General features: G+C 36.8%; 4 protein-coding genes across 4 annotated transcripts; 3 read left to right on the top strand and 1 right to left on the bottom strand.

Annotated features, from left to right (window-relative positions):
• Positions 1 to 1116: 1116 nt before the first annotated feature.
• LOC108985811 (60S ribosomal protein L12) lies at positions 1117 to 1933 on the bottom strand. The gene has a single exon (XM_018958245.2). It carries the CDS (start codon positions 1794 to 1796, stop codon positions 1296 to 1298), a length of 501 nt encoding a protein of 166 aa, XP_018813790.2. The 5' UTR covers positions 1797 to 1933; the 3' UTR covers positions 1117 to 1295.
• An 8363-nt stretch (positions 1934 to 10296) lies between these two features.
• On the top strand, positions 10297 to 11019 carry LOC108982585. The gene has a single exon (XM_018953998.2). The coding sequence runs from the start codon at positions 10363 to 10365 to the stop codon at positions 10882 to 10884; it is 522 nt and encodes a 173-aa protein (XP_018809543.2). The 5' UTR covers positions 10297 to 10362; the 3' UTR covers positions 10885 to 11019.
• A 36899-nt stretch (positions 11020 to 47918) lies between these two features.
• Positions 47919 to 48824, top strand: LOC109009062. Its single transcript, XM_018989405.2, has one exon. The coding sequence runs from the start codon at positions 47919 to 47921 to the stop codon at positions 48822 to 48824; it is 906 nt and encodes a 301-aa protein (XP_018844950.1).
• An 8486-nt stretch (positions 48825 to 57310) lies between these two features.
• On the top strand, positions 57311 to 59816 carry LOC109009064. Its single transcript, XM_018989408.2, has 4 exons — positions 57311 to 57571; positions 57665 to 57776; positions 58904 to 58975; positions 59376 to 59816. Exons 1-4 carry the CDS (start codon positions 57339 to 57341, stop codon positions 59463 to 59465), a joined length of 507 nt encoding a protein of 168 aa, XP_018844953.1. The 5' UTR covers positions 57311 to 57338; the 3' UTR covers positions 59466 to 59816.
• Positions 59817 to 60415: the final 599 nt, after the last annotated feature.

Genomic DNA, 60415 nt, shown 5'->3' with positions numbered 1-60415 from the left:
AAATAAATGATAAAATGGCATCACTTGAAAGGTTCCCCGAAACATGTTTAATATATCATTAAAAATCAGGGGGAAGCTCTAATTATGGGAAAGTAATTTTTAAATGTACCCGTTAAGGAATCCTAAGATAGGAGAAGGAAGCCCCTAATGTATAAACCAAATTTGACGTATAGCATTCCTACAGCTCACTAATAAGTATACACAAGTAATCTACGAAAATAGACCTGCTTTCAGCTGGAGGCAACAAAGTTGTAAGAAACAAGACTAAGATAGGCCCGAATCCTTTAAACTCAGATAAAAGAAAACAGAAAATCAGATTCGGCCCTGTCCCTATAACAAGATCTAGGAGAGTATGACAGGTCAAAAGGAAATCTGGGTTATTTGAAGCGGGGTCTACGTCGGGTATCGGCGAAGAGACATCAGTAATGGAATGCCATTCGCCTCAGGTAACACAGGATAGACCAATAAAAAACTTACAAAAAAAAAGGCATCCACAAGTAAAACAAAATACAAGAATGTAATTTCAAGCGATAAAGTAAAACTGAACCTCACCAGCTAAGCAAAATTTAGTCATAAGCAACGCTATTGACACAAACCCAATCATTTAAAAAGATGTGTAAAAATATGACATCTCTTCCAATCACGAGTGATTATATTTTTCTACGCGGCTCCATGGAACCTAACCACGGCCCTGGAGTAAACCCCAGGCACACCACAATTGCCATAACAAAGAAAAATTATTAGGTAGTCCAAAAGTATGAATTACTTAACAATGACATAAAAACTATTCACTTAAGCACTCATTATTAATGACCCACCATCATAGTAAGTATTCTGAGACCTTAATAATAATTCCATAACGGAATGTCAGTTAATCCAGGATAACCTAGTGCAGACTCGAACTATGATATTTGAGTCTACAGTTAATCCAAAACCAGCCTTTGGTGTATTTGTCCGTGCCTCAGCCACTTTCCATAATTATGTCATAATACCATGTTGCCATAAATGCAAATATACGATCGAAAGGCCTCATGTGACGCAGGACTCAGACTAATGCCCACTTAAAACAGGGAATGCGTGAATCTAATGACTGCAATGTCAGCTCAATGATGCCTATTAGAAATGTAAAAACTCCAACATTTCATTCAAATAAAGCATCCACAGCAGTTCATGGAAATCACTCAAGCTCCAGAAGTAAACCCTAGTATTCGGAGACGTGATTAAAGAAACAAAACCGATAAGAATTAACTTCAAAATCCAAAACTGATTAATAAAATTAACCCTCACAATATTTATCAATCTAGGGGTATCTCGACGTCACCGTCGGTGATCTCCTGCTGCAGATCCTTGGGGTCCTTGCCGTCGACCGTACATCCAACCGAGACACAGGTGCCTAGAATCTCCTTGACGGTGCCACTAAGATCCTTGGCCATAGATCGGTGCCGCATGACCTTGGCGATCTCGATGACGTCGTCGAGGGAGATGTTGCCATTATGCTTAATGTTCTTGGTCTTCTTGCGGTCGCGCTCGGGCTCCTTCAGGGCCTTGATGACGAGAGCGGCAGCAGATGGAACAACCGAGACCTTGGCCTGACGATTCTGGACAGTGAGCTTGACCGTCACACGGAGGCCCTTCCAGTCCTTAGCCGTCTCCTTAGCTATGTCCTCTCCGATCTTCTTCGGGGAGAGACCGAGCGGTCCGATCTTCGGGGCGAGTGAACTCGCCGCGCCCACCTCGCCCCCGGTGACTCGGACGTAAACGTCCACAACCTGGGAGGGGTCGAACTTCGGAGGCATTCTTTGCGACGCAGTGGGGTTGGCTTTGCAAGGGTTTATCTGAAGAAGGCGACTATGGTTGGTGCTATGGGAGAGTGGCTCGAAGAGCTACGGTGTTGGCTTTAAGCTCTTCTATATCCTAGGGTTTTGCGAATGGGGTGTATGAATTGACAGAATTCTCCCTAGAAATATTAATAATTCTCGCTCGTTGGGTTTATGGCCCGTTAAATGTACTGGGTCAAGTCGGATATGTGAACTCAAAGCCCATTAATAAATCTTAGTTGTGGAGCCCTAAAATACTTGAAAAGTCACGGTTGTTTGAATACCCCAAAATGTCCGGTCCATGGCTTCACTTTCAGGTTGCATTTGGATGTTGAGAAGACTTGAAATGAGTTGAGTTTTTTATAAATAGTAATGAGTTGAGATTATTGAATGAGTTTAGTGGAGTCCACTTAAAGTTAGTTTAAAATATGTTTGGATGTTAAGATGATTTTAGATATATTTTTATGAAAAGTTGTAAAATAAATGGGACCCACCAATATTTTATACTGTTTATGTTATAGTAAAAACGGAATACTGCACGTATCTGGCGCCAAGAAACTCCAATTTTTAATTTGGCTCCATTGGCACTGTAGCCAATGCCGCCAGCCTTGACCATGCAGGCCATCGAAAATTGCCATACGGTTTTTTTTTTTGAATTGTGAATAGTGTCCGTATTCTTTGATTATTGTTATTTTTTATATTACTTTTTCTTTAATTTTTTTTTTATCCGTTGGATTTTGAATGAAACGGTAGTTTTGGGATTGTTGGGGAAGAAGGACGGGAAAGAGAGAGGGAGAGACAGTAGAGGAGTTGTAACGGAATGAAAAAAAAAAAAATTCAAATGGGCAGACGAGTCAGGAATCTCTGCAAAGTAGGAAAATGTCACTTTCATCTACAGTGTAGAAATGAGTTACGGTTTGAAACTCGGCTCAAAAGTACATTTGGATGGCAGACGAAGTTTAAAAAGGAACTAATCTGATCTGCTTTCAGCATCCAAACGAAGCCTCAGACCTTTTTAGAGCACTCAATCAATGTTTTGGATACCGTACTGGATGTTGTATTAGTCAAGATATTAGAACGAAATATTTCAATACTGATATCATTTCGAAATAACGTTTCGGGATAGTCGATATATAAATAAATTATATATATAAATATATAAAAATTATATTCTAAAATAATAGTCTATATATAAATAAATTATATATAAATACATATATATATAAATTATAAATAGTCCAGTATGAATTGAGGGTTAAAAAATAAGCTTGTAATTTGAAAAAAAAAATAAACAAAGACCGAAATATCGGTCGGTACAGGCCAAAATTGAGATCGGTACAAGCTAAAATTGAAGGTGATACGGACACGAAAAATTATGACCGTACCGGCCGGTACGGTACGAAATCCAAAATAGTGCACTCAATAGCTAAAGGCAAACTCACATTTTTTACTAATATCAAGTGGTTTTCCCTTTACTTATTTAATTTAAATCTAGTTTTTTTTTTGTTGAATTATCTATTTACTTTCTATATAATAATAAAATATAATTTATTTAATATTTTTTATTTATTTTATCATATTTTATAATTCTATCGATTATATGTTAATAATTATATTTTAATTAAATTATTATTTAAAAAAATATTTTTTCAATAATTATTTAATGCTAATAACCACAAATGTTTGATTAAACTGAGGAATATTGTGGGGAAATTGAGAGAACAACCAACAAGAAATTAAGGGAAAAGCAAGAAACCGAGGAAAAAGATTGAAGAGCGTGGAAGAAAAGGCTTTGGTCGAGCTACAGTTCTCAGCCAAATATGACTGAAGGCTTGGTTTTACTGTAGCTCAAAGTTCTTATTCCAGTAACTTGCCTAATCCAATGTTGTATATTTTTATGTTTTATTAGCCATTTGTATCAATTTATTTACATTTTCCTATTCAGTTGAGAATACTAACTCTTCAAAATTTTGGCTAAATTTATTCAAAAGGATAGAGTTTGGACTCTTCAAATGGGAGCTTATTCACATTAGAAATGCTATAGACACGAAGTGATTATATAAAAATAAATTTACAAACTAATGTGATTTCATGTATTTCATTATATCTATTTACAATAAAAATAACTTTATAATCTGACTTACCGTATCAAATCACGTCAATTTATGAGTTTAACTTTGTGTAATTCATTTGTGGTCAAAATATTTTCCTATTCACATTTCTTTTTTTTTTTTGAGTAAACAAGTGTCAACATTCATTAAGAGAGGACTTACAAAGTTGATTTGAAAAACAAATCAATTACAATCGTTAATAACTCCCCAGTACACTTTCGTGACTGACATGGTCTAGTCCAGACAGTAAATCTCTAAAGACCTAAATCTTCAGAGAAAATACCCTCTCTGTCCACGACAGAGATTACAAAACCCTATACCCTGACTAAGCAGGGTAGGGTATCCCAAATCCCAACAACTCCGTCAACGCCGAGGGGGGACTAATACTCCATTCGGACCAAAGTCCGAAAGTACTAACCCTATTCACATTTCTAAATATCTAATTTCTAGATATCGTATTTGCAAGAATATAGATGCTATTATTTGGTCAAAGAATTTTATATTACAATTATTTTACTTGTTGAAATTAAAACAAAAAAAAGCTGATGAATAGGCCTTATATACTTCATGAAGAACTAAAAAAAATCTTGGAAGAAAAATTAATTCTCGTGGGATTCCTGAGAATAATACCAAATCAAGGAATCTCATTTCATTGGGAATTCCATCGTATTCTCAATTGTTTCTCGAGCTGAATTGGGTTAGTTTGAAAACACAAGTATTCTCAGTTATTTTTAAATATTTTCAAATATTTGTTTTTCAAATATCACTCAAACACAAAATAATTTTCAACTTTAAATATTTAACTTTTCATCTAACTATTACAACTTTCTCAAATTTCCAAACATAACACAAAACACAATATGATTTTTTCAAATTTCAAAACAAAAATAATATTAAGAAATTATATTGAAACAATTTTTAAATTTTATTATATTTTTATTCAACTTGTTCTCTCTCATTTTTCAAGACCCAACAAAACATATTAATTCAAATCATTTCACACTTATTCACATATATTTTGAGATATTAAATGTGTCTAAATGAGCCCTTATTTTATTATGAGGTTAACAGAAAATGAGAAAACTAGAAAATTCTTTTATTGTCAAGAAATGTAAATGTATAGGATATTTATATTGAAGTTCAACACATAACTTAATAACAGACTAGGCCTTTGATTTTAAATGGACACACGGGGTAATATGTATAAGTGACACTTGTATGAATACATTTGATTACCCTCTCAAGATGGAGAGTAAATGGAATGAACTCCTATTTTGGTGATTAAGTGTTGGAAATGTTGATATCCAAGAGCTTTGGTGAGAACATTAGCAAGTTAATGTTGTGAAGCAAGATGAAAGGTCTTGATTACTCCAACTTGGATATTGTCTAGTAATGAAATGATAATCCAATTCAATGTTTTCTATGTTCATGAAAAAGTGGGTTGACGGCAATATGCAAGGCAACCTAACTATTACAAAACAATTGAGCACTTTGAGCATGAGGTATGAAAATCAGAGAGAAGAGTAAGGAGCAAAACAGTCTAAAAAATTGTAGATGTTATTGAACGATATTCAGTTTCAGCTGAAAAGCAAGAAACAGTTGGTTGTTTCTTGAATTTCCAAGAAACTAAATAGTCACCAAGAAAAACACAATGTGTGTTTATAGATCGATGACTGTTAGGGCAGGAAACCCAATCTAAATCTACAAAAGCTTTAATAGTTAAATAATTATTAGTTGGAAACAAAAGGCCATAAGGTAAGTATTCTTCACATATTGTAGAATGCAGTAAGCTGTTGTCAAATGAGGATGTCTAGGCTTATCCATGTATTGGCTAAGTTGATGAATTGAGTAAGAAAGGACAGGCCTTGTAATAGTGAGATACAAGAAAGAGCCTACCAATGAGCATGTGAATAACTGTTGGATCTTCTAGTACTTCTCCATCATCTTTGGCAAGTTTCATATTCTGCTCCATAAGGAAGAAAATTGGTTTAGCACCAAAGAAACCAACATCTTGGAGGGTTTCAAGACCATATTTCCTTTGATACAAGGAGATGCCTTCAGGGGATCTAGCCACTTCCAAATCAAGGAAGTATTTAAGTTGTCTGGGATCCTTGAGTTTGAAGGATCTCAACAGTATTTAAGCTACTCCATTGTGGCTTAATCATTATGAAAAGTTTAGTATGAGAGTTGAAACTTCTTATTTACACTTAAGAGGTAAACCCAAGTCGCACATGTACAATCATCAACAATAGTTAAGAAAAATCTGTAACTTTCAACGATGGGAATGGAGAATGATCCCCAAACATCAAAGTGAACAAGATCAAGGAAAATTAGGAAAAATGAGTATTATTAGGAAATGACAATTTTCTCTATTTGGCCAAGGGACAAATTGTACATGGATAGTCAGATACAACCAAATTAGGGACAAATTTATTTAAAAATGCATCCTTTAAATAGGAGGATGACATAACCTATTGTGCCAAAGCTCAAATGATGAGCACTTGGAAGATGCAGAACAAACAGGGGATTGCATAGTATTAGCAAGATCTATTACGATCTTACAGACGGCGCTATTATTAACGTTGTGTTTTGCATACCTTTGGGCCAAGCTCTGACAACTCAGGTCTTCAAAAACGGGTCCTGCACATGGTAGGAAAGAATATTGCTTTGAGAGGACGACCTCAGGGCCGGGTAACCTCTGATGCCAAAATTTGTAAATATTCTTGGAGTGTAGTAAATAAGTAAGAAAGTCTAGGAATTCGAGAGATATTCTCGTACCTGAGATCTGTTATTTATACTATAGGCCTGGGAAGCAAACAATGCCTGTTACCATTACGTCTATGTTCCCCGTACTGTTTATTGTATCAGAGTTTTTAAGTACGGCGTGACTCTACAACGACGTCATTAATGTAGCGGGACTCTGCAACGACAACATTTAATGTGGTGTGTTGTCCGGGTGGTGAGCCATTAATGCGGCATGTTTATCCGACTTCCTTCTCTCAATCCATCTCCCTTCTAGTTCGTTTATGTCTTCTCTGTCAGTAGATCAACGGTTCTTCGTATATAATGCTTGCTGTGTGGGCAGATACTCGAGGACTGGACACTACCCAAGGGGTCCTCAGATCGACGAGTCCCATCCTCTGCAGCACTGTCCCTCCTACAAGTCATGTACAGAGGAGCCTCCTATTGGGTTGAGTTAATGACTTTCTGCTCCGGACCGGGCTTAATTGGGCCTTGAGGGGAAAATGCCCTTAATTTAGCATGTTTGTTTATAACGACAAGATGGAGATGGCTTGTTTGATGTTTTCGAACCACAAAATAATCATAGGATGATTAAAGTATCTCAATTAAGAACATCATTATTGGACCTTCACACACACACACACATTGCTGTTTAAAGGATTCGCCTATTAATGAACCATGATCTTGTTTTAAAAATTATTAGGATCTTTCGTTACGATTAGCTTATAAATATATATTTCATTATCAATATATACTAATATACTCATTAGTTATATATATGCCAACTTTTTTATTATAATATTCATGCAGCATGAAGATGACCTGTTATATGTATACATACATACATACATACATATATATATATATATATATATATATTTTATTAAACTGTCTTCTTGGACAATCCAAAAGTACGAACTGTGAAGACCAAATCTCTTTATGATCAAGAATGGAGATTCTTATTGTTGCAAACTATTCATTTTATTATAATTGGTCATCCTAGAAGATTGTATTATTTGTAATCCATTAACGATGTCCTTAAGCGGCCAAAAAATATGGAAACATGCGAATGTTTGCATGTAATACACGTAGTGAATGATATCATTCGAGTAATGTTAATGTTAGGTACAATTATGGATTATGCAAGCGTTATACACTTATTCTGAAAATGAGTGAAGTTTACTATTAAAAAATTAATTTTTTAATATAAATTTCATATTTATTATTTTTTTTAAAGAAGTGCGCAACACTTTGTAATTTTTATTATAATTAATTTGTTGTTCCTCGTTATTTATTTTCCTCCTATGCGCACAATAAGATTCATAAGTGTGGAAAAAAAGAAAAAAGAAAATTGATTTGTACAAACTCAGTGTGTGTAAGTTCTGCACTCTAATTATAACGAGATTTTATAAAAATAAACTTATAAATAATTTATATACCAAACTTATGCAACTTAAAACTGATTTAATGTTGCTTGTAAAATAATAATACAAGACATATATATCTGGTCCGTATAATATTTTAATAATATTTTATTTAATTTTTAATTTTTATTTAAAACTATCTCATCGCATTTCACTATCCAAATCACACTAGGGAGTCACTGTTCATCTCTAAATCATTTTGTATAAATATGTTTTTCTAACAAATAAAACAAAATTTTCTTTCAATCATATGTACTTTCTCTCATGCTCATATTTGTTATAGTTAAAATTTGAAAAAAAATGTGATGATCCAAATTTTTTTTTTAAATGACCATTTGTGAAAATATGATTTGTTTTTAAAATATTATTGCTATGAAAGGACTGATTTTAAAAATATTATCACTTAGAGAGAGATAAATAGTTTTAAAAAAACCGTTATAGATGCAAAATTGAAAATATGGGTACAACATATACTTAAATAATTGCAAAAATGTGAAAAAAATTAAAAAGTTTTCTTCCGATCTTTTTTCGAATGACAAAAAAAAAAAAGTAGTTAAAGATGTACAAATAAATTAGTAGAAAATATAATAAAGAAAAAATAGAAAAATATTACTTTAATAGAATAGCAAAAAATAGAGAGTGTGATGTAGGAGATTGTAAAGTTTAGAAAAAGATTTAGTGAAAGATGATTTTTAGCAAAAATTTGGGAATTTGTTTTTTCATTCGTATGTGAATGATCTTAGTAGAAGTACCAATGTTTTTGTAGTTTGTAATGTAGGGAATGATATCTTACATCTCATTTATTATTGTTTCACTAACTAGTTATATTTTTTTTCTCTTTTGTTATTTGAATCAGGATCAGAAATCCCAGAACGAACATGACTTTCTTACATAATTTAGAGAAAATTAAATTCAATTAACCAATATAATTATATTATTTAATTAAAAATAAACTCAATTTTATAAAAATTTGACTCAAAGAGTAAAAAAATACCAATTTTTATAAAGTTGAATTTATTTTTAATTAAATTACATGATTAAGTTAGTTGATTGAATTTATTTTTTTTAAATTATGCAAGAAGATTATGTCTTGAGATTTTTAATACAAATCAAATAACAAAAAAAAAATAATTAAATTAAAAAAATAATAATAAAAAAGTTATAAGTCTATCATTATCTTATAACAAATGATACTTATAATTGTGAGTGTATAAATATCGCATAATCATTTAAAAGAAATTAATAAATATAAGATTTACATAAAAATATATTAATTTTTTAATAATATATTTTATTTTTTTTTAAATTGATTCTACGATATTTATAAACTCTACCATTTTACGTAACATTAGTCCAATCTTACATTGAATAAGTGAAACGCAGTAGCCATATGTATAATCAGAGGGTGATGGCCCCTGGGCCCCAGAACTTGACCCCGAGATAGCACTGGTTTAATTAGAGATCATATCTGATTCAGTCACGCATCCACGAAGCTAGTTTGAGCATTTGGATCCATATGCAGCATTTGCCAAATTGTTGCTTCTATTAATAATTTTTCTAGTTCTTGTTTCCACTCTCATAATTTAAGACTTATAATCATTTTAATATATATGGTATTAAATAAAATCTAATTTATAAAATATAGAATAATTAATGCGTCAATATTATTCTCTAGTAATTTTCATGCGAGTTTAACTTTCATAAAAGGCCCACCATGATGGAAGCATGGTTTCATGTTTACGATGATTTCTCGGGTTGTTTGTTTCCTAGTTCTCACGATTTAGTTGCGTTTAAATAGTGATGTATTTTTAGATATTTTATGAATAATAATAAAAAAATAAAATAAATAATTATTATAAAATATTAAATATTAATGAATAGTAATAAAAATAAATAATAATAAAATAATAAATAATAATAATGTATTCTGAAATAATGATGTAAACAAAAATGTCAATATATATATATATATATTTTTTTTTGAAAAAATAGTACTAAAACTTTATCTATTTACTTTTTAACCTCTGAAGTGAGTCATGTCTAATAATTTTTTCTTTGTTTGCTAGCTAACACGGACCAAGCGAGGGCCAAAATATTTGTCTCATGCTATCAACACGAACGAGGACATCCGCTTTGTGCTGTTTCTAGCGAGTCTTTTGTACTTTGAGAGAGAGAGAGAGAGAGAGTGAGGGAGAGCTTATCCATTTATACACCAAAAGCCATAACATTTTGCCAGTAGTCAGTTTCAAATTGTTGTTTCCATGATCTATGGCATCAAGGAAAATCTTCCATGCAAAACCCAATTACATCTATCCAACCTCGGAGATCATAACCAGTGACAACCCAACAACATTATTGGCTTCTGATGTCGAGTTTGAAGAAACTGATATCTGGAATTCCAATCATGTTAATACAGTACCATTAATGGAGACCAAAAGAGCAATGCCAATCTCTCGGCAGCCAAAGAAAACGATCAGGAAGAACGACAACATGGGAGACAAGATCACTCCGGCAGCATCGACATCATTGCCGGTGAACATACCAGACTGGTCGAAGATTCTTAAAGGTGACTTTAAAGAGCATCGAAAGAAAGACAGTGATGAAGATCATCATGTTGATGTTGACGATGAACATCATGAAGCTGTTAACATGATTCCTCCTCATGAATATTTAGCGAGGACTCGAGGCGCTTCTTTCTCTGTTCATGAAGGGAGAGGGAGGACCTTGAAAGGGAGGGACTTGCGGAGGGTGAGGAATGCAATCTGGAAGAAGATTGGTTTCGAAGATTAGTTAGTTCAGAGGCGCTACAGCAGAAGAAGGACTTCATCGTTATTAGATCAATAAGCAGCTTAGGTCTCTGATCACTATATATATCTTCTGATCTTTTGCTGGAGGGACTGATTTATGTATCTTGTTATATATGTTTATTGTCCTCTGAGTCTGGAGATTTTCTCTTTCTTTTCTGGGTTTTTCTCTTTCTTTCTTTTTTCCCAGTTCTTTGAAGTTTTGGGTGTCTTGGTTTTGACCATGAGAGATTAGCTTATAATTCTCGATGATCAAGCTTCCGGCAGATGGCCACATTCCTTCTCTTTAATTTGCCTTTGTTTCTTATAATACGATTGTATTTAGTTTTACTGATTTATATTTTGGTGGCATTTGGTATTAGTAAATTGAAGAGGAAATTAGCAAAAGGTTACGTGAAGTTGTGGTTTAGTGCTGCTGGTAGGTAAGAAAAGTATGGATTAGCTCGAACGACCTTTGGAATTAACTTCTTGTCTCCTGGAGTTCAGACCCTTTCAACCTCAACGAGTTGGATCTTTAATTTCTAAACATATTCTGTGATCAGTAGTAGTAAATTTCTTTTTTCCTAAAATTATATTACTAACATTAATTTTGTAGTACTATTGATATTTGAATCGGGAAGCAGTACATCATGTATTTGTATGGCATGCATGTAAGTGTATATGTATGCAGGTTGGTTAATTACATGACCATTTGTTGTTGTTCAGACCCTTTTGAGAGATTTTTAAGCATGTTTTGCATACTGTTGTTAGGGGAAGGTGTTGACGTTCCAATCTGACATGAGTAGAGAATGAGTACTGAAGATATATTGTAAAGCGTATCACCTAAGCATATTATCAAGCAACTGCCATTATATAGTGTATAGTTTGTGTGATTCACATCCATGCATGAAAAAACATGAATTGCAGGTTATTTTCTACCATGATAGAATTCAAGCTAGCTGGTTTAATATTTCCTAGTACAATGAGTGGAAATGAAATGTAAGGTATTTATGTACACTATATAAATATGAATGGAAGACATGTTAATGTAAGTTATACATATGTGTGTGTGTGTGTGTGTGTGTGTGTGTGTGTGTATATATATTATATATATATATAGTATCATGATTTGAAGGTAAATTTGTAATGCGGCATGTCATGCTATAATATGCAAATTGGTGTAACTATTTAATTTTTTCCATCTAAAGTTGTAGTTACATTTTGGAGTATAATTGGACTATGAGAAATTGGATATATGATAACAGAACTATAAATCCAATTGGTTTGTGTCAAACCTAGCATTATATAATTTCTGTTTCCATGAAAATATAAAATCTAAAATTGGAAAGGACTAAAATAGATTCAGAGATATGAAACCCTTAACTAATTTTATGCTATGTGCAAATGTACAATGAATATATATATATATATATATATATATATAATGAGTGGCAATAAATATGCATTAATGAACAACTTAATTGCTGGCAAATGAAAATCTCAAAAATTCCAACAAGTGGAAAATCTCAAAAATTCCAACAAGTGGAAGCTATTGTAGTTGGAATGATTGGAAGGATTATTGGCGGTTAGATTTATTTTGGTTGAAGAATGTATATTTGCAACAATTTCATGACGATTTAAATGAACATTCCCAACAACATTTTCAATTTCCTTGCATTGAGCATCTATTTGTTGGAAGCTTGGGTTGCAATTTATAATCATTCCCAACGATTGGTAGGCGTTGCAAATAGAGTCATGCAACTATCATGAATAGTTGGGAAAGTAGCAATTAGGGGATCAATGGATATAAATGGTCAGAAGTTTAACCTACGGGATTCTAGAGAGCGATATATTCTATTTGCAACAAATTGAAATCGTTGCAAATAGAGACCTTTACTGTTGAGAGGTGGCTTGAATCTTGTTGATAAAGTACCTTTATAGATTGTTCACTCGAGAGGTGTCTCTGCTGCTCGAGCTGAGCTTCAACTTGAGAGTTCGCTCATCAGTTGCTCAACAGTTAGCCCGATCTAGACACAACGCATGAGTTCGCTTGACTTTCGCTCAACACTCAGCTCGAGCGGGATGGAAACAAGTGAGTTCGCTCGAGAGTCAGCTCGAGTGGTATGCTAGCCCTAATGTTCGCTTGACCACCGCTCAGCTCATCGCTCAAGCGAATGTTCCCTTTGAGGGCTCTGCACCGTTTCAGTATAAATACAAATTGTTTTAATTGACTTTGTAGTTTTTGCATTTTGAGGCAGCCGTATTCATACAGTAGAGAGAGAGTGGTCCTTCTGTGAGAATCTAAAAGTTTATTGGATGTATTGGGGCTTTGAGATTGAGGGCTTTATGATTGATCTCTTGTACTCCACCTTTATTGATAGTGAATTCATTGAGACAAACCCCGCCAGTGGATGTAGGCTCACATTGAGCTGAACCACTTAAAGCTTGGTTTCTGTGTGTGATTGTTTGTCCTTATTTATTTTGTTTTCTTCTGCTGTTATACTTCAAATTAGCCTTTGATAACCGGTTCATCCCAACAATCTGGTACCAGAGCGCTAGGCTTTGTACGAGATTTTGAGAGATGGCTATGGTAAAGTTTAAAATGGAGAAACTTGACGGTCATAATAGCTTCAGTTTGTGGCTCGTCAAGATGAAGACTTTGCTGCGACAATAAGGGTTGTATAAGGTATTAGATGGGAAGTGACTGATGATTCTCTTGCACTGTCAAGAGAAGAAGAAGAGAAGGCACACAATGCTATTCTGTTGTCATTATTAGATGGAGTTTTGAGAGAGGTTGTTGATGAGAAGGCCGCTGCTGGTCTTTGGACTAAACTTAAGAGTCTGTATATGAAGAAATCTCTCACCAACCGTTTGTATATGAATCAACGATTATACACGCTCAAAATGAAGGAAGCTACACCTATCTCTGAGCACTTACATGAATTTAATAAAATTATTATAGATATGAGGAATATTGACATTAAGTTTGAAGAACAGGATCAAGTCTTAAATGTTTTGTGTTCGTTGCCCATGTCGTTTGATAATTTTGTGAATTTCATGTTGTATGATAGATACACTATTTCCTTGGCAGATGTGAAATATTCTTTGAATTTTGAAAAATTGAGAAATAAATTGAATGTGAAGGGCACGGATAACCAAGCTAGTGGTTTTTTTGTTAAGGGTCCCTCTAGCAGGGGTAAATCTAGTGAGGGGGGTTTAGAGAAGAATAGGTGTAAATCCAAGGGTAGTTCACAGTTGAAGTTTAATAAGAAAAATGTTAAATGTCATTACTATCATAAATTTGGTCATTACAAAAATGAATGTTCTAAATTGAAAAACAAAGAAGAAGGCACTAGTTCCTCTAATGTCGTTAGTGTTGCTGATGAAAAATCTAACGACTCAGATATAGTCTTAACAATTAGCGACTCCAATAGTCGCTTTGGTGACAAGTGGGTCATGAACTCAGCTTATACTTTTCACATGTGTCCCGGAAGGAACTCGTTCACTAATTATGAGCCAGTCAAAAGTGGCTCGGCTCCTTTCTGATGGAGAATGATATGGCTTGTAAAATTGCTGAGATTGGTTCAGTTAAGATTAAGATGTTTGATGGGATTGTCAGGACATTATCTAATGTCCAACACATCCCACATTTGAAGAAAAATCTTATTTTCTTAGGCACTTATGATTTTTTGGGCTTTCGGTACACCAGCAAATGTGGATCTATTAGAGTCAGTAAGGGCTCCATGATTGTAATAAGAGGAGATAAGACAGATGATATGTACTTCCTTCAAGGCAGTACAATGATAGGTGCAACTGCAGTGTCTGTTTTAGATGATCCAGACTCAGATATCACCTAGTTGTGGCATATGCGTTTGGGTTATATGAAAAAACGATGTCTATTCTAAGTAAGCAGGGTTTGTTGTGTGATCAGAAGATAGGGAAACTTGAATTTTGTGAACATTGTGTATTTGAAAAACAGTGTAGGGTTCAGTTTACTACAGGGATTCACAGAACTAAAAATATTGTAGACTATATTCATTCTAATTTTTGGGGTTCATCTTCTGTTCCATCAAAATGTGGAGCTCAATATTTGCTTACATTTATTGATGATTATTCTAGAAATGTTTAGGTTTATTTTCTGAAACAAAAGAGCGATGTATTTGCTAACTTTATGGTTTTAATTGAAAATCAGATAGGCAAGAAGTTAAAGCGACTTCGAACTGACAATGGTATGAAATTTTGCTGAGGTGAGTTTGATGAATTCTGCAAAGATGAAGGTATTGTTAGGCATCACATAGTTAGAAATACTCCACAGCAAAATGGGGTAGCTGAACGGATAAATATGACTCTCTTGGAGAAAGCCTGCAGTATGCTTCTGAATGCCGAGTTGTCTAAGGATTTATGGAATGAAGTAGTCAACACAGCTTGCTATTTGGTTAAGCACTCTCAAGTCATATCTATTGGTTTGAGAACTGCAAATGAGGTATAGTCTGGTACTCCTGCTGATTACTCAAATTTAAAATTTTTTTCTTGTCCAACATATTTTCATGTTAATGAGGGAAAACTTGAGCCAAGGGCAAAGAATGTCATATTCATTGGATATGCTAGTGGGGTGAAAGGATTGAAGTTGTAGTGTATTGATCATAAATCACCCAGGTTTGTAATTAGAAGGGATATTGTATTTGATGAACAATCCATGCTTAATCCGAGAAAGGAGTTTACTGTACCTACAGGTGAAGAGCAGGGTAATGGCAAGAAGGTGGAGTTGCAGGTTAAGGCTTCACAAGGGGTGTCAGGCGGCACTAAAGATCATGCTACTGTCGAAGAGAATGATTTTGATTCTAATAATAGCTCACATGGTGAGCAAGATTACAGTATAACTACTGGTAGATAGAGGAGATAGATCAAGCCACCTTACAGATAGGCTCATATATATATGGTGATGTATGCACTTAGTATGATAGATGATATTGTTGTTGGTCAGGAGTTTTCCAGTTATTAAGAAGCTGTCAAGAGTAAGGAATTTACACAGTGGTGCACATCGATGACTGAGGAGATTGAGTCTTTTCACAAAAATCAAACCTGAGATTTGATTAAATTGCCTAAGAAGATGAAAATTGTTGGTTGCAAATGAGTCTTCAAGAAAAAAAGGAATCCAATGTGTTGTAGATGCAAGGTACAAGACACACTTAGTTACAAAGGGCAACAATCAAAGAGAAGACATCGACTTTAATGAAGTTCTCTCTCTAGTTGTGAAACACAATTCAATCAGGGTGTTACTTACTATGGTGACATTGTATGACCTAGAGCTACAACAACTTGATGTTAAAACAACATTTTTTCATGGTGAGCTTGAAGAGACCATTTACATGCATCAACCAGAGGGGTTCATGGTTGAAGGATAAAAAGATCATGTGTGCAGAATGAAGAAATCATTGTATGGTTTGAACCAGTCTCCAAGGCAATGGTATAAACTTTTTGACTCTTTTATGATTGTTCATGGTTATTTGAGGAGTAGCTATATGATAATTGTGTTTATTATAGACAGTTATCTGATGAGTCTTTCATTCATTTGTTACTATATGTTGATTATATGCTTATTTCTTCTAAAGACATATCTAATGTTAATTTGTTGAAAACCCAACTCAGTAATGAGTTTGAAATGAAAGACTAAGGTGTTGCAAAGAAGATTTTGGAGATGGAAATTCACAGAGATAAGAAAGCTAGAAAGTTGTTCTTGTCCCAGGAAAAGTACATAGAGAAAGTTCTTGAGAAATTTGGAATGTCTAATTCTAAGCCAGTAAGTACACCGCTTGCTACACATTTTAAACTTTCAGCATTTCTATCTCCTCAGACAGACAATGAGGAACGGTTCATGGCCAGTGTTCCCTATTCCAGTGCAGTTGGCAGTATTATGTATGCCATGGTTTGTACCTATCTAGATATTTCATAAGCAGTGATTGTTGTTAGCAGGTACATGGCTAATCTAGGTAAGGCTCATTGGCAGATTATGAAATGGATACTCAGGTATTTGAGAGAGATTTTGAATTTTGGCTTAGTTTTTTTTTTATAGAGATAATGATTTTAGTTCCAGGGTTTTTGGTTATGTTGATTCTCATTATGCTGGGGACTTAGATAAGATAAGATCATTGACAGTGTATGTTTTCACTTTGTGTGGTTCTGCTATTAGTTGGAAAGTAAAACTACAATCTACTGTTGTTTTATCAACTATAGAAGCAGAATATATAGCAGCAACATAGGCTATGAAGGAAGCCTTTTGATTGAAAGGTCTGATCAGTGATTTGGGATTACAACAAGATGGAATTTCAGTGTTTTGTGACAACCAGAATGCAATACATTTGACCAAAAATCAAATGAATTATGAGAGGACAAAACATATTGATGTCAGGTATCATTTTCTTCAAGAGGTTGTTACAGATGTTGTATTAAAAATTCATAAGATTGCTACTACTGAGAATCTAACATATATGATGACAAAGCCAGTTCTAGTGTATAAGTTCAAACATTTGTTTGGATTTAATTGATGTTCGGGGTTTGTAATTCCCTTAGGGGATTTGGTGGAGGGGGTCGTTCTTTGCTTAATGGATTTTGTTAGGCTTGTTGGAATTCAAGTCAAGGTGGAGATTTGTTGAGAGGTGACTTGAATCCTATTGAAAAAACGCTCTACAGATTGTTTGCTCGAGCGGTGTCGCTGTACTCAAGCCAAGCTTCAATCTGAGAGTTTGCTCATCAATTGCTCGGCAGTTAGCTTGAGCAGGATGACAACCCGTGAGTTCACTCAAGACCCGATCGACAATTAGCTTGAGTAGTATGCCAGCCCTAATGTTCACTCGAGCACTGCTCGACATATCGCTCGAACAAATGTTTCATTTGAGGGCTCCACGCCTTTTCAGTATAAATATAAACTGTTTTAATTGTATTTGTACTTTTTATATTTTGAGATAGCCGTATACATACAATAGAGAGAGAGTGGTCTTTCTGTGAGAATCTCAAAGTTAACCTTTAATAATCGGTTTATCCCAACATTTACCAATGAAAAGATATCTCGTTCGAATTCAAAAAGTAAAAGGAATCCATTGAATAATGACCTATGAGCATTATCATACAAAGGAAGTAGATATAAATATCAGTGCAAGGTATTGACTAATTCTATTATTTTTCCACCCGTTAAAATACCTACCTAGTCCAATCTAGAAAACATCAAGATCAAGAGAGGAAAATAAGGGTATCTCTTTAACCTCGATTCATTGGGGGACCATGACCACAGTAGCAACTCATTATCTTACAGGTGTCCCAAGCGCGGCAGTGCCATAGTTAGGGGAGAGTCATGTCCTGTGGCCCCCTGGTTTCTTCTTTATCTTTGAGTGATGGACATAAGACATGACTAGGATCATATTTATGTTTGCATGTGGGTTCAATCTATTTTTTATTTTTATTTTTTTATTTATTACTTGCCTTACTTGGTTTGATTTTTAGTAATAAGAAGAGAATTTTGTAATAAAAAATACTTAGAGAACAATATAAGAAAGAGAATTTTATAAATAGCAATAAGATAGTTTGTTAATAGTAGTGAAATAGTTTAAATATTTATTTTATTTTAAGAAAGAAGAGAGAAAAAATTGAATAAAAAATATTATAAAATTAAAATATTATTAGAATTTAATTTTTTAATATACTTTTTGTTTTAAAATTTGAAAAAAATTGAATTATTTTTTATTTAATAATTTGGAAAAATTATAATACTTAATTTAAAAATATTTTTATTTAAATAATATTTAGAAATGAATGACTGTAAGCTAATTAATGTCTAGTCCCAATAGCATTGAATGGGTGGCAAACGTACTCTATTTTCAAAGAAATTGTTTAGGTTCTTTTTTCTTTTTAATTAGAAGGGCTGGATTGACGAGCACCCAAATAATTAGAGTTTTGGCAAACATTTCCCGGCCAGCACAAATTAGAATGAAGTGACTCGATAACTGCTCGCTACACGTGTCAAAAAAGTCTTCAAAGTGTTAGTTGGGATAAGCAGTCTCTTGTTAAAAAAAAGAAAAAGAAAAAAAAACAGGGTTTGAATATTAAAATGTAAAAATGCACAAATCTTCCTCAAGCCAACGCTCAATTTACACTCAATATTTAAACTATCAATCGTAGCAGTCATATTCCACAGGATTTGGTTAGCATTAACAGGACATCTACCTTCATTTTCAAATCCGAGGTGATCAGAGATTGAAATGGAAATTTTACTTCAATAAGCCATGCATCATGTTATTTTCTTGTAGAATCCAACTTCTCATAGTTGAAGAAACTTGTTGAACGTCTGCCTATGTGGTGGAAGATTATATGTAGATGAGACAGAAGTTGGGAAATCCTATTGATAAGTGTTAGGTATACATGCAAATCTTTTATAAGAAAGTTTACATGATGAAGTGATTTAATGTAATAATAAAAAAAAGAGTTTTATAATCTGATGTATTGCAAACGTATTTCATATCACTGCCAATGACTTCCAGTAACCTGCATTCAGAAGGTAGGTGAGGCTCGGCGTGTGTGAGACACCTCCAATACTTAAGCCAGTATAGAGTTTGGAGAATGTTTCAAGTTTCAAAGTGATCAAAAGTAACCTCAAGCTTGTTCTTTGGCTTCTTTTTATATGAGTTGGGCATATGATGAGAAGGCTTGTCCCGCGATTTAACATTTTCTAGTATTTGCAGGATCGTGAATTGTTAGGGCTCCAAATCAACTGTTATGCCGGAGAGAATTATTATGTGGTGAGTATCATGAGCAAATATTACACTGGATATTATCTACCCATTATGCCATTAATCCGTGATTAATAACAACTGGATTTGAATTTCGCATTGACACATTGTGGCTTGTTAGCCTTCTGATCACGTGATCGCGGGCCCTTGACCTTTGATCCGTGTAGAGAGGTCATTTATGCTGGGGAAGCAAAGAATGGAATGTCTGCTCTATAACAAGCTTGATTTGATTATTCTTTTTCAAGAGCAAGCCATTAGGACTTTGCTTGATTATTCTTATACAGGTACACATATATAATCATCATCGTATAAATTTGACCTTTCCTCCATAGCCAAATTTCTCGCTCCATTATTGGTGTGACTAGTTGTCACCTCTAGTAATTAGAGGTGTAAATCTGGATGTGGATTCATGTATTCAACTATATCCGAATTTGTATCGATGTTTAAAATGCAATTTGGGTACTCGTCCAGGTTAACTTGGTTATAACCCAGGTAAGTACCCGACCTTACCTAGTTATAAGAGTCCAGACAGCCAGTTACCTGAGTTGTAACTGGATACTCGAATTTGTCAACAAACTATTTTAAAGAGGAGGGCTACAAACATAAAACGATGCCATTTCATCTATAAGCCATATTAATTTTACAATATGAAATCCGGTTACGAGTATTGAGTATTAATCTAGTATCTACATTATATAGCTGTACCCTCATTCAAATATGAGCAATTACAAAATTCGAATATCTGCCTGGATTAATGTGGTTTAAACTGCAAGAAAATTCTTATAATCTTGAAAGAATGACAATGTTTACATCTAAACACCAAAAGTCTAAATAAAACTGTCAAACGAGGAGGAAGCCATAAAAATAAGTAATGATTTGCTACAAAGTAGAAGGGTTAAAAATTGTGGGGATTGGAAGTGCCTGCAGTGGTTAACATGTTTCTTTGGAAAGCTGTTGACAATATTCTTCCTACTAAGAGTAACCTTTTCAAGAAAAAGATAGGTGACTGTCCTTTTTGCCCAATATGTCGATCATATGAGGAATCAATGGTTCATATACTATAGAGTTGTCCTTTAGCTGTTGATAATGGGCAGAAAACAACAGTCATGTGAAGAAATGGGCTAATGAGGAAGTGGATCTCATGTCTCTTTGGATTAAAATGACTAATGACTCGAAGAAAGAGGAACTTGAGTGGATGGCATTGATTATGTGCATGATTTGGCTAAGGAGGAACATGTATATTTTCGAGAACAAGTTTTACAATCCTAAACAAGTCATTTCAATGGCTAGTGAAGGTCTGGAGGATTACAAAACAGAACAAATGAGCATAATTGGATGTCGAGGAGGTGATGGTTTACATGGAGTGCAGAAGAAATGAAAAAAACCTGGCACCAACATGGTAAAGGCCAATTGGGATGTGACTATTGATTTGGGAAACAAGAGAATGGGAATGGGAATTGTGTTTAGAGATGAAGAGGGGGAGGTTCTGGCGTTTGTGTGTGATGTGAAACAGAATGTATTTGACCCTGCTTTGGCTAAGAGTTTAGCCTTGTGGAGAGCCTCGAGATAAGTAATGATCTCTCTTTCTCTTTTTCTAAACTAATCTTTGAAGGAGATGCAGCTGTTGTTATTAAAAAGATCAACAAGGGAGGTGAAGATCGGTTGTGGATGAGGCACATTATTAATGATATTAAACATGTTCTTCATCATAAGGAAGGCTGGTCAGTCTGCTATGTTCCTAGAGAAGGAAATTATGTTGTTCATTTATTGGCAAAACATGCCTTATTACTTGGGGAAGAAAGGGTTTGGATCGAAGGGGGTCCTTTTGTAATCTGCAATGCTCTAGTGCAGGATAAGTTGTGTAATCCTGACTCTATTGAAGCTATATAAAATTTGTTCTTGATTTCAAAGAAAAAAAAAAGAAAAAAAGAAGGGTTAAAACATTTGTGATTGGTGTCAAATGTTTTCCTACCAGCTTTCTTTCACATGAGGTAGAATACTAAAGGCTTCTCTCAAGTTATGGATGTGCTAGTTTGGTTCCTCACTTTTGAAGAGCAAGTTGTCGATGTAGACTTCCCCGTTGTGCCCAATCTATTTTTTGAACATCCGGTTAAACAACATTTGATAGGTTGCTCTAGCGTTTTTGAGCCCGAAGGGCATCACTTAGTAACAATACAATCCTCGGTCTATTATGAAAGCTGTTTTTTTCTTCATCGGCAGCATTCATTCAGATTTGAACCCTGTGGCAAGCAGTCGGTCCACCTCTTATACTATTGTGGCGTACTTCTTGGTTGAATGACAACTATTTAATAAGTTATTGTCATGCTTAACCAACATGGTCAATCTGAGACAAAGCAGAAATAACCTAGTTAATAATTTTTGTAATTTCCGAGTCTAGGACTGTACAAAACATGCAAAACTTCAACTTCACTTCGATTGGAACTAGAAATGTTGGAGTTAAAGTTCAAAGTCCAATGTAGCTCTCAACGTACTACTTTGTCTCCAACATCTTTTAAACTGTATTTTTATTTGTTTTAATTGACATATATTGTTTATAACAGTAAGTTATATCAATCAACTTTTTTTTTCTAATTCTTTTGGAGTGATAAAAAGAAAACTAATCCAATTTGAATTTCTTGAGAGAAATTTAAATACTGAATCCAATAACACATGGTGCTGCTACTCATTTCTATACCATTAGTGCAATTATAATTTTTTTTCCTTTTCTTTCAATAATTCTTAAACATTTTAAAAAATATATAAATTCACTAGTAGTCACTTTCTTAATTATTAAGAAAAATAAAATAAAATAAATGAGCAGTCAAAATAAGAGAAGAAAATCATGGAACTAAATAGTATTATCTATTACACATTTAGTCATGCAAGGCGAAGTAAAGATTGCTCATCTATGAAGTCTGAATAACCCTATACAATTTGTTATTCGACTCGTTCTTAAGACTGAGGTGGGTTCAAGCATTTATTGAGAAGGGCCAATACTTTCATATTTGACCAAAGATGTGAAGAGTCAAATACTTATTGAGGTGACAAATGTCTAACAACAAGAATTTGATGGAAGGGGTAAATCACAATCTTTGGTAGTTTGTGGCATAAAATCCTTATTCTTCTTAGTTTTTAAAATGATAAAATCTTGTACGTTATGGAGAATGATATTATAAGTTGATGCATAAGCTTGAGTCTTGACCAAGTGTTGGAATAAATATCCCTAGGAAGGAAATGGGCAAGAGCCCATGTTCCCACAAGCCCTAAACCGGGGGTTGGCTTAGTAAAACCTAGAGTTCAAACTGCCAAAATGCACTAATGCGGAATTCAAATCTAAGTAGAAATAATGACAATTAATCAGCACAACAGACAAGTTATCTTGGGTGTGATACTTGCCCAGGATATTTGTCCAACATATCAATTCTGCCTCTGACTGGCAACGAACTTGAAGCCCAAACAATCCTCCGCAGCAAGGATTACATGATGTCAAGCCTAAAGACAAGCTGTATCGGTCAGGCCCTAAATCCTTATAAATAGAGGTCAAAGAACACACCTGAAGTAACTTATCAACCATCTAAAAATTAGAATACTCCACACTTTATCTTGACTTAGGCATTGGAGATGCCTCCCACCACATTGAGCCCCTCTCATTTTCTTATTGCAGGTTATTGGAAGTCATTAACAGGAATACAAAACATGTCCGTAAGAATTGGCGTCATCTGTGGGATCTCTTATATCTCAATGTGCCTTTCGTATGCCTACGACAAAGCACTCTCAAGAAACCGCAACAACAAGTGATCAAGTAAACAACAAAATGAAGGGAAGATTTGTAGAGATGGAGGAAAGGCTAAGGATGATGACTATGGAGATGGAGAATCTTCAACAAGAAAATGAAGCTCTTAGACAAATATGTGTAGAGAATGCTGCACAAAGCCATGTCGAGAGAAACAAGGCAGAATCGCAGAATACACACAGAATGAGGAAGGGATGAATATGTATCAAGGCATGTGTAACCTCATGGAAACATATGAGGATATGGCCAAGAAGATAGGCACATCCTCCTCTGTTGACTACTTACTTAATAGCACCGACCGACCTTACAGCACTGAGATAATGATGGTGATACTCCCGCCCAAATTCAAAGTTCCACTTAGAGACATTCAAAGATCAAATGACTCTCTATAGTTTCCCCGGAGCATGCCAAGTTTTCCCCTTGACTTTAAAAGGGGTAGCAAGAGGATAGTTTGGAGACTCGCGACCATGCTCCATAGACAGTTCCGAGGAGCTTGCCAACCAATTTAACACAATTTATGGCTAGTAGACAGAGAAGGCAGCCTAGGGCGTGCCTCCTGACTGTCAAACAATGGGAGGATGAAAGCCGAAAAGCGTACCTCGCCAAGTTCAACAAGGAGCCCATGACAATGAACGATCAAGATGAAAAGATTGTGCTTGTTGCGTCGCAAGGAGGCGTTAGGCCCTGGAACCCATTCATGGCGGAGTTGGCAAGAAGAACTCCAACAACATTGCGAGAATTCATGGATCGGGCAGACGTCTTCGTTAATGCTGAGGACATACTCAAGGCCTTAACCGTCCCAAGGAGGCCAAAGCTAGAGTAGGTAGAGAATAGCTCCAAAAAAGCAAGCCGGGGGAAAGTGCAGGAGAAGGTGAGGAAAAACCAGTACGATAGAATGTGAGATGGAGGCACGTATTCTCGAAATCCAAAGTCTAGGCATGAATTTGAACGTACAAACAAAAGGTGAGGGGCATGTAAGGGGCCACCATCAACTGAAATAAGAGAAACTGTCACTTCTACACCTACCACCAAGTGGAAGGGCATAGGACGAAAGATTGCTACTCCCTGAAAAAGAAGATAGAGACAATGAGAGAAAATGGGGAGCTTGAATGGTTAGTCACTCAGGATTCAACGTGCAGAGGGCAATCTTTAGGCTAGAGGTTGGAGCAAACACGAAGGTCGTATAGAATCGAAAGCCTAAAGCAACGAAGGACAATGTAAGGAAATCTTGAGGATGCTACTAACCAAAGCCTGGCTAGAAACAATGCACCATTGGGTAAGATCTGGATGATAGAAGGAGGATTTGGCCCCACATCTTCCAGTGGAATGGCGTATGCCTGGAGGGCTAGATAAAAAGAAGTATTCTCAATAGAAATGCTCCCAAAAGAGAGCAAAGAACCAGAAGGCAGTCAACATATTTCTTGGTGATGAGTCCAGTACCCCCACGAGGACGCGTGGTGGTAACATTGTTGGTGGCCGACTACACTACCCAGAGAATTCTAGTCGACAATGGTAGCTTGGCCAATATCATTTTCTAGAATGCCTTTACAAAGATGGGAATCAACCCAAGTTGAGTATGGCCTTCGCCCACACCACTGAAAGGGTTCTTAGGAGATGTGGGTTCAACCTGCGGGCGCTATAACGTTGCCTCTATCCTCTAGGAAAGGACCTTGCACAACCACCACAATAACATGCTTTTTGGTGGTTAAGGCCCCCTCCTCTCTACATGATATCCTTGGGTGTCCAACCGTGAATAGCTTAAAGGTCGTAATCTCCAACTACCACTTGAAGATAGATTTCCTGACAGAGGCAGGTGTAGAAGACTTACATGGCGATCAAGTACTAGCACAAGAATGCTATGTACAAGAGCTCAAAACAGGGTAAGAGACTTATGAGTGGCAAAAAGTTTGGAGTCTAGTGAAGCACTGCCGCTGTGACCACCCAAACTCAATGACCAAGAAGACATGTCTGGAATCGACAACGTGGTCATCGAGCATTGTCTCTATGTAAGCCTTGAGGCTAAGAAGATCCAACATAAGCGAAGGAATTTTAGGACTAAGAAAATGCAATAACTGAAAAAGTGGAACAAGTATTAGTTGTGGGGTCTATAAGAGAGCTTACTACCTTGAATGGCTCTCCAATGTAGTATTGGTGAAGAATTCAAAAGGCAAATGGAGAATGTTCGTTGAATTCATTGATTTAAACAAGACATGCCCAAAGGACAACTTTCCCCTACCTCGCATTGATTTGACAGTAGACCCCACAGTGGAATATCGAATGCTGAGTTTCATGGACGCCTATCAGAGTACAATCAAATTTGTATGAATCCAGATGATCACGAAAAGACTTCCTTCATAATGGATTGCAGGTTGTACTACTACCACGTGATGCCCTTTGGGCTGAAGTAGGATGGGGCTACGTATCAAAGATTGGTGAACCACATGTTTAAGAAGTAGATAAGCAACAACATGGAGGTTTACGTAGATCACCTACTCGTCAAAAGTAGAGAACACGAACACCACATAGCTAACCTAAAGGAAGCCTTCGCCATCTTACGAAAGTACAAGATTAACCTCTACCTAGAAAAGTGTGCCTTTAGTGTACATTCAGGAAAATTTCCAGTCTTCATCATCTAGAAAGAGGCATAGAGGCCAACCCGGAAATGATTAGAGAAATAATGGACATAAAACCACCTCGGAATAAAAATGAGCTGTAGAAGTTAACTAGTTGGATAGCGGCACTCAATAGATTTGTCTCCAGGTCAATGGACAAGTGCTTACCCTCCTTCAAGGTGCTGTGGATGTTTCAGTTTTGGAATAACGAATGCGATCAGGCGTTTGAGAGATTGAATGAGTATCTATCCAATCTATTGCTCTTAAGTCAAGCTGGGCAGGGAGAGAGCCTATACCTATACATATCAGTCTCCCCAAATGCAATATTGTCGGCCTTGGTGAAAGAAGAGAAGAGCAACTAGAGACTGGTGTATAATATAAGTCAAGCCTTTAGAGGAGTTAAGGATTGTTGTCCTTGGATGGACATGTTAGCATTCACATTGTTGACAATCGCTTGTCAATTAAGGCCCTGCTTCCAAGCTCACCCGATTAAAGTATTAACAAAAGCCCCCTTGAAGAAAGTACTGCACAAACCCAACACCTCTGGACGCTTCATGAATTGGTCAGTCTAGATTGAGATGTTCCAAAAGTGGTTCCTTTGATTCAGCATGCTAAATTTGTTGAACATCTTGCTCACAAAAATCTTTGTCCGCCACAAATTGAGGAGAAAGGCAAATAACCTCCTCTCTGGAAGCTCTCAACTCTACCTCCAACTTGGTAATAGATTTCTTCTTGTAAGTCTCTTTGACACGACTTAGCTTAAGGTAATTTTGGTAATCCTCCTTAAGATCCCCTAGTTGGCCACTGTGATTCGAGCCTCCAGCTGAGCCATCTTGCCATGGACACATTCGAGGGACAAACTAAGCTCTCGATGAGTGTTCTCCGACCAGGCCGCCAAGCCAGCATACTCCAAGGAGCGTTGTCTAGCTTCCTCTAACTCTTTCTCCAAATGTTGGAGCCAATCATGTGCGATGTCACATTCCTCCGCCAAAAATTTGGCCTCGTAGTAGAATCATGACACTTCTTCCTCAAACTTTTCCAAATCATGTCAAAGATCAACAACAATGTCTCGAAGGCCGGTGACATCTTTTTCTAACATGTGAGAGTAAGACTCACAATGAAAACATGTAACAACCCGCCATAAATTCAATGGATGAGTTTCTTTAGGCTTTAGAAATGCCATGAAAACACCGAAATTTTTTCAAAAATTGATCAATCACATAGGTTTAGTCTGTTAGCATAGTGAGTCTTATTACTCATTATAATGTCAAAAATGCTATTTTATTTATTTGAGATACTTGGAAGTGTGAGAATGAGGAACAGTCTACCATTAGACTCAGATGAATATTTAGGATTTTATGAAGCAATAAAATGATTTTTGATTTCTGGAACAACACTTATTTGAAATCGCGTTTTGATTTATTCGAAATACTTCGGAGTCAAATTTTGATAAACGATTTGTACTTTGAGGTTAGTATGATTATCTAAGATTTTACAATATAAAATTTTGAAGTAAATAGTGACTTAAGTGCTAGCACTCAATCTAGAGTTTTCAAGATCACAGTATGAAATGTCTAAATTAGGTTAGAGAGAATTTTATTTGGATACTAATTTTAGCCACACTTGGTGAATAGTATTGGATACTTGACACTAAGAGGAACCATAAGATGGAAATGTGAAGAAAATCAAACTTTGTGACCATGACACCTAAGCCAAGCACTATTCCATCCCACCATCCAATTTTGTGCCAAACCAAAGAGGGTTTTAACCCTAGTGAGATCCAAAATACTTGGAATCCAATGGAAATCTCAAAACCTTAGTGAGAATTGAAACTCTAAATGGTTTCCCCAAACCCCAATATTTCCCTCAAAACCCTAAGTGTGACTAGTTGTAGCTTAGTGTTTAATTACTTGATTAAATCAATTCGGTTCTTATTTATTATTTTATATCTTGTAATTTTATTTGGCCAAGAAAAATAGAATTTGGACTTGTTAGAAACCCAAAACCGAAACCAAACACCATTGAAACCCCAAATGATGGCCCATCCGGTTTAGGCCCAGGAAATCTCACTATTGGCAAGGCTTGTGGAAGAAGTTCCCCCCTACCATGAGTGTCCTTTACCTGCCCAGGTCTGCCCCCAATAGTGGTTGATGAGAAAGCCAACACCCACCTCACTACCATCCTTCACAGGGAAGCTTCCTTGGCTGAAAACCATGGGTTGTGGCACCTGGTTTTGCATAAGGTTTTGCTGACACTACATCACCTAAAAGTCACTTCCAAATCTCTTCTCAACCAATCCCAGTGTATAAGTCTCATCCTTGGCCATTTCACTTGTCTTTGGCAACGTTAGAGACATTTCCTTAGAGAGGAATCCAGAGGAACTCGCGGATAACTTTTTTGTCCTTTCTTGTTCGAATTGTTTGAAGCTCTTCTAAGTGGATTCTATAAATTTTTATTCATAGAAGTTGTTCATATTTGAGTCTAGTTTTTCTCGGTATATTTTATGTGAATTTTAATGGCTTTTGATGGGTGAAAAGTTTGTTTACGCATGAAGAGGTCATTCTGGGGCGATAGTCTAGACAATGTGTGATACTTTGATATTTTTTATGGTGTTCTTGGCAAGATATTGGTCTGATATTTTTATGGTTTATAGTTAACATGCTAATATACAAGTTTGATGAAGCTTCATTGTATGTTATAAGTTTTTTATGAGAGTTTTGCAAAGATAAAAAAAAGTTTGAAACTGGGGGTATGAAAACAGTTTCTGTTTTGGAAAACCTTAAGTCTTTTGTTATGCAACCATGGACCAACGACTTTGATATTTACATATGATCCTCGTAGGAATTTGATATAACATGTTAGAATGTTATTTAGGAGATTTTTGGTGTTGATCTTGAATATAGAAATTTTATACATGCAAAGGTCCGATCAGGTTTTGTGTGTGAGGCTCACATGTGGATCTATAGTTTTTATGCACTTTTTGCCATGTGATCTTAGGTTTGATGCTTAAATATATTTTAGGACTTGAATATGAACCATATTATGTTATATGTTGATGATTTAATTCATGAAAGTTTCAGATTTAGTGGTTTGATCACAACCAAATCTCATAGTGCATGGTTTGGGAAATAGGTACAAATGATTGTGTTGAGTTTTATTTTTTGTGGTTTTGGCTTAATTATTCAAAGTGTGATAGTCCTTAGGAATGTTTTATGAACATATTGAGAGTATGTTATTGAACTCTTGGAGTTCTTGGAGTTGTTTTGAAAGGAGATAGACCATGAATATCAAGGGTTGCTCTTTGAGGTCAAATACTTGAAGTTTTAGCATGAAGAAAGTTTGTGCTTTTTATGATATGAGTTTGGTGTTTGTTCTAACATATTATTTAAGTATAGGATGTGATTTTATATGTTGTATATTTTCGTTTTAGCATGAAAAATAAGGTTTGAAAGAATTGCAACAAAAATCAAGAGTTTTAGCATTGTCATGTTTTGGCCAATGCTTGGTTCACATAGTTGTGTTATGTTTTAAAATTTTCTAATTATTTAGATTTTGGACAAAATCTACATGAGAAACGTAAATTTTGGTGACTTTTGAAGTTGGGATGTGAAATTCTTGAGTTAGGGGTAAAATGATCATTTTCCTATATGTAGAGGGGTAAAATTATAATTTTACTTTAAGTCAGTATTTTTATGTTTCTAAGTTTGTTAGTAAAGAGTTTCTAACATTTAGAAATGTATCCTTACATTCATGTTTATTCGTGCATTTAATTTGTCAAGCTACGCTTACTGTAAGTTAGTCTCTAGCTTAGTTCCAGGATACTTGTATATTCATGGTGGTAAGAAACCATCATCCATGTTTATTATGATGTTACAAACGTCATATCCTTCCATGCTATGATTTATTTCAAGTACACGTTTATGTATAAACTAGCCTATACTTTACTGTTAGGATATTGCGTATATGTGTTGCTAAGAGAATAGTTATTTATGTTCTAATGATCTTATACCTGTGACAATTATGCTATGTCACGAAGTGTTTATTTGTTACACATTCTAATATGTCACGAAATATTTATCTGCTACACATTATGCTATATCAAAAGATGTTTTTTTATTTCATATTATGACATGTCATTCATATCACATAAATGTCATGTTATATTATGTCATGTCATCTATCTTTACATTTTACGTCACGTCATGTCTCGACTACAAAGTGTGTCTCGAAAATAGTATTTTCATGTTAGTCATGTCTGTTTATGCTTGTCACAACCTTAAATGCTATGATGGAGTAATATCCTAGTAAAACTCCCTTGTTCATTTTGGAGTATTTAAACTAGTGTGAAATTCCTTGAGTTGACAAGGTAAAAATCAACAGGCTTTAAATGTGGCTTAAATAACTGGTCACCAGAGAGAAGTTAAGCACCAACACCTATGGTGCTACCCATATTTCAATTTTATGTTATACATACTCATGAGGGTGCATATACCTATCACGAGATACATACATTACGTTTTTCATAGTAGGTGTAGATACATGTGAACTGATACGTATGTTAATGCACTAACAGCTGGTGCAGATATACCTATGATGTAATACAGTGACGGCATGGTCACACGACTCAAAGGAACCTATATAGCATCCACATTTCACTTTTAATTAACCAATTTAGTTGTTGAACAAGCTTCTATGTTCATGTTCAGTTTAAATTTAGTTCATATTCAACTTCAACTCAATTCATGTTCAATTCATCTTTAAGTCATGTTATGTCACGTTTAGTTTCAGGTTCAAGTCAGTTTAGTTCATTTCATGCCAGTTCAAATCATGTCAATACATGTCAGGCAATTTGTCAAGTCACATCAAGTTACTTATGTTCACGTTTTGCATTCATGTTTTTATTGTCATGCATGCATCTTTAAGCTGTCGATTTAAGTTATTTGTTAACTTGCTGAGATTTGTAATCAAATATCACTTGGTAGTCCCAATTACTATTTCCCCCAGAATGGTAGATCATATGCCAAGATCAGGAGACGTGGCAGAAGCGCGACTAGAGGCGGTCGACTAGATAGTGATGGCACGATGCAAAGCCCATCTCTTCGATGCTCCATTTTATCGATAGTATTTTGGCTCTTTGACCGAGTTGCACGAGCTACTTGATAGATTAGCCTAATAGTTACATTAGTTTTTCATATACTTTGGGAGCTCTGTCTCTAGTACTCCTATGGTTACAAATCTTTCGGACTTGTGTTGTAACTTGAGCATCTATTATCTTCAGTTAATAAAATATGTTTTATGATTGGGATATATCGTATATGGTGCATAGGATTGCTTAAAGAAGAAAATCCGTTGTGAATATTGTATTTTTTTTAGAGGTATGCTAGGTGCATTGCATCTTTAATTGTCATAAACGAGGGCAGGTAAGCATGTATTGCTTGTCCCAACGCTTTAGAGTCTGTCTGATCCCAAGCTGAACCTGGGCTCATCACATAACATGCGTCTACCAACTCATTCCTTTCTGACCTCAACTTGAAAATAACTTAGTGAGCTTTTTTAGCATAGGCTCGCCGAGAGCGAACCTTATCTTCTAGATAAAACTAGCAATTGATGACTTAATTGGAAAGTTGATCGACTCCCTGGGACATGAAACCAGTTTGTGTTATGAATAAGGAAGACATGTAATGTAGTAACTAAAACAGGATAAAAAGCCCCTTAGTTGGCGTGTGATATCTCGAACCGACTCTTCCATGCAACTGCTAGTTCGCTAGGCCTTGAAGAATGAGACCCAGAGGGACTGGGTAACCCTGAAACATTAAGCTCCCTGCTATGAAAATAGGGCCTGGAGCCACTTGCCTGCTCAAAATGATAAGGCGATAAGGCTGCATGCGATTAAGGTGTAATGGCCGCACTGGCTGGAATTGTTGATCCACCTTCCCCATAAGGTTCAGCTTCGCCCGAAGGAGGTACCTGGTCCAAAATCCCTTTCTAGATTAGCAAGCGAAGGAATTTTCCATCCAATAGGGGAAATATAGAAAGACGAGGAATGAATTAAAACTTGACCCCTATAGAGGACAACATTTGAGTGATCATCACGGGGGTCGGATGTGAGGTTGAGAGTTTCCCCGCTAGAAGCTGAAGAGGGGATGGATGGTGTGGGAGCATCACGGTCATCCTAAGGAAACACTCCCTCAACAGCCTCTTCTGCTTCAGACAAATCCCCCAGGGCCTAAGACATGTCCTTCATATTCTCAAATGGCATTTCAAGAAGCAGAACCACAAAACTCTCAAGCACTGAATCCATAAATGTGGAATGCAGCACCACGTCAATAGTTGCCTCCTCTTGGTCAAAGTCCTTAACCAAATGGTTAGGAGTGGATAAGGGCTAACAAACTTACCCTTGGTGGCCTAATTCACAAGACACAGCATCCAAAACTAGGGCTAAGTTAGCTTCTGCCTGCTTCATCTCCTCTAAGCGATCACAAGTGGCCGAGGCTGGGGGAGCTAGTCCACTGTCTCTTGGGGGCGATGAAACATGTTGTTGTTGGTCAACTAGTTTTACTGATCCACTACCTTTGGGAAGCGATGAAACCTTTTGCTGCAACAATGACACCCAAAGGAATGGAAGCACCAAAGCTTGATTCACTAGAAGTTTCATCCTCGTCGTGAACTAAATCCCTATCTAGGTGAGGCCTATTCCCCTTCTACTTTGGTGGAATGGAAGGGGCTCTTTTTTGCCCATGAGGATGGGATGGAACCCAAAAAAAGTTGCGTCCAGTAACATGGGAACGACCCGGCATAACCAGAAATCGGTCAATGTTTACCTGAGTAAGAAGAACATCACTATAAACTGTCTTAGAGTTTAGTCCAATCTAAGAATAAACTTGTTGAAGGCAAGCTTTCTCCCGATCAGAAAGCACCACATTAAACTCACAATCTTCGGGGACTATGCCCCACATTGCCCAAACTGGAAACTCTTGGCGACTAGCTTCCCCTGCCAAATATTCCCAGCCCATACCAAACACGAAGAAGAATTTCTTATGCCATTCCTTGGCATGAGAGTAATAGGTCTCTAGACGCGCCACCCTACACGTAGTCTTTGAACGGAAATTGCATTGATTCCCATCATGGCATCACACACCATGGGTACAAATGGAATCCCAAGCGATAAGGTTGAGATATTTCTCGCCAGTAGGTTCCAAGACCTGACGCCACACAACGCAACACAATAGCAAGATCCTCCAAGTCTAAGGGAAGAGTTGAGATAATGCCAGACCTAGATAATCCAAGACGTCCCGGGCAAGGCAACAAAAGGGAAGTTGAAGCCCCACCATAAACATGCTCATATGTAGGGTCACCCATTTGGAAAACCTCTCTGAATTAACAACCCCACGATGGGCCCCAATTGCCTCTAAAACAACGGAATCGGGAACTCCATACGAGTTCCTCACAAATGTAGGTATACCCTGTGAAGTTGTAGCAGACCAACGGTGGCCCTCAAAGTCATCCGAACTATAGGAACTAGCACCCCAAACATGTTGGGAGATGCTTAGGGGTGTGAAGAACGGGAGCCAATAGAACCATAACAAGAAGTGTTACAAGGGGCCATTGGTGATGGCAAATATCGATAAGAAGAAGCTGAGAAAGGGAAAGTTAGGGTCTTGAGGATAACACCGCAACAAGAAACAATTACGGTTTTGGAAGAAGGTGCAATAACATAAAACTGAAAAATATGAAGATACGAGTTTAAATAAGAATAGTGACAGTTAGACAATCCCAACGGGATCACGAGAAGTGTCATTGACACAGATACAGAACAGACCAGTCTTGCAATCTGTGCTGCACACAAAGATGTGGGGAGGCATATCATTGAAGCAATTACTTATGAAACAAAGAAAACACATGCCAACAAACCTAAGCGACACACTCAAGTTGCATGGGATCATTTGTAGGGTAACTGTTGAGATAAATACCACCTGACCTGAAATGGGCCAGAGCACATGGTCTAAAAAAGTCCCAAGCCTGAAACCGAGGGCCTACTCAGAAACCTAGAGTTTAAATCGCCAAAATGCACTAATGTGGAATTCAAATCTAAGCATATTAATGGCAACTACTTAGGGCAGCAGACAAGCTACTTGGGCGCGATACTCACTCGTGATATCCATCCAATGTATCAATTCCTCCTCTGACTGGCAGCTGCTTGAAGCCCTAACAATCCTCCGTCTAGCAAGGATTGGACGATGTCAAGCCTAAAGACAAGTCGTATCGGTCAGGCCCCAATCCATATAAATAGAGGTAAAGTAACACACCTAAAGTAACTTCTGAACCATTTGAAAATTAGAATTCTCTCCACACTCTATCTTGACTTAAACATTGGAGGTATCCCCCACCACACCGGTTCCTCTCTCATTTTCTTGTTGCAGGTTATCAGAAGTCTTTAATAGGAATACAAAACACATCTATAACACTAAGCTTATTTTCTCGTGTCATGTCCCTACATCCGTATCAAATCCGTAACTTATGTAAAAGATTATTACTTCTAGCTTTCATGTATACGGGTGTGTAAAAACTCGCAAACTTCAACTCTAACGTAATATCTACATTATGAGGGTTCAATGTTGATGGGAAGGGAATTGGCTGGGAATGAGGAATATAACGATATTAATTGATGAAGGGAAATAGAGCATTGCAATTTAGTAATGCAATGCATTTTGATGAGAACGAAGGAAGTTTGTGGTTAAGTGAAATGGTGCATGCAAGTTAAATGAAGCGGTGCATTTCAGATCCTGAAGGTGTCGCAACTGATGGAGAGAAATGCCAGTGTATTGTTGTAGGAAATGTAATAAACGATGCGTTTTACTATAAGTAGCTGTAGGTATAAGAACGAAACTAAGAAAGAAGATATTCATTATGGATGTTAGTTGATCCTTGGGAGTTTGGAGATTACTCGAAAATCTCTTCCAATAAATGAGAAGTAGTTGCTTGGTTCTGATTCTTGCAATCTTGGTTAATTCTTGAATTGTTCTTCTGTTTTCTTTAACATCTTGTTCTTGATTCTGTTGGCTAAGTTGGGAAGGTAGCAGATCCATAACAATTGGTATCAGAGAGGCCGATCCTCTTATGGCAGAGAATACTCGAGCAACAGCAGCCTAAGGCACAACAAGAAGGTTCTTTAAGATACCAAGAGGGAATCTTGAAACAATTGAGGAGCACAATCATGCGATCAATGGAATTAGAGGTAGGTTAGATCAACTCACTATTATGTTAAAATCTTTAGTAGAATGTCAACAACGTAAGTCTGTTCCTCCAAGTTCTTATGATGGTAGAGGCATGAATCATGAAAAAGGGTCTTATGGGCATGGAATGAGTTTTGATGAAAGGGGTTTTGTGCCTTGGGGAGTTAGACTAGACATTCCACACTTTGATGGAACTAATCCTGCTGGGTGGATTTTCAAAGCCGCTTAGTACTTTGAATTCCATCAAATCTGAGTTAATTATAGGGTTTTGATGGCCTCTTATCACATGGCAGGTGAGGCCCTTGTGTGGTATCAAAATGCTGTAGATTGTGGAATTTTTACAAGCTGGTATCAAGTGAGGTTTGGCCCCACTACGTATGATGACCCTATGGAAGCTTTAACTCGTTTAAAGCATAACTCTATTGTGGCTGTTTATAAGGCGCAGTTTGAAGCTTTTTCAAATAAGCTGATGGGATTTTCTGAAAGGCATAACTTAAGCTATTTTATGAGTATATTGAAGGATGAGATTCGATTGCTTGTTCAAATTCTCAATCCTAACAATTTGAATGCAAATTTAGGCCTTGCAAAAATACAATAAGAATATTTGTGGCTTCAAGAAAGTCTTGGAGAGACAGTGTGATAAGTAGAGATAAAGAGTGTGGTAAGTAGGGATAAGGGCCTCTGAAGTTGTTGGAGAGAGTAGTAGACTGCAGAGGGGTACTCCTCTAGTTAAGAAGATTTTTTCATCTTAAATGGATGAAAACTAGAGAAGGGGCCTCTATTATCATTGTGATGAGAAGTGGAATCCAGTCTATGTATGTAAGAATCCCAGATGTACTTGTTACAAGTAGAGCAGCCTTCTTTGGACCAACCAATGTTGGATGACAATGAACCAATTTCGAGAGTGGAGGAAATACAAGGAGTAGAAGAGGAATGTTTAGAAGTTTCTATCAATGCTCTATCAAGGTGTTATAACAATAATGTCATGAGATTGCAAGGAAGAATTGCAGCTTGTGCTATGGAGATCTTGGTGGATTCAAGAAGTACTTATGACTTCTTGGATCCACTGGTGGTTTAGGCTACCAGATTGAAGATTGAGAAGGATTCAAGCTTACAGGTAAGGGTAGCAAATTAGGTCAAGGTTCTAAGTCAAGGCAAAGGTGAAGAAGTGATCAGAATTCAAGGTTCCAAGTTTTCAATCCCTTTTCATGTACTGACTTTAAGGGGTTGTGATATTATTCTTGGGGTGCAGTGGCTCAAGACTTACAAGAACTGGAAACTCCTCAAGGAGTTATTACTGACTTATTGGGCCAGTATAAAGAAGTGTTTGCAAAACCTGTTGGGTTACCACAAAAAAGGGCATTTGATCATCCTATTAATGTGAAAGAAGGGACAAATCAATATCAGTAAGGCCATACAGGTACCCTCATTACCATAAATCATAAATAAAGAAGATAATTCAGGACTTGTTGGCATCTAGGGTGGTGAGACACAACCAAAGTCATTTCTCTTCACTTGTTTGTTGGTCAAAAAAGTTGATGGCACTTGGCACTTGAAGGATGTGCATTGACTATTGTGCCCTTAATCAAGAGACCTTCAAATACAAGTTTCTTATACCTGTCATTGATGAGCTGCTTGATAAACTTATTAGAGCCAAAGTGTTTTCTAAACTGGATTTAAGGGCAGGTTATCACCACGAGTTAGAGAAGAAGATACACAAAAGATAGCCTTTAGAACTCATGAGGGCCACTATGAATTCTTGGTCATGCCTTTTGGTCTTACAAATGCACCAGCCACTTTCTAAGGGTTAATGAATGCAATTTCAAACCCTTCTTGAGGAAATTTGTATTAGTTTTCTTTGATGATATACTTGTGTATAGTAAAAAGCTTGTTGACCATGTATTCCACTTGAAATCTATATTGGAGGTATTGAAGCATCATACTTTGTATGCTAAAATGTCAAAATGTAAGTTTGGTGCTACAAAAATTGAATATTTATGCCACATTATATCAAGCAAAGGGGTGTAGACAGACCCCTCTAAAACAACAACTATGGTGGAGTGGCCTATACCGAAAACCTTGAAGTCTTTGAGGAGAGTTTTGGGGCTCACAGGTTACTATAAAAAAATTGAAGAACAATTCCTTCCATTGGAATGAAGAAGGTCCTACAACATTTGAGCAATTGAAGAAAGTTGTGAGTCATCCTCCTATTTTAAGATTACCAGACTTTTCCAATGTATTTACCATTGAGTGTGATGTTTCAGGAATTGGATTGAGGGTTGTTCTGATGCAAGAAGGATAGCCTATTGCTTTTTATAGCAAGGCCTTGAAGGGGAAGGTCTTATTGTTGTCTACTTATGAAAAAGAGCTATTGGCTCTAGTCTCTGCAGTGAGTAGATGGAGACCATACTTATTGGGGGCATACTTTCAAGGTAAAAAGTGATCAACAAGCCTTAAAGTATCTGCTTGAACAGACGATTGGAACTGAAGCTCAACACAGGTGGATATTCAAACTGATTGGGTATGACTTTACTATTGACTATAAAAAGGGTAAAGAGAATGTTGTGGTTGATGCCCTTTTGAGGACAAATGAGGAAGAGACAACAACTGTTGCCTTAATTTCTTTTCCCACTCCTTTGTGGATAGTGGAACTTAAGGACAGTTATTCTTCATGCCCCAGAGTATCAGAAATCATGTTCTAAGCTAAAACAAGTCTAGGAGGGTCCTAAGCATTACTCTTTGCGTCAAGGGTTGTTGTAGAGGAAGGGAAGGTTGGTTGCGATTCCTTCTTCATCATTTCAAGCGAAAAATCTTGCAGTTCATTCATCATAACCAGCATACAGGTCATGTGGGCTACCATAAAACCTTGCAGTAGGCTAAGATGAATTTTTATTGGGTGGAGATGCTCAAGGATATAAGAAATTTGGTTAGGGAATGTGAGGTTTGTCAAATCAACAAACATGAAACTGCGCAATACCGTGGGTTGTTACAACCATTGTTTATTCCTGATTCTCCATGGCTGGATATTTCTATGGATTTTATTGAAGGCTTGCCTCTTTCGAATGGGTATTCTATAGTCTTTACTATGATAGACAGACTGACTAACTTTGCACAGGTGTTCTTTGCTAGAGTTTTTAAACTTCATGGATTACCCAAATCCATTGTCTTGGATATGGGTGGGCAAAAACTCTGAAATTATGACTCTGGCCGAATTATGGTAATTTGAAGTCGGAGTCGGAGTAACTCCAACATATTTTTAAAAAAAAATCACATAATCAAAACTATGTCATTTCACTTCAAGAGGAACAACGTCGTTTCGCTCATAAGAAGGGTCCAAAACGCAGGACACCCTACTAAAGTAACTAACATTGTCGTTCCGCTTCAGTTTCATGAAGAAGGGGGTCCAAAACGCAGGACCCCCTTCTTCCCCTCTCACTTTCGCACAACACCCACCTGCAACTCCCTTTGTCTCTCACATATCCACATTGTGCTTCACCTCCCTCGCCGTTTGCCATCACTTGAAGTCGCTGCGAGCCACCTTCCTGTGTTCATCACAAATTTTAAGCCACTCGGCACTCACTCAGTTACTCAATTTTTTTTTTTTTTTGTAGAATTTTAGAGTTCTAAAATCATTTAATTGTCACATTTTCGTTTGAAACTTGTCAAATGTGTATGATTTGTTGTTTAGTTCAATGATTTTTTTTTTTTTTTGCATTTTAATGATTTCAATTTTTAGGCTGTTAAATTTAAGAATTGAGGGATTTAAGTTTTGGAAAAATCAAGTTTTTTATTTTATTTTAGACAACGTTTGCTCCAGTGTTGCTCGAGCGAACATCACACAGATTGTTCGATCGAGCTTTCGCTCGAGTGTGGCAACATCACATAGATTGTTCGCTTGAGCTTTCACTCGGGTTTGGCTCGAACGAACATGACACAAATTGTTCGTTCGAGTTTGGCTCGAGCAAACATCACACAGATTGTTCACTTGAACCTTCGTTATAGTGCCGCTCGAGCGAACATTCAGTTTTTTTGTGTTTTATTTATTTTTAAAATCACAAACACGACTAGACACATATTTTTTCCTTTTCAACGTGTTTCCAATTTGTAAATAATTTTCATAACATGTTAAATGATGAATGTTTGTTAATTGTTTCAGATCATTTGCATAACAAATTATGGATGCTATACCATCTCCCCACAATTCTCCACAAGAGGATGATGCACAACCTTTGGCGTCGACAACAAGTATTTTGGGCCGTAGACCCCCATGTAGAGCAGCTACCTCCTGTGCAAGTAGTCAAGTTCTAATAGATCTAAAAGATGTTGATATGCTTAATTACTATAAGGAGTTGATGAATGTTGAGGTCAATCCACCAGCACGACCTAATAAAAAAAGGTCGTGGACATGAGAACATTTCATCAAAGTTCTCAGTGATTGTGAGAACCCATAGGCTCAATGCCACTATTGTGGGCAATTATGTAGTTGTCATTCGAAGAAGGAAGGTTTGTCAGTATTAATAGCACATCTTATGGGCTATCAGCGGTATAAGATACACAAAGAGCTGATGGTAACTAATCAGACGAAGCTGAATTACAAGACTTCTACGGCCACTAATGGCATGCAGATTAAGAAGCTATCAATCTCTCAATACAATGAGAACATGTTTAGGGATATTCTTGTGGAGATTATCATCACTGATGAGATGCCTTCTACCATGGTTGACAAGGTAGGGTTCTGAAAATTTATGCATACTTTAGAGCCAAGATTTCCCATGCCTTCACAGTATATTGTGATGCACGATTGTTTGAAGAAGCATGCCAAGGAGAAGGCAGCAATGAAGGAAATATTTGTCGCCATTGGCCAAAGAGTGTCATTTACGGTTGATACATGGACCTCCATATTGACAGTGAGTGGACGTTGTAATGGAAATGTTTGTGGGCTCTATGTGTATCACAACCCACTTTATTGACAGTGAGTGTACGTTGCACAAGTGGATTATCGACTTCAAAGAAATTGTTAATCACAAGTGTTTATCCATTGGCAAGAAGATGTATGACTGCATAAAAATTGGGGATCATAAAAGTACTTTGTATCATGGTTGAAAATACCAGTGCGAATGACTAGGGGTGGGTAGCAGGGCCTCGCACCCCATTGCCCCACCCCCATCCGCCTCGCTCTCGTATGGGCGGGGTGGATCCCTCGTCTGCCAGATCAGGGGTGCCCCCGTCCGCATCTGGCACCCCGAGTAGGGGCGGGGGCAGGATGGCCTCAACCCTCGCCTTGCAAATACCCCGCCCCGCCCTGTATATATAATATATATAATTAAAAAATACCTCAGCCATCAAAACAGTGTCATTTTGACATGGACAAAATGGCGTCATTTTGATGGTTGTGGTTTATTTTTAAAACTACCCATCTCAAAACGACGTCATTTTGTCCATGGCAAAATGACGCCGTTTTGAGATGGGTTTTATTAACCCCCCTCCTGCGATCCCCATCTCATCTCTCTCTCTCTCTCACATTTTGTAACCACCTCCAGTACCTCCGCACCGCTCTCTCTCCCTCCCGCACCGTTCATTCGTGCCACGTCGTCATCGTCATTGTCTGTCGTCGAAGTTGTCTGTCACCGATTCAAACTCGCCGAAGGTAAGTGTTGCCTTCATTCCCGATTAATAGTTTTTTTTTTTTTTTTTTAGTTATGAAATATGGATTATGAAGAATGAGATTAAATCAAGGAGTTGGAGGAGGATGAGATTGTGAATTGTGTGTTGTGGAAGGATTGATTTGTGCAATGTTTGTATGATTGTAATTTGTAAATTCTTTGGTGTGAAGTTCGCTAGGGTTTCAGATTGGAACCCTAATTAATTTAGGGGTCTTAATTTAGAGTTTTAATTAAATTCTCTAGAGTCTAGGGTTTCAAATTGGCTATAAATTAATTTAGGGGTTTTAATAGTATTGAGTAATACTCTAGTTATATGCATATAATTTTTTATAATTTTTATTTATAGCCAAACTCATAATTGATAAATTCAAAAACCCTACAAGTTCTTTTTTTTTTTTCATAAAAAAAGTGTAAAAAATTTAAAAACTAAAAAAAAAAAAACAAATGTTCCAGTTGTCTTTCTGAACGTGTTCTTCTCTCATCCTCAATCACATGCAATCACATGCAATACCATAATTTGCATTGATCTCTTGCATCTAGGCTATTTTTAGCTTTTACCACCACATGTGAATCACCTTCTAAAATTAACATTAGACATGCAGTCCCAGTTCTTGGTACAAGATGATCAGTGCCCTTCTAGTGCTTATGTTTTGACAAAGAGAGGCCATGAGATTTTGGATTATTAAAGATAAGCACACAACTAATTAAATTGGAGTTTAACTCATGTGTTGGTACTCCTGGCCTGTTTGGGATGGCAAATAGAGTTCTTTATTTTTTATTTTTTTGTAGCAATGCTTTTAATTGTATAGGTTAATTACAAAATTCCTCTATTAACAAGTTGTTTACTTTTGGTAAACATGTACTTAAAAGTTGTCAGTGATTGTGAGAACCCACAAGCTCAATGCCACTATTGTGGACAACTATGTCGTTGTCATTCAAAGAAGAAAGACATGTCAGTATTAGTAGCACATCTTACAGGCTACCAGGAGTATAAGATATACAAAAAGTTGGTGGCAACTAATTAGACGAAGCTGAATTACAAGACTTCTTCAGTCATTGATGGCAAATAGAGTTTTTTATTTTTTATTTTTTTGTGACAGTGCTTTTAATTGTATAGGTTAATTACAAAATTCCTCTATTAACAAATTGTTTACTGTTTGGTAAACATGTACTTTAAAGTTAGTTATGATCAAGCCGGTTTGGGGCACAAAATAAAACACAAAATTCTCATCTCATCTCATTTTATCATTATACTTTTTCAAATCTCCATACAAAATATAATAAACATTTCAGTTTTTTCAAATCCTAATTCAACTTTTTCAAATTTCAAAATAATAATAATATTAAAACATAATATTTTAATCTTTGAAATAAAATACAAAATTCTCATCTCACCTCTCAAACCTTTATCGTGATTTAAAAGTCTAACATTAACTGTGAGAGTTTTTTAACAAAAACTTCAATTTGGTGCTCTTTTAAAAAGTGGATTTTCAATTCTATTTTTTTAGTTCTTAATTCTTTTTTTATAAATTTACCTAACATAATTCTTTTCTTCAAAAAAGCTTTTAGGTTGTTAAAAACACTTTTTTCTTCCATTTTCAATTGGACTATTGGTAAAATCAACAACCAGGCGAGGCTAATTCAATAATCAAGATGGTTGTTAATAATTATTAAGTTGTCAATAACTTAGGTAATAGAGATGCGGTGAATTCTCTGTCATGTTAACATACATATAGTCTTCACATATAAAAGAAATATGTTGTTGGAAAGGGCCTGATCCCTATTTGAAATTGATGGCATCACTATCTTTTGTGATTTACATTGATCCACTAACTTCTATATCTATTTTTTTATATAAGTAAAAGATTATATTAATAAGAAAAGGCATTGCCCAAATAACTTCTATATCTATTAAATGTATGTAGTGATATTGTTCAGTCTCCTGATGCATGCAACTACCAATAGAGTGATTGTTGATGTTTTGACGTTTAATAGCAGCAATGGGAGTGCCTTCGTTTCTCTGGGAGAAAGTGTGAGGTTTTAGTGCCTTGGGGTTTTCACTCAAAGGTTTACGTCTCACTTGATGTGAGTTTAGTGGTTGGTTTGCTGTTTTTGGTATCTTCATAAGGCTTACGGCTCACCTCATGTGAGTTTCGTGGTTGGTTTTGCTATTGGTATCTTCATAATGGAGGCAGAAGACTTGGCAACACAATGGGAGAGGCTTCATCTCTCAAAAGAAGAAAGTTCCTTTTTCCATGCAAACCCAGAACAATACACCGAGGAAGCTGCACGGGGCAAATACTGTCATGTTGGAAAGGCCCTATCTGAGAAGAGTGTCAACAGTGAGGGGTTTAGGGTCACAATGTCTCAAATATGGAAGTTGGATGGGTGGGTTACTTTCAAGGAGTTGGGAGAGCAATGTTTTCTGATTGAATTCCAGAAGCTGGTAGATAAAGAGAGAGTACTAAGTGGATGTCCATGGTTCTTTGATAGACACCTTCTGACCATGATGGAAGTGGACGAAACAATATCCATCCATGCATTACAGTTTCGCTTTGAACTCTTTTGGGTGCAGCTGCATAACCTTCCATTAGCCACCATGACAGAAGACTTTGGTCAGCAATTTGCAGGATCAATTGGTCATGTTATCAGAGTTGAAGTGAGGCTGATGGACGTGCTTGGGGGAGGTGTCTCAGAGTAAGGGTAGTGGTGTTTCTCCATAAACCTTTGCTGAGAGGGAAATGGCTGAAGCTAGGTGAAAAACAGCATTAGATTTCCTTTAAATATGAACGTTTACAAAGTTTTTGTTTCAAGTGTGGGGTGCTATCTCACAAAGGAAGAAACTGTGCAAGGCTGAGAGCTGAGCAACAAGGAGATGAACAGGCCTCGTATCAGTTTGGCCCCTGGTTACGAGGGAAACCCAGGAACACAAACATTTTTGACAGGCGCAGGTATGGTGGTGGCGGAGGTGGAAACCACTGTAGTGGTGAATAGAAAGGAGACAGTGGTAATAATCGAGAAGACTCAAAGTACAATGGTAACGCTTGCAAAGTGGAAATAATAGCGGGAAAGCAAGATATGTCTTCAGCAGAAAATGAGGAAAAAGGAAAGCAAAGGGTCCAATCTCAACCACCAACAAAAGAAACAATAGTAGGAGAGGATCTTATTTAGGGTGGTTATCTTGGGAACCAGTTTAAAGATTAGATAGGACAGGCAGGTTGGATCCCAGAAGTCAAGCAGTCAACGTATGTGCATGAGGTGCTTAATTTCGAGGGAGCCACTGAAGCTACTAATATGCAAGGAATCCTAAAGAGCATGAGACATGGGTCTAAATTACCAAAAGAGGCCTCCACGTGCAGAGTAGAAAACTGGTCCCCTACTTATGATCCTAAAAAGTGGGAAGTCCTACAAAGGAGTGAGGTGGATACTACTAGAAGGCCTGCTGTTACTAGGCAGGTATCAGGGAAAGGTGTGGGGACAGGCAGGTTGGATAGTATAGATGATCATGTGAACCCTTGTAAGGTTGACTTGGTAAGCACTGTCAGAAGGTGGAAAAGGAAAGCCCGTGAAAGAACCATCCATGAGGAAGGCAATGGTGGTGCCCCTCTGACTGAAACCTCTAACAGGTCCACCAGAGTGTTTTACCAGAGAGGAAGCAAGAGAAGGAACACACATAGTAATTCTATTTCAAAAAAATTTAAAGGAGATGATGATAAGAATAAAACATTGCTTGCTCAGGTAGAGGCTAGTCTCCAACCCTGCCATAATCAATGAGTATCCTAGTGTGGAATTGCCGAGGGCTTGGGAACCCTCGGTCAGTTAGTGTTCTTAGAAATCTATCTAAGGAAAAGTGTCCCTTTTTAGTTTTCCTAGTGGAAACTAAAAGTAGAAATAAAAGGATGGAAGTGATCAGGAGAAATTTAAAGATGGATGGGTGCTTTGCAGTGGACTGTGTGGGATTAAGTGGTGGTATTGCACTCTTATGGAAAGAAACATGGGATGTCAAAGTGATTAACTATACTAGATGGCATATCAGTGCACTGATCCAGGAAGATGACAGTGGACCAACATGGCAGTTTACTAGCTTCTATGGCCATCCAGAGACTGGAAAAAGAAGTGGGAGTTGGCAACTTTTAAAGATGTTTAAACCTTCCAGCCCCATGGCCTGGCTTTGCTCGGGAGATTTCAATGAGATCCTGCACCAAAAGGAGAAAATGGGAGGAGCAAGTAGACCCTATAAACAAATTGAGTAGTTTAGGCAAGCAATAGACTATTGTGGCCTTAATGACATTCACTCTCAGGGACTAAGCTTTACATGGTCCAATAACAGGATTGGAAGGGAATTCACAAAGGAAAAGATAGACAGAGCACTTGGAAATAAGGAATGGAATGATCTTTTCAGTCATGCCTCGTGCACTACCCTTGCAGTAGTATGACCATTCCCCTCTCCTCATTGAAACATGTAGAACAAGCAATGGAAGAAGGAGAAGGAAATTGTGCTTCAGATATGAAATGGCATGGGAACAAAAGGAAGATTGCAAAAAGGTCATTAGTGAGGCATGGAAGAAAGATAATGGATCAAGTAGTGAGGCTAGTACTCTGAGGAGACAACTAGATGCCTGCAAACAGGATTTATTGGTTTGGTAGCAGCATACTAAAAAACAGCAGGCCATGAACATTACGCAGGGACTACAAAACATTGGCCACCTCCAAGAAACTGGCTCAGGCAGTCACTTCGCTACCATGAAACAAGCTCAGGAGGATGTGGTGTCTGCCTTGATAGAAAATGATCTAAAGTGGCGCCAAAGGGCAAAGCAACACTGGCTTAAGCATGGAGATAGAAATACCCACTACTTTCATATGCAAGCAAGTCAAAGAAGGAAGACCAATACTATCAAATGGGTTGAGGCCTCACAAGGAAGGTATTTCACTGAGCAGGCAGAGATTGGAGGTGTGTTCACAGGTTACTTCTCTTCACTTTTTACTTCCACCCATCCCTCAAATTTTGAAAACTGCCTATTTGCACTGGAAACAAAACTTGATTTGGAGATGCAGGCTTGGTTAATGATCCCTTTCAACAGAGAACATATAACATAGGCTATTTTTCAGATGAATCCACTAGGGTCTCCTGGCCCTGATGGATTCCTAGCTCAATTTTATCAAAAGCACTGGGAGGTAGTGGGTGAACAAGTGTGTAATTTCGCACTCAAAGTCCTAAACCAGGGTGGATCTCTTAAGGAGGTTAATGATACCTTCATTACCCTCATACCAAAAATTAAAAGCCCCAAGAGAGTTACTAATTACAGACCAATTAGCTTGTGTAATGTGGTGTACAAAATAGTCTCCAAAACCCTTGCAAACAAGTTGAAGGCCATCCTGCCTAAGCTTATTTCCCTTTACCAAAGTGCCTTTGTACCCGGGAGACTCATTTATATTAACACACTAGTTGCCCATGAGATCCTTCATACCATGAACTCAAAAATGAAAGGCAAAATAGGCTTTATGGCTATGAAATTAGATATGAGTAAGGCCTACGATAGGGTGGAATGACAGTTTGTTGAAGCTATTATGGCCAAGATGGAGTTCCCTCCACATTGGATTAACTTAATTCAGACGTGCCTCCAGTCTGTATCATACTCAATTCTGGTTAATGGTGAGCCTCAAAAGCCTTTTTTGCCTTCAAGGAGCCTTAGACAAGGTGACCCTTTATCCCCCTACCTCTTCATTTTATGTGCTGAAGCCCTCACTGCCTTTTTAAACAAAGCTGAAGACTGTGGTGCCTTGACCCCTATCCCTATTGGAAAAGGTTCAGTATCAGTGAATCACCTATTTTTTGTAGATGATAGCTTGCTCTTCTGCCAAGCTTCAACTGAGGAACTCAGACATGTGCTCAACTTACTTGATATATATGAGAAGGCCTCAGGACAGGTGATAAATAAAGACAAATCTTCGATTTTTTTCAGCAGAAATAATGGCCAAGCAGTTCAAAGGCAAATTTTGGAGATTGCAGGTGTTAAATCTTCTGGCACTTTTGAAAGATACTTGGGTCTACTTGCATTGGTGGGAAGAGCAAAGGTGGCATCATTCCATTCTCTAATTGATAGGACTTGGAGTCGAGTTAGAAACTGGAAAAACAAATTTCTTTCTTCAGCAGGGAAGGAAGTTCTCCTCAAATCAGTCTTTCAAGCCATACCTACCTATGCCATGGGTATGTTTTTGTTACCAGCCTCTATCACTAATAAAATAAATCATTTACTCAGGAAGTTCTGGTGGAGCTTCAATGAAGATAGCTCAAAGATTCAGTGGGTCAATTGGAAACAACTTAGCTTCAGTAAAGACATGGGAGGGCTTGGGTTTCAAGATTTGAGGAGTTTTAATCTAGCCTTACTTTCCAAGTAAGGTTGGAGAATTTTACAAAACCCAAACTCTCTGGTGGCCAGGGTTCTTAAGCAGAAGTATTTCAGCAAAGTGGGGCTTTTAGAAGCCAAAGTGGGGTCAGGGCCTTCTTTTGCCTGGAGAGGTATCCATGCAGGCCTAAGGCTATTAAAGGAAGGTCTCATATGGAGGGTGGGGAATGAACAATAAGTCAATATATGGTCAGATAAATGGCTACCCTTCTCCCATCCATATAAGATTCAGTCCACTCGAGATGTTGATTGTTGGTGTGAAAAGGTTTGTGATTTGATTGATTCCCAAGTGCAGTAGTGGAAGGAATATTTTCTCCAAGAGCTCTTCACCTAGCAGGAAATTGATGATATTAAATCAATACCAATTAGCCTTGGGGGGAGAGAGGACCAATTAGTCTGGCAATTTACTACAAATGAGAGATATATTGTCAAGAGTGGATATCACCTCAGTAAAAGTTTGGAGTGTAGCCTAGAAGGAGAGACCTTAGGAAGAGCTAAGGAAGAACAAGCTTGGAAGGCTATTTGGAAGTTGAGAGTACCCCCTGCTACCAAGATGTTTTTATGGAGAGCATGCAAGGAGGCCTTACCAACTCTAGCAAATCTGAGAAGGAGGAAAGTTGTGGAAATTAGTTCATGTCTGATCTGTAAGCAGGAGCTAGAAACTTCTGGATATGTTCTGTGGGGCTGCATTGCTGCAAAGGATGTGTGGGGTCAGGGAGTGAAAAAGGTGCAAAAACTATCATTTCAAAGTGATTTGATCTTTGATATCTGGTCAAGATTGGTAGAGATGCTTAGTTTAGAGGAACTTGAAGAAGTGGCAGCTACTATGAGGGGCATATGGACTAGAAGGAACAATACTCTTCATGGTAAAGATTTCAAACATCCAAATGCTCTCCACCAACTGGCCAAGGCAGAACTGGTATCATACAGGGAAACTCTTACAGAGGAGCTAGTTGTCAAGCTCCCAGCTCATGTAGGGACTCCAAAGTGGTCAAAGCCTGAGGTTGGGTCCTATAAAGTCAACTGGGACGTGGCTGTAAATCAAAAGGAAGGGCACATAGGAATTGGAGTGCTCATTAGAGATCACCAAGGGTTCTTTATTGGAAGCCTACAGACACACAGACCCTTCAAAGGAACCCCTTTCGATGCTGAAGCCTATGGCATACTCCTAGTAGCAGTTTTTGGCATAACACAATGTTTGTTGGAGGGGGATTCAAAGCAAGTAGTGGATTTAATGAATCATCACACAAAAAACTGGAGTTTGGGTGGTTGCCTGGTGGAAGATGCAAGGGTGGTACTTAATTCCTTTGCTTGTTGGTCAGTGGCTCATACATACAGAGAAGCTAACATGGCAACACATCACCTAGCAAAATCTGCTCTTGAATGCACAGAGGATCTATATGACCTTGAAACATGTCCCTCATGTATCTTACCTATTGTCACAAAAGAAATGAGGTAGTTTTATTATTCGATTTCTGATTGTGAATTGATGTAATTGGCACTTATGTTTAATGAGATCAGTTTCTTTTATCAAAAAAAAAAAAAAAAGAGTGATTGTTGCATGGTTTTAATTGTTTGAACTTGGTGTGATGTTACTTAATTTCATATTTTTGTGAGTTTTGGAGAATGGAAAATCCGTCAGATTGTAGTGCTAGCTTTCCTACCCCTACCTCTACCCATACCCATTCCCATACCCCTGCCCTAACACTTATCCCTACAGACCCTTGCCCTGTCGAACCTGCCCCCTTGCCCCAACAAAGCAAGAAACTTGTTCCTATAGGATGGACCCACTTTACTAAATTAGAGGGTGATGACCCCAATAACTTCCAAGTTAAGTGTAACTATTGTGATAAAGTGTATGGATGTCATTATAGGGGTACATCCCAATTAAAGGTACACTTAGAAGAACAATGCAAGAAAAGCCCAATATTAAAATCTTTACAAGAGAAAAGTCAATCTAGACTAGAGATTGAACTTAACAAAAAGGCGGATGTGAGTATCGGGGGTGCAACATTGAAGGGATATGCTAAGTATGATTCCGAGGAGTGTAGGAGACACCTAGCTCATATGGTCATCATGGATGGGCTACCTTTTCAATTTGTAAAGGGGAAAAGATTCTGAACATATTTGAAGTACTTGGAATCTATGTTTAATCTCCATTCTCGCCACACGGTGGCAAAGGATATAAAGAAATAGTATATGTCAGAGAAAGAGTTGTTGAAGAGCTAATTGGCGGGTCAAATGGTTTGCCTCACCACTGATACTTGGACATCAATCCAAAATTTTAATTATAGGTCTTTGATTGCGAATTTTGTTGATTGTGATTGGACATTAGATAAAAAAAAATTAAGTTTTGTCAAATTTCTGATCACAAGAGTTAGACAATTGGGAGGCCTTGGAGACCACAATAAAGGAGTAGGGGTTGGTACAAGTAGTCACTATTATAGTTGATAATGCATCGTCTAACGAAGTCACATTGGGACATCTTAAGACCTATCTTAGAAATGCAAATAAGACAATCATGGGTGGTGAGTGTTTGCATGTGAGATGTGCTACACATATTCTAAATCTAATTGTGACTGATGGTTTGAAAGATCTCGATGACTCGATTGCCTGAATCAGAACTACTATGAGAGGTCTTCTCCTACTAGATTAGATAATTCAAGGTTGATGTGAGGTTTGAGGGCATAACATCCAAGAAGGGCCTCTATACTGATGTTCCTAAAAGATGGAACTCAACCTTCTTGATGTTGGAGGCGGCCCAAGAATATCAGTCGACCTTTACATTATTGGGTGATGAAGACACAATATGTCAGATATTTTAATGAGCACAAGGGATTGGGGAAGCCAGTTGATGATGATTGGAAGGTGATTGTTACTTTTGTTTTTTATAGGCTTTTTTATGAGGTCACAACAAAACTATCTAGTTCTTTGTACCTTACATCCTCTCATTTATGTCAGCAAATATGTAGGGTAAGACATGTGCACAAGTGACCATATTAGGATGCGGGAGATGGCATCGATGATGAGGGTAAAGTATAACAAGTATTGGGGAGATTTTAGTACGTCGAATATTTTGTTAAATGTAGCTGTTGTTCTTGACTCCCAATTTAAGATTGATGGCATGTTATACGAATTGAGGATTGTGCATAGGAATGCATGGGCGGAGCTTATTGCAACAAGGATTAAGGAAGCCCTTGTTAGATTATTTGATGAGTTTACAGTCTTCAGGGGTGATAATATCCCGACACGTACACCTACGCCCTCACTTCCTTCAGAAGCTGTGATTGAGAAAAAGAGTAGGTTGGACTAAGGAGAGAGGTTGGAGCACAACCCCATAGTCCGTCATCCTACAAAGGCTCAGACGGTGGTAGACAGATACTTTGCAGTGAATCTTCAACCATTTGCACGAGACTTTGATATATTAGCTTGGTGGAAGAGTCATGTCGTGAAATATCCCATCCTTGAAGAGAGAGCCTCTAGTATTTTGGTCATTCCTATTAGTATCGTAGCCTCAAAGTCGGCATTTAGCACCAGATGGCACATATTGGATCCATTCCGGAGTTCATTATCTATTACCACTGTGGAGGAATTGATTTGCATGCAGAATTGGATCAAGGGGACCCCAATTCATATTTTGGATATTCTTGACTTTCATAAGGCCGACGAGGAGGAGGGTGGAGATCAGCCTGAATTGGACCATCTAGTAATCGTGAATTTTATTTTATTATTTTAATTTATTTATATTCATTTAATCGGTATTAATTTCAAATTTTATTGCTGTAGCGATACATGAGATAGTGTCTACGACTAGCTCCGCTGAAGTATGACTTCGTATGTATTGGACCCACCATTAACATCTGTCATTGGTTTCACACTTTGTCCCTTAATTTTTATTTGTATTTATATTTTATATAATTTTTTGTATCTAATTATTTTGCTTGTATTTTTATAGGTTTTATAATCTCAATTTCATATGCCGAATACTAATCCTAAGTTCCTAAGGATCCAATAATCACTTTCATCTTGATCCCAATCTCATATTGGTTAGTACTTATAATGTTTGTAATTTTTACATTTCTAATATATGTTTTTATTTTTATTTTTTGTTTCATGTTTATGAATCTAATTTGTTTTCATTTTAAATTATTAATGTTTCAGGTTTTATGATCTCAATTCTCACAGTCAAATAGCAGTCAACATAACTCACTTTTCTACCACCATGGGCCATGGCCACCCCAAATTCTATTGAAGAATGAAATGTTATTCTTTTGTTAATTTAGTTAATTGTAATGTTGCTACAATAGTATAATTTGTAATATTTTTATATGAATTTGTAATTTTGTAGTAGTTTTCTCTTAATTAGCATTGAAATATACTAATAGTTTAGTTATGATTATTAGTTAATAGTTGTAACTTAGTAGTATATAATTAATAATTTCTATTATCGTAAATTATTTTTTGTTATTTTTATTATTAAATTTTGTTATTTTTCATTTTTTTAAGTTAAATTATGTGCCCAAAATGGCCTTATTGGGCTCGTGGCCAATTCATGTAGGCCGCGGGGTGGGGGGCGAACGGGTGGGTTACCCCGCCCCCTCACACCGGGGGCAGGTGTTGGGTTGGAAATCCCCACCCCTGCACATGCGGGGGTGACGGTCAGGGAGGGGATGGTAGCACCTCTACAAATGATGTTGTCTTTGATTGGTTCAGGCGGAATATAACGATAAAGGAGGATATCATTCGTGAGAACCAGTTTATCCATATTTGATGTTGTGCCCATATCATCAACCTCATAGTTTCTGAGAGGTTCAAGGAGGTTAATGATTTTATTACTAAAGTCCGAAACCTTGTGAGATATGTGAGGGTTTCCCCTTAACGGCTTCACCAATTTAAGGCAATAGCCGAACAACTTGAGATCTCATCTACCAGTATGTTGCAACTAGACATTCCGACTCGATCAAACTCTACATACATGATTTTGGATGTAGCGCAAAAGTACTAAACAACATTCGAGCGGATGAAGGTCGAGGATGAGGGCATAAGGTATGCTTTGTTGGAGTCAGGTAGGGGAGAAAGGGGCTCGATGCGCCGAACACAGTTGATTGGGCGGCCAATGTCAAGTATTTTGTTTATTTTTTGAAGTTATTATATAACATAACTATGTAGATATCTGGGACAAAATATTATACTATGAACATGTACTTCGAGGAGCTCTCAGGGCTTTTTGACCACTTGCAACAGAGTTGTGCTGACAGTGTGTGCTTGTTGAATGCAATGGCTATGAGGATGAAATACAAATATAATAAATATTGTGGGATGTTGAGAAGATAAATAGATTATTATTTGTGGTTGCAATCATTGACCCCCAATATAAGTTGGTGATTGTAGAAGATTGGATTAGGGACGTTCTCGGTGATGAGGATGTTAATCAGTTTATTAGATCGCTTAAATGTAATATTGGTGATTTATATAGCCATTACAACAGTGGTCAGTCTTCAACCGAAGGTTGTAGCTCCTTACGCTCAACCGACTCGAGATCTTCATGGGATGACACACATGCACAAAGTTCAAATTTATTACGGCTATGACGGTATTATCAAAATCGTGCATCGAGAAATATTATACAGTGTAAGTCTGAGCTTAAGCGTTACTTTATGGAAGATGTGAGGCACCTAGTGAAACTTTCAAGACATTAACTTGGTGGAATGTGAATTCTGGCAAGTTTCCAGTCATTTCCCGAATAGCCAGGGATGTACTAGTCATTCCTATCACTACGATTGCTTCTGAGTTGGTGTTTAGTACCAAAGGTCATGTCTTGGATGCTTATTGGAGTTCATTGTCTCCGACCACCGTCAAGACCCTCGTTTGCTCACAGATCTGGTTAAGTTCAACGCCTGTTAGAGTAGATACTGTTGATGCCGAGAGCTATAGATTTGAATTAGATAACTTTATGATTTTAAATGATTATCTACATAATTTTAATATTTTAATTATTTAATTTATAATTTATATGATTTTGTAGACCTGGCTGTGAACCCTAGACTAATTGTGGATGACTGTGATGGACGCACTGTGGGATGACTCCTTTATTGGTGAGAAATTCAATACCATGATTACTATAATGCAAAACTCGTCATAGTTAGAGGTGGATGTGAGTTCATAATTTATCTTATTTTATGTCATATATCACTTGGATTGTGGTTTAGAAGCCTATAATTAAATGACTAAAGAAAATATAGTGCATTTTATTAATAAAACTTCATACAGAAAAGTTGGAAACCACTATCGATCGACTCAAATGCATTGACTGTCAAGACTGATGCAGGAGACATTATTTATATTTTGGTGCAGTAAATTTAAATTTATTACGAATTTGTAGTTTTAAATTTAAATATATCATTTGCACACATTAAATCACATATTTGTGTATTGTACATGATTTAGTTATTGTATTTAAATTTTAACTTTTTAACTTATTGTTTACAGTATTTTAGATTTTTTAAGTTAATTTTTTAAATTATTTTATTTTTTATAATATTTTATAATATTTCTTTATATTAAATGAACTCCGAACGGAGCTCCGAGCTCCGACTCTAAGCTTCGACCTCCGATCGGAGTCAGAGTCGGAGTACATTTTGACCTCCAACCCTAGTCGGAGTCGGAGGTCGGAGGTCGGAGGTGGGCATTCCGACTCCATCGAAGTTGAAGCCCACCCCTAGTCTCGGATAGAGACCCAATTTTCAATAGCTCTTTTTGGAAACAATTATTTCACTTCCAAGGCACTTCATTGGACTTTAGTTCAGCTTACTATCCTTAATCTAATGGCTAGACAGAAGTTTTGAACAAGTGTTTGGAAACTTATTTGAGGTGCTATACTAGTCAAAAGCCAAAAGAGTGGAACTTGTGGTTGCCCATGGCTGAGTGGTGTTATAACATCACATCACACTCCTCTATATGCCTTACTCCCTTCGAGGCCCTTTATGGTATCCCCTACCCAAGTTGCTATCCTATGTCCCAGACACTTCCACCAATGATGTTGTTGATCAACAATTGAGGTCAAGAGAACAACTACTATCATTACTAAAGGAGAATATGCACAAAGTTCAACATAGGATGAAATTTTATGCTGGTAGAAGGAGAACTGAAAGAAGTTTTTTCAAATTGGAGATTGGGTTTTTCTAAGACTCCAACCCTATAGGCAGAAAACTATTTGATAAGGCATAGTATGAAGCTAGCTCCAAGATTTGACGAGCCTTTTCAAGTAGTGGAAAGAATAGGGTCAGTGACTTATAAGTTGCAGTTGCCATCTTCTTCTACCATACATCCAGTTTTTCATGTGTCTTGCTTAAAGAAGAAAATTGGTCAGAACATAACCCCACTACCAGCATTGCCTCCAACTGATTCACATGGACAGATCCAGCCTTGAACCAGAGTTGATTCTAGAGAGAAGACTAAGGAAGAATGGGAATCATGCCATGACTGAAGTGCTTGTCAAATGGGTGGGAGCACCAGCTGAGGACAGCTCGTGGGAATCATTGTAGAAACTGAAGAATCTTTACCCACACCTTGTGGGCAAGGTTCTTTAGGGGGAGTGAATTGTCAAGGTCTTGGGAACAAGAGCCTTAAAAGGGAAGAGGAGAATGTAAGGGTTATGTGTTGGTAGTAAGGGAATTGGCTAGGAATGGGGAATATAACGATATTAACTGATGATGGGAAACAGTGCGTTGTAATTTAGTAATGCGGTGCGTTTTAATGAGAACGAAGGAAGTTTGTGGCTGAGTGAAACAATGCGTGCAAGTTAAGTGAAGCAGTGAGTTTTAGATCATGAAGGTGTCACAATAGATGGAGAGAGATGTCATCATATTGTTGTAGGAAATGTAATAAACGATGCATTTTACTATAAGTAGCCATAAGTATAAGAATGAAACTGAGAAAGAATATATTCATTTTGGATTTAAGTTGATTCTTTGGAGTTTGGAGATTATTTGAAAATCAGGGCCGGAATCCGGATTGCAAAACCAAGGTTGACTCAGTCCGGGTACTGGGTTGTAAATTCGAAACCTGGGTTTACAACTCGGAACCCAGTTTTTTATTTATTTATTTTTAATTGAATGTTATGAAATCCAACAGTTTCAATTCAAATATGAGTTGGGCATGCTGGAGTGGTTATCGAGCATGACTAGAAATCAGGTTCGAATCCTGTCATGTTCCAATACAAAACATGCAATAAGCTTTTTCTATCTTGCCTCTATGATAGCTAGGTAATTAAGAACTTGCCCTTTATTTCTGATTATTAGTTTCATATTTTCTTTATTAAGACGACCAGTACAAAACATGCAATAAAATCAGTAATCGAATGTCTTGAACTGGAACATTTCCGCAACTTCGTCCAGATCTTCTTTGAGAACCATGAGAGCATATAGTCTTGGCATTTGGATTGAAACAGTGGATATCAAAACATTCAAACTTAAAAAAAAAAAAGAAAAAAAAAAGTTCCGGTTGTAAACCCGGATTCCAGATTTACAACTCGGGCTCATCCGGGTTTCAGCCCGAATCTGACTAGGCGAATCCAATTCAAGGTTTGATCCAGATTTGAAACCTGGATTCCAGTCTGGATATATCCGAATTCCCAAGTCGAAATTAGATAAATAGTCCTAAGTAACATATCCATAATATACTTTGACTTCACTCGTACAAGAGTTAGAAATTTCAAAGTCCCGCAGTTAAAATTCGAAACTCCGTTACAACCAACTCCAACTCCCCCCGTACTTTTTTATTTTTTTAATCAAAAAGAGACATTAGGAAACATATTATGTCTAAATGATATATTTTGACATATCATATAAAGTTAAATTAATTTATAAATTAATGTTTAAGTAGACTTTTAATTTTAATTAGGACAAACTCAAATTACTGAACTCAATGGCCTAGCCGGATTGAGATAGTCGAAGCCCTTAGAGCATTAGCATTGGGTTCATCATTTTCATCTTTAAAATTTGATGAAAAGTACATATTTTTCATAAATCTAAAACTTCTCTATCTATAACCCCACATTGGATTAGCTATTGGATTCATCAAAATAATAATATAATATTATTTTGTTAATAATAATATTTTAATTTATTTTTTTTATATTTTACAATTACACTAACTATATGTTAATTAATAATTTAATTTGATATTTAAATTATTGTTTCTCAACTTAAATATATTGTGGCTCAAAATTGGGAAAAACTAATTTAAATAAATAAAATAATAGTTATAGAGTGTGAATAGTGAGTCTTCAAATTTGAAGATGAAGAGAAATCTACTGTAGCTCAAAGCTTGACATTTGAGCATATGATGAATCCAATGCCAGGAGTTTAAAGCTAAAATCATCAAATTTTGAAGATTGGACTCATTTGATGAGTCCAATGCCAATGCTCTTAAAATTGAGAAAAAAATCATTTAAAAGAATATTAAAAAAAAACTTTAAAAGAGTTATTGTTATAGATTTACGTCTAAGCTTGTTTAGATAGTGAGATGAGTTAAAATTAATTGAAATAATTTATAAATAATAATAAAATTATTAATTAAAATTAAAAAAAATGAGATGATATAAGATAATTTTATTCCATTTCTATATCTAAATGAACTCATAGTTCCGACCATTTGTACCAAGAAGTGAAAATTCGTTTACTTATGGAGACGACAAATATCTACATACGCGAATTTGGCATAAATAAAGAGAAATGATAAACTACCAGCTAATTTATTATTCTTAAATTATTATTAAATAAAATAATATATTTTTAAATTTGATTTTACTTTTTGGTTTTGATTTGATGTATCTAAAATTTGAAAAGAAATTATATTTTATACAAATTATAGATAAGTTTTTAGTCTATTACTACTCTAAAATAAATTATACATTTATTTTTTTATTTTTTTGTGAGAGAACGATTTTGTAAGTACCGCCTCAAGTAACTGCATGATCCAAACCCGAAGCAAGATGCGGTTGGCTTGGCGCCTGTCCGATGCATCGAGCCCAACTAATTTAAGGCAGAGACGAGAGAGAGAGATGAGAGAGAGAGGTATGGGGGGAGAAGGGAGGATGAGAGCATTGGTGGGTTTGGCTGTGGCAATGTTTTTGGGAATAGCGGTCTACTTGAGGATTTGGACCATCGATTATTCCATTTCCTCTGATGATACTGACCTATTGAGGTTTGCTTCCTTTCTCTCTCTCTTTCTCTATAGAAATCTTTCAACATTTTTAGGTCTTTCGAAGTTTCTGTCTGTATTGCTCAAATCTTGTAGGAGACAGTTCGATCTTGCTAGCAGGGAAGCGATGGATGAATCTGCGGAGTGGAGGCTGAAATATGATGAACAAGTAGAGAAGGTTACCGAGTGTGTCAATGAACTTCAAGAGGTACACATCAGCTTCTTTTTCAAGTAATCCCTGCTCTTGTGGGTTTCTTTTCTTTTCTTTTCGTTCTTCTATTTTTTCTAATTCCGTTGGCATTTTTCGTTAGTATTGTGCTTTGAACCTTTTGACTTGTTGGGATGTACTTGCGGTCGATATTGTATTTACTTCTATGGCAATTAACTCAGTTAAAGGGATTTCGGGAAGAAAATGTAGATATGATGATGGTGCCGCTATCTTTTACTTGTACAATCTCCTTCAAAACCTTTCCACCACTAATTCCTTTTCTTTTATGTCATGTGAATTGTTGTGTTAACTACTACGTTCTGCCTTGAGTGTTTTTTGTATTTTTGGGTGAAAACCATTTCTATTCCGAACATGTTAGCCTTGTAACGCTCATATACTAAAGGTTCCTAGAGCAAGTATGGAAAAGCTGTACTCTTGGTCTGATATTTTTGCTCTTGCAAGTCTAAGTTAATATGAACTTTAACCATGACTCGGTGGCCTTGCTTGATCAAGAGTTCTGCAAATGCCTGAGCAAATATGGAGTACGAAATCAAGCTTCAATCTTGCATTGAACAAAACATTTTGGGAAACAGAAAGTTTCTTTTTGTCAATGCCATAAAAAAAAAGGATAAGAAATGATATTTTCACTTCTATTTTCACCTCGTGGTTGTGCCAAATTTTGGAAGGGCATCAACTAGAGACCTGCAGGCTATGAATTTGTACCCGATGATCTGTTTTAAGTATATTGTTTACTCTTTCTGGTGAATTCTGTTGGTTGTGTACTACCTCAAAGTTGGGCTATGGGCTCATTGTGTGGATTTCATCTCAACATGGTATCTCAGAAAATGGCCCGTTAAGAAGTAAGACATTGCTATATAAATAATGCAAATAGATGTTGTAGACTGTATACTTATTAACTATTATTTATATGTATCCATGTACAGCAACTGGAATAATTGACATCGGTTTAGCAATCTAATTGGAAGTTGCTGGTTTAAGTGCCATATACATGTTTAGATATATGAAACTTCTTCCTTTACCTATTTGATTCCCATCCTTCAAGTCTATCAGAGGTTTAATTTGAGCACTCTACCTTTGGATTGAACAAGTATGTATCTCATTGACAGTTAAAGGAGTCTTTCGAGAATAAGGCTGGAGATGCTGTTAGCATTAGCCAGAAAGTGGCAATGATACAAAAGGTGACTCTTTGCTTCATATATGGCCATGATTTTCATAGAATCGTTTCTTCCTTCTCTCAGTGTCTTATTTGAAATTTTTGAGGAGGCATTCCCTTCTTGCATTACAGGAACACATTTCAGTAATAAAATATGCTGAGAATTGCTTATACTGTTGGACATTCATATCAAATACAGTGCTTTAGCTAAATTGAACTTTTGTTATTTACCCCTGTCAACTGTGTCATAAGCAGACTTTGAAAAGGACAGTAGGAAATGTGTACATCAAATCTTCTTTTTAATATGTTTTTTTCGTCATTAATCACGGAAGACCAGAGTCCATGTAGTAGGATAAATTAAAAGTTCAATTCTGCTTTAGGTTTTTTTTCTTTTTTTTTTTACTTACAAGTTTCGTACTTAACAGGAAAATATGGCGTTGCTTGAAAGAGTGGAAACCTTGAAACGTGAGCTTGAGGATGCAACTTTGAAGTGCAACTTACATAAGATTCATTGATCACCATAAATTTCATGTTAGGTTGAAGAGATCTCTTCATATCGAGTTTTACCTTTATGGTTCATTAGCACGTATGTGAGGGAAGAAGTACTTCATCAGGAAAACTTTCAGAGTGAGAGTTTTCAGCTTCTTGTTAGTTATTCAGCCATGAGAAATATGTTTTTTTCAATGAGATTCATGGTTTCTTCTGAGCTATCATATAGAATGCTTAGTAATACCTGTTTTTCCAACCAATATATGTTCATAGAATGGCGACTCTGCTCATAGTTTTTCCTTCCTTACTCCTGGGGGAAGATTGGATTGGTCTAAAACTTTCTCTATTCTCACCAATGTACATTGCTTTTCATTTCTTTTACGAGGAAATCTCTTGTTTGAAAGATCTTCTTTAAGTTTGGGCCAGGATTTCTTAGGTAGCAAAAGATTGAATTTGTACATCTCACGTGGCTTATGAATGCGTTATTGCTTTAATCCATGTTATGGTCGCCTGGTAAATTGGCAGCTCTCTTCCATAGAGGAGTGCTAATGATCACCTCCAAAAGATCCTGCTCTCTTCTAGGCTACTGGATATGGTAAAAAGAAATATTTCCCGTCTTTAGGTATTGTGATAGACAATCTTAAGAGTAGAAAATAGAGTAGCATGTGCATCTATATATCTATATCTTGCTGCTGAATAACCTTCCTCAAGTAAGCATTAGTAAACATTGAGATGGACTTAGCCATAAAGTTTGTGTTTGGTCTGATAAACATGGTGAGGAAAGGCCCGTTTTAAGGATACATACGCATCAGAATACCATTGGGGGGTCTCTTAGAAAAATAGGTGACCATTTTCAAAGTTATGCACTTTCAGAATACAACTATCATGTTAGTCCTGGGGCCTTGGTCTTTCTCTCACACAATTATAATTATTACTTGAAAAACAGTTCTCCTAGCTTTTATAATAGCTTTTTGTC

This window comes from Juglans regia, chromosome 3 (genome assembly GCF_001411555.2).
Source record: "Juglans regia cultivar Chandler chromosome 3, Walnut 2.0, whole genome shotgun sequence".
NCBI lineage: Eukaryota > Viridiplantae > Streptophyta > Magnoliopsida > Fagales > Juglandaceae > Juglans > Juglans regia.
Note: the sequence above shows the minus strand (reverse complement) of the source record. Positions and strands in the feature narration are given on the sequence as shown.

Bases quoted from the DNA above. Each gene is read 5' to 3' on its own strand.
- LOC108985811 (XM_018958245.2), bottom strand. From the start codon at position 1,796: ATGCCTCCGAAGTTCGACCCCTCCCAGGTTGTGGACGTTTACGTCCGA.
- LOC108982585 (XM_018953998.2), top strand. From the start codon at position 10,363: ATGGCATCAAGGAAAATCTTCCATGCAAAACCCAATTACATCTATCCA.
- LOC109009062 (XM_018989405.2), top strand. From the start codon at position 47,919: ATGTTTTTATGGAGAGCATGCAAGGAGGCCTTACCAACTCTAGCAAAT.
- LOC109009064 (XM_018989408.2), top strand. From the start codon at position 57,339: ATGATCCAAACCCGAAGCAAGATGCGGTTGGCTTGGCGCCTGTCCGAT. The intron at 57,572-57,664 runs GTTTGCTTCCTT...CAAATCTTGTAG, and splicing joins GATGATACTGACCTATTGAG to GAGACAGTTCGATCTTGCTA. The intron at 57,777-58,903 runs GTACACATCAGC...TCTCATTGACAG, and splicing joins GTGTCAATGAACTTCAAGAG to TTAAAGGAGTCTTTCGAGAA.